At 36.9% G+C, this 72,089-nt stretch overlaps 3 protein-coding genes and 1 long non-coding RNA gene across 4 annotated transcripts; 3 read left to right on the top strand and 1 right to left on the bottom strand.

Annotated features, from left to right (window-relative positions):
• Nucleotides 1-7,146: 7,146 nt before the first annotated feature.
• On the top strand, nt 7,147-16,958 carry LOC110937991 (beta-caryophyllene synthase). Its single transcript, XM_022180457.2, has 8 exons — nt 7,147-7,233; nt 7,322-7,394; nt 7,436-7,642; nt 7,727-8,108; nt 8,623-8,841; nt 8,928-9,060; nt 9,145-9,393; nt 16,533-16,958. The coding sequence occupies exons 1-8, from the start codon at nt 7,147-7,149 to the stop codon at nt 16,824-16,826; spliced, it is 1,644 nt and encodes a 547-aa protein (XP_022036149.1). The 3' UTR covers nt 16,827-16,958.
• Nucleotides 9,768-11,467, bottom strand: LOC118491220 (glutathione S-transferase T3-like). Its single transcript, XM_035988808.1, has 2 exons — nt 10,735-11,467; nt 9,768-10,652 (listed from the first exon to the last, which is right to left on the bottom strand). The coding sequence occupies exons 1-2, from the start codon at nt 11,129-11,131 to the stop codon at nt 9,910-9,912; spliced, it is 1,140 nt and encodes a 379-aa protein (XP_035844701.1). The 5' UTR covers nt 11,132-11,467; the 3' UTR covers nt 9,768-9,909.
• Nucleotides 13,606-13,972, top strand: LOC110937992. The gene is made up of 2 exons (XR_002591144.2): nt 13,606-13,656; nt 13,747-13,972. It is a non-coding gene; the product is annotated as an uncharacterized LOC110937992 (long non-coding RNA).
• Nucleotides 16,959-28,609: 11,651 nt separating the features above from the next.
• LOC110935302 (auxin-responsive protein SAUR78) lies at nt 28,610-29,192 on the top strand. The gene has a single exon (XM_022177738.2). It carries the CDS (start codon nt 28,617-28,619, stop codon nt 28,986-28,988), a length of 372 nt encoding a protein of 123 aa, XP_022033430.1. The 5' UTR covers nt 28,610-28,616; the 3' UTR covers nt 28,989-29,192.
• The last annotated feature ends 42,897 nt before the right edge of the window (nt 29,193-72,089 follow it).

Raw genomic sequence — 72,089 nt, forward strand, 5'->3', positions numbered from 1 at the left:
CAATCCTTCAATTTTCGATAACAAACAGATCTGCAACTGGGGGTTTTATCAGCAATCAGGGTTTTATCGGCAATGGAGGTTTATTTGGCTGAGAAAACAGGGAATGAAAGGGTTTCGATGTGAAAATAAGGGTTCGTTAGATGACGATAACTACCTGTGCATTTTTAGGTGGATTGATGCGGTTTCTGATACTAGATCTGAGGATATAGGCGGCATACTAGGGCTTCAACGCCGGCTGAGGGTAGAGGCTGTGGTATTGAGGGTGTACGGTGGTGGTGGGTGTACGGTGTGGAGGGTGTACGGTGGTGGAGGGGAGACGGTGGTGGTGAGTGTACCGTGGTGGAGGGGAGACGGTGGTGGTGGGTGATTCCGGTATAAGTGAAACCCTTCGTTTCTCTCTTTAACTGTTCACCAGCGAAACGAAACCCTTTGTTTCTCTCTCTAACTGTTCACCGGTGACATCGCCGGAGAAGATGAACCAGTGCTGCTCCACTGCCGGGTGTACACCGGACTCTCCATCCAATTCCGATCCATTTGAGTGAGTTGAACAGGATTATAGTGGATTTGTCGGCAGTAGGGGTAAATGTTAGGGTTTTGTGGGGAGAAAGATCACCGGAGAGAATGTTGGAGTTGATTTTTGGGTCTTTTGTTTAGAGGCGTGGTTAATGGAGATGATACTGTGTTAGATGATGGATGTTAAGGCTGGTGAGTTTAGAGAGAGAGAGAGAGAGAGAGAGAGGAGAGAGAGACTGAGTTTCATATTGGGGAAGATGAAATAATTTAGTTTTATTAAATTAAATTGATAATCAGTTAAAATAAAGCCTAAAATGACAAAAATACCCCTGAGCAAAAGGACAAAACAGGGGGGTTTAAGTTGGGAAATCTGGCCAAATTTGAAATTTGGACCAAAATGGCAACAAAAACGAAACCTGGGGACCAAAATGACAATAGGTTTGAAATTCGGACTAAAGTGGTAAAACTTGCCAAACCTCAGGGACCAAAATGGCAGTTTACTCAAAAAAAAAAAAACTTAATCAATTACATTTAACATAAGAACTATGAAAATGTCTCAAATAGCTACAATATGAATAACATAGAAAATGGATATATAGATATAGGGGTTGATTAACGTACAATATTCCTTATTGTACAATGCGTACGAGATGAAATTACGTAAGTTATAAAACTCAAAACCCTAATCACGCATGTTGAAAAAACATAATCACACATGTTGAAAACCATAATCACGCATGTACAAAATCAGAAATCACGCACGGTGTAAAATCCTAATCACGCATGTTATAAAACTAATCACGCATGTTATTATTTCATCTTGTATGTATTGTACGTTAAGGGATATTATATTTTACACTTTCACTATAGATGCATAGATATGCTTCCGCAATCCATGAGACGGACATACCAAGCATAGATATGCTTCTGCAATCCATGAGACAGACATACCAAGCACTCATGGATACTTAGGCTATAGGGTGTGTGGGTCATGGTTGGGACATGATTTGCCACTTAGGAACATGAATGGAAGTAGGGGTGTTAAACGGGTTGGCGGGTTCAACCCGACCCGAACCCGAAAATTTTACATGAACCCGAACCCGACCCGAACCCGAAAATCGTATCATAAATATGAACCCGAACACGACCCGAAGTTTCATGGGTTGACCCGAACCCGTTTAACCCGAATTTTTTAATTTTTTTTTCTGAAATTTATATAATACAATTACAATTACTTAAAAACACAAACGTATATATTAATATCATATTTAAATTATAAAATCTATGTTAATTTCTCTTTTAAAGTTATAATCATAGCATAAAATACACACCCCATTTAATTTATAACATAAAAAATATTGTAAAAAATATAAAATAGTATAAATGTGTTAAACGGGTCAACCTGCCAACCCGACCAGGTTGACCCGAACCCGACCCGTTAACCTAAACGGGTTTGCAGGTTCAACCCGAAATTGACCCGAACCCGTTTAGACTAAACCTAAACCCGCAAATTTCGTGTTAGGTTCGTGTCCGGTTTTCAGGTCGTGTCAGAAATTCACACCCCTAAATGGAAGGCTACACCATCCATTTGATTGATCCATCATGGGTTGCATGGATTAAACCATGGCAACCATGGTCCTCCTTTCCATTTTTCAACAAATCATTTCTTTTTTCTTTAGACAAAGATAAATTAAAATAAATAAGGGGCTAGTGGTTTGAGTTATAACCACACCCTTAAAATAGTGGTTTTAAATAGTGAATTAAAGATTAATTACATGGCACTAACGTGAAGAAGGGTGATAATGTTCATATTACAAAGAAATGGAAGAAATCATGGGGGGAGAGGCATACCGTCTTAACTAATTTAGAGGAGTGTAATTAATGCAATTGTCCATTTTGATATGTGGCGAATGTAATGGTGTAAATTGTAATGTGCTGGTTCTAGCTTCGGGCTAGAGCCTGTAATTAATGCAATTGTCCTCTTCCTCTGTTAAAAAAAAAAGAAAAAAAAAGGAAAAAAAAAGAAAAGAAAATTATAAGCTACTTGGCTGGGAAAAAATTCATAATATTATCACTATATTAATTATTTTAGAGCTAGCTATAGGTTCTACTTAGTAGAATTTGATTTGAAGCCAACCACCCATTTATGAAAAGGCTAATGTCATAATATTATCACAGTATAATTATTTTACAGCTAGCTATAGGTTCTACATTAACTGTATCTTATCGGTTAACGGAGATGTGTTAACAAGCCACGTCACGTCATTAACGGCCGAAACACCACGCCGCCCGTTAACAGGTTGAGTTAAAGGGGTGTCCAGTGAACGTGTTGGTTGAGTGAAGAGAGAGAGAGAGAGAGAGGGACCTAGGGGTGTTTAAAACTATCGGTATCTGAAAATCCGATCTGAAATATCCGATATCCGAATCCAAAATATCCGAAAATTCGGATATCAGAAATTTTGGATATTCGAAATTCGGATATCCGAACTTTTCGGATTCGGATAGCGATTTTAAATTTTTTCGGATATTTCGGATATCCAAATTTTTTTTTTCGGATATCCGAATATCCGAAAAATATCCGAAAACTTATATTCAGATATCCAAAACTATCCAAAATATCCGGTTCCGGATATGAAAAAATAATAAAAAATTAAAAATTAAATAAAAAGATGGATTTTCAGATATCCGATTCACTATCCGATCGGATATCCAAATTTTCGGATATCATTTCGGATACGGATTCGGATAGTGAAATTTGGTATCCGAAAATTTCGAATATCCGAATTTTCGGATATACAGTTTTGAACACCTCTAGACCTTATGGTGGGCCTGGATTGGTCAAACTAGTCGTTGGGGAGGGGTGGAAACTTGGGTTGGGTTTTAATTTTAAAAAAATATTTTTTTACACAGTCTATAACTATACCCCATTCTACATACCATATTTCACCCAAATCACTTCTAAACTCCACATTTCTATACCACATTCAAAATGGATATTCGAAATACAGAAGAAGATTTAATCATTACGACGATTCAAGCGGACGTGGATCTTTTAATCGATGAAGAGGACACGTCTGAATCTTTAACAAGACGTGCTCTGTTTTAAAGAGATCGTGAAGCCGCTCATGAGCTACTAGTAAACGATTATTTTTTTTGAAAACCTACTATATGATGACAAAACTTTTAGGCGTCACTTTCGAATGTGCCGCCGGTTATTCTTCCTAGTTGTACGCGATTTAGAATAAAATTATATGTTTTTCCAACAATGAGAAGATGCACGTCGTAAACTAGGTTTTCTCCATTACATAAGTGCATGTCGGCAATTCGTCAAATGGCGTACAACACTGCGAGTGACTCATGGGACGAGTATATGAAAATGTCGGATAAAATGTGCTACAATAGTCTTCACTTTTTTTAGTGATGGTACACTTTTAATGTTCTTTTTTTAATTGTTTAGTTAAAAAGTATATTATTGTTATACATATTTGAATGAGTACTCGATTATAACTGTATTGTAGCGTTATATGGCAAGCGTTACTTGAGAAGACCGACCTTTAGTCATATCAATGTTGTTGAACAATCACCACTATTTGACGACATTATAATTGGCGTTGACTTGGGTCTTCATTTTATGCTGGTGATGTAGAGTATGAGTACGAGTATTATCTTACAGACGATATTTATCTCGAGTGGACCTTGTTTGTGAAAGCATACTCAAGTCAACTAGACGCAAACGAGTATATTTCACAAAAAAACAGGAATCTGCAAGGAAAGATATTGAACGTGCGTTCGGGATTTTGAAGAAAAAATAGGGTATAATTGCCCAACCTGCTAGAATATGTGAGAAAGAAAAGTTAAAGAATGTTATGCACGCTTACATTATTCTACATCACATGATTCTAGAGGATTCGGGTAAGGCAATTTGTCAAGATTATGATCCAGGCGATTGGAGCTACCGAAGTCCACTTTGAACCCAAAACAACGAGTGGCTATCCTTATAAAATTACGCCGTCACGAAACACATGATGCTTTACGTGCGTATTGACTAACCATCTATGGGTTAATCGTTCGAATGCCGAGGAACTCAAGGACGATGAGTAATTGTTTGGTTCGTAATATTGTAGTTTTTATGTTTTTGTAAATGTATTTTATTTTTAATCTTTAATTAAGTAAAAAATAATTCAATAATGATCGTTAAATGATTGTGATATTTAGTTAACACACAACACCTAGTTAACAAAAAAATTAGTTAATGAAACTGTGGTAACTTGACGATGATATAGGCATTTTTTCTTAGTTAATTGAAAAGTATTTTAATTCACAACACATAGTATTAGTAGAATTTACTATGAAGTAAACCACCCATTTATGAAAGGCTAATGTCCTAATCGACGACACAAAAAGCAAAAGAAGAGGTAGTATTTCTGGATTACTTTTGATCTTTAGTGTTCTTATTCTTTTAATCTTTTAACATTTTTTTGTAAGTATTTTGTGAGGTTTTTATTTTAACTTTGGGTTGTAGAATTATAAACCCATTAACCCGTGACATGTTAAATCATCTAAACTTTAAAACACATTATATTTAAAAACTTTATATTGAGATCCCCGTATTTATAGTAATCTACTGTGTTTAAATACGTGTAACATGTAGTGGATCAAAATTGTCTAAGGGAGTGGGGTGGTCCGTGATGGCCACCCCATCACGCGTGGAACAAAAAGCACACTGCCGCCGCCACAAATATAATGCGTGAATTATTTAACACGTTAAAATCATCACGCATTGAAAACAATTCACTTTTAGATTGTTTTGTCGTTTTATGCAATTGAATTAATAGCAACTTTGATGAAAAGTGCAAATTAGTCCCTCAACTTTTGTTAGCTTTTTTTTAAATAGCTTTCCTTTAATTGCAATTCAGGTCCCTCCTCTTTATATAAATTTTAATTGCCCATCTCGACGAACCGTTTAAGTCGGTTGTAATTCAACAAAAGCGCGAAATGTGCGAAAGATGGGGTTGGGAGATGCCACCCGTTTAATTTAAGTTTTTTTCCCAATATTTAATTGTTTTTTATTTTGCTATGTAATTTATTTTTTAATTTTAATGAAATTTATAATTTAGTGTTTTATTGTTAATTTCTAATTTAAAAAATAAAACTAAAAAGTTGTGAGTGATGGAATTTCATCACTAGTGATAACCACCGCCACTAAAAAAGGCTTGTGAGTGATAGAATAGTGGTTGATGACATGACAGAACTTGATTGGATATTTGTGAGTGATGAAATTCTATCACTAAAATAGTATGTTTAGCATGTACCAACATGGTATTTTATTGCTCGTGGAAGTTGGGTTTATTATATGTTTAACGTGTGTATTATCTTTGTTTTACAAGTGTGATTATTTTAAACATAGAAACATTTGCATAAGACCACACGGTGTGGGCGTGAAGAAAAGATGGCGCGGGGCTTCCCCAACGCTGGCACATCGCCCCAAATGGCATGGAGATGGTGGTGTGGGTTGCTTCATGGGTGTGGGGGAGGGAAGATGATGAGGTGGCTAGTTTTGATTGGGTTTACTTATTGTTTTTTTTAAACATAAATTATATAAAAATGTGATTGCCACGTATCTCTCTACGCCCCTCCCACCCCGCATTTTTTAAGGCTTGAAGGGGAAATCTGTTTATACTGACGTGGCTGCTCGTGACACTTAATGCTCCTCCACACCAAATAGTCTAAAGTGTAGAGACAATTTTGTTACAACCAATTTATACCGGTAAAAGAATAAGGTGCATCTTTGTAATTTTTATACAACTAGAAATGTATAGTCTTTTTTTTATATATCTACATGTTTGTAAATGGTTATTTTGTACTCTAAATAACAAGGAATAAATAAATGAAATTTATACTTGTTACCAGTTGATGAGTAGGTTAACTTATATATAAATGGTAAGTTTTATAAACTAGGGGGAAGTTCATTTGAGAAGAAAAAGAATAAAGGGTACAATTGTAAAACATTAAATAGTTTTTCTCTCATCTCATTTATTATTATTTTTGACTAATTAATTAGTCATAAAGAGTATCATCCTACACACTAAAATTTTTGCCTAGATACATCAAAATTTATCCTACACGTTTTTGAAATTTATCCTACACATACTGAAATTTATCCTACACAACTCGTAATTCATCCTACACACCTCATAATTTATCCTACAATTTAAATTAATTTTTTTCTTCTTTAAAAATATATATATTTTTTTAATTAAATTACAAAATTAATTTAGTGAGCTATTAAAAAGGAAGACTAAGAATTAGTGATCTATTTTACCAATATACCCTTACACCCATATATTAAATACAAAAATTAAATGAAGTAAAATGAAACATTATTATTGGTTGAAGTTTGTTCTTTTTTATTCTTACAAAAAAATTCTTCTCATTTGAACCCTACACTTATAAACTAATTACCATAACAAGCAAGTTTAAAATTTCTCTATCCAACTTTCATAAATATCTTTGTGAAATAATTGCATTTGGTGTGATAAATCAATGCATGACAATCCCGCTCTATAAATAGTGTGTTTAACTCTTGTATATGCAAATATCAAGTGAAAACTTTTAATTATTGATTTATTTCCCATGTCTATCAAACAAGAGGGAGTAATTCGTCCCATTGCCAATTTTCCTCCTAGTGTTTGGGGGGATCAATTTCTCAACTATGATAAGGTACACAAACTATTATTAGAACTAAATAAAAACAATGATAATGTTTCTTTAACAATAAATTTGAACTGTGAATAATGTTTGAATGTAGCAAACTACAAAGCAAGTAGAGGTTGAGCAAAGAGTCAAAGATTTGAAGGAAGATGTGAGAAAAGATATAGGCCGTTCAAAAAAAAAAAAAAAAAAAAAAAAAAAAAAGATATAGTGTCATTTTTAGATGTTCAAACGGAACATACGAATTTGTTAAAACTCATTGATGCAATCCAACGTCTAGGTGTATCTTATCTTTTTGAAGAAGAGATTGATCACGCAATCCAACGAATTTATGACGCGTATGGAGACGACTGGAATGGTGGGAGCCCTTCTCTTTGGTTTCGAATCTTACGACAACAAGGCTTCTATGTATCATGTGGTGAGTAAGCATGAATTCGAATTGTATTAAGTATAAAAAAGAAGCTAATGAATTAATGATCATCTTTGATATGAATTGAAACAGACATCTTTAATGAATATAAAGATGAAAACGGGTCATTTAAAGAATCGTTAACTAGTGATGTCCAAGGCTTACTTGAGTTGTATGAAGCGACATACTTAAGCGTGCACGGTGAAGTTATACTAGACGATGCTCTTGTTTTTACAAAAACCCATCTTAACAAAATAGTAAAGGATCTTATGGTGAGCAACTCTACGTTGTCTACACATATACAAGAGGCACTAAAGCAACCAATACGAAAAAGGTTGCCAAGACTAGAGGCTTTACGTTACATTCCTTTCTATGAGCAACAAGATATTTATAACAAGTCTTTACTTGAGCTAGCCAAGTTAGATTTCAACTTGCTTCAGTCATTGCATAGGGAGGAGCTTAGCCAACTTTCCAGGTATACATGTAGACAGACTCCCCCAACACATCTTTCGATCAATTTCCTTTTAGTGAATACATACATATATGTATATAGGGAAAGTGTAAAATACAATATTGTTTAACGTACGAGCGTACGCTGTGAAATTACGTACGTTTATAATCCAAACCTAACCACGCATGTTGAAAAAACACAATTACGCATGTTATAATTATGTAATGAAGCAGGTTATATAAATCTAGTAATAATGTGTTTTGCTAATCACGCATATTATAATTATATAATGAAGCATGTTACATAAATCATGTGTGATTATGTCTTTTCAACATGCATGATTAGGGTTTTGAGTTTTACAACGTGCGTAATTTCACAGCGTACGCTCGTACGTTAAGGAATATTGTACATTAACCGGTCTCTCTCTCTCTATATATATACACACTTGAATTATTACCGAAGATTTGAAAAAAGGAAATCGAAAAAAACACATATATAGATTTGTGCACACATTATCATGTGTGCTAATTTATTGTAGGTGGTGGAAACGTCTTGATGTCCCGAACAATATACCTTATACAAGAGATAGATTAGTTGAATGTTACTTTTGGGCACTTGGTCTATACTTTGAGCCAAAATATACACATGCTAGAATTTTCTTAGCAAAAGTAACGTCGATAGCAACGATTCTTGACGACACTTATGATGTTTATGGTACATACGAAGAACTTAAGATCTTTACTGAAGCGATTCAAAGGTAAATGCGTGCACTATAGATCTATATTATGTGTATAAAAGCATTAAGTTCGAATGCTGGAACTAATCAAGGAAGTCACTTGCTAGGTGGTCAATAACATGCATAGATATGCTTCCGGAATACATGAAACAAACATACCAAACACTCATGGATACGTATAAAGAAATGGAAGAAATCATGGAGGGGGAGGCATACCGTCTTAACTATGCCATCGAATCTGTTAGTTTCAATGTGTGTCATTTGTCATCACGCGTACTATTTTAGCACTAAAAGGCTTTTGGTACATATTGTTGTCACATGTAGATGAAAGAGTTTATTAGAAGCTTTATGGTGGAAGCCAAATGGGCTTATGAGGAGTATGTCCCAACAATAGAGGAGCACATGTCAATTTCAATAGTGAGTAGTGGATGTTATATGCTTATAGCAACATGTTTTGTTGGCATGGGTGATATGGTGACAGACGAGACGCTGAAATGGGTTCTCACACATCCTCCTCTTGTAAAAGCTTCAGGTGTAATTGGTAGACTCATGGATGATCTTTGCTCCCGAAAGGTTAAATCATAGAACTTTCGTATTCACTACGTACTAACCAATTTGTTTGTAGTCGGTGGCAAATCCATGAATTTTTGGTAAGGTGCAAAAATTGAGTGAAGACAGATTTGAAAGGGCTAGCTAGATTTGGGTTGGGTTAGAAAGATAATTTAATTTTTATTAAATGCTTCTGCCTTCTAGCTCTAAGACCATGTGTAGTGGTGATCAACTATAATGCCCCCACCATGGGGCGTTTTGCGCCATGTGGCGTCCTAGTCAGCATGGGGGCATTATAGAAAAAGTGGTGTAGTGGTATAACGCCCCATAATGCCCCATTCAATCATTTTACAATCATTTCACAATTATCTTTTTTTTAATTTAAAACATAAAATAACATTCATTAATTTAAAAAAAATTACATTACTTGAAAAAAAAAATTAAAAAAAACCGAAACTGAAAAAAAAAAAGCTGAAAATAAAAAAAAAAACAGAAAAATAACTGAAAAAAATAAAAAAAAACATTAAAAATTAATATCATCTAGAGTCCATATTTTTCTTTAATTTTTTGGCGACGCATTTGCGCAAGGATCAACGCATCGCCTTGTAGGTGGTCGATAGGTTTGGACAAAAACTCGATGTCCTTTTCCATTTGCCTCGCCTCTTGCATCTCGTTAAATTTTTTTGTTTCGGCCATTCGTTCCTTCATAATTTCATAACGTTGGTGGCCGAGATCTCGAATGTCTTGGAGACGACGGTTCATCTCCTCGAAATCATCCTTTAACTCGAGATCGGAAGACGACTCGAGCGTTTTTTTCCCGGCTCCCTTTCTTCTACCGGCGGGTCGGGCCAACTCTTCTTGAATGCCCTCGTCCACCGCCTCGTTTAAATCAACATTGCGGGCATCCGATGTCGGAGTTGACGGGTCAACGGAGGATGATGTTTTTGACCTTTTAGCCCGACGTCTACTACTAGACGTCATTGGGTTAACTACCGCCCACTTTGGACTTTTTCGAAGTAGCTCCCAACACTTGTAGTAGGCGAAAGGGCCTTTTGTCCTGTCGAACTCCTCCAAACTCCTCGTTAAAACCCCCACGTCACCTTCACCACTCGGGCGATTATCGTAGTTACGTTGGAAGACTTCTTGAAACGCATGACACTTGTTGTTTATGTCGGTCCATTTGCTAGAAATCGAGTCTTTGTCCCGATGTTCGCCTTGACCCCACGTGCTAAAGAAGAGTGCACGAACCCTATCCCAAAAAACCGGACCCGTTTGAAAGTTTGCTACAAAAAAAAAAATAATAAGTTGTTTGTTAAAAAATAAAATAACAAAGTAAGTAAAATAATATTTATATAAAATATTTACCCGTCTCTTCGTCCTCCGAAATGTCGACATACGCCCGAGTCAACGTGTATTCCTCTTCCTTCGTCCACTTGATTATATTTTTTGTACGCCTCGGTGCGTCCTTATCCTTTTTCTTATGCGACCTTTTGCCGCGTTTCGATGTTTCTTGCACCGGTTCGGGTTGCGTCTCCGGTACGACTTCCACATCGGGTTCGGCTTCGGGTTGTGACGGTTGAGACCCGCCGGCTTGACCATAGCCGAAAGTTGGAGGAACAAACGGAGGGGCGCCACTTAAGTAAGCCGCGTAAGTTAAAAAGCTCGGGTCCATGTCTTGAAGGTTGAATGGCGTTTGCGGTTGGGTTGTGTTCGGGTTTGCGGGTCTAGCGGGGACACCAAAAGGAGGGCGGAAAGGATGCATGGTGGTATAAAAATAAGAAGAAAGTGGGTTTTTTTTATAAAAGTGGGAAGAAAGTGGGAGAGTTTGTGAAGTTTTGTATAAAAAATGGTGTGAATGTGAGTTAAATATATATAGTGGGAATTATTTAAAATAAAAAAAAAAATTAAAGAAAGTTACCGTTGAAGGCAACGGTCGAAAGATGTGGCCCCCACCGATTTTCAGCGTTATTTTTAAAACGCCGCTGCAATTTTTTTTCGAAAATAACGCCTCATAACGCCCCCTGTAATGGGGGGTGGGGCGTTATAGGGCGTTTTCGGGCAAAAATTTTTACAAAAAACGCCCCATTACGCATGGTCTAATAGAAAACTGATTTACTTAAACAAAAAATTTAAAATGAATAATAATTAACATAAACAAGAAAAAATAATTAAACTTGAATAATCCAAGTTTAGAAATATAAATAAAACGTTCAAACAGAACAAATATAATGAAGTTGGTAGGGATGCGAAAATCTATATATATTCTAAAGTTTAGTTATATGTTCTATTTTAAAACCAAAATTTATGGTTGTTTTAAATGCATCATCCTATAAAAATCCTATTAATTGCATTTAATTTATATTAAATAAATAAGAGATAAGATAAAAAATAAAATAAAATAATTATATATCAATAATCATTAAAATTAATATCATCAATAACACATTATACTAAATAATATATTATAGATAAAGGTAGATTAGTTTAAAGTTAACTTTGATCTTAATTTGTTTTAATAATTGGTTTAAAGATAATTATTCCAAACTTATGATTATTCTATAAAATGATCTTTGACAAGGTAACCATAAATTTAAATTTCGAAGTAACTAATATATTAAAAGTAGCTCAAATATAATTAGTAATAAAAACACAACAATATATTTTCAAAGAAAACATATAATAAAAAAATAGGTAAAGGGATCCAAATGATATCAAATATTAAGAACTTATCCATGATATTAGTATCAGAATTTAATAGATTAAGATAAAATTTAAACCGAAAGATCATAAGTATCATAAAAATATCATTAAATTAAAGTTAAAAAGTAAAGAAAAGAATTATTATTATAATATTAAAATAATAAAAATATATAAAAAACTATATATATTATTAAAATATTAAAATTACTATTTGTACCGATACCAAACAAGACCGTACCGGTATTTTCGATACCAGTACCGGTTGACACCAAGCTTATCCCACACCGTGATACTAAAAAATCATTAAATTAAAGTTAAACAGTAAAAAAAAGGAATTATTATAATATTAAAATAATAAAAGTATTAAAATAACTATATATATATATATATATATATATATATATATATATATATATATATTCTAATATATTATTAACAAGATTTTGGCTAAATTAATTAGATTATTATAAATAATAATAATAATTTACAAATAAAACAACACAATTTGCAACAAAGCAATGCATGAAACACCATATTAACATATAGTACAGTACATTAATGCTAGAACCTAATCTATACTATATTATAAAGCATTTCATAAGGATACCAACCAAATTTAAGTAATTACAATCTTTTATACTTATGGTACAATAACTTAATGATGTTAGTAAGGGGTGAAATGGTCTTTCTACATTAATATTAAAAAATAAAAAAAATAATTATCTATATCTATATCTATCTATCTATATCTATACTATATTATAAAGCATTTCATAAGGATACCAACCAAATTTAAGTAATTACAATCTTTTATACTTATGGTACAACAACTTAATGATGTTAGTAAGGGGTGAAATGGTCTTTCTACATTAATATTAAAAAATAAAAAAAATAATTAAATGAGAATATAATCACAATTAATTATAATAATACAATAATAAGTTCGGTTCTTAAATGCAATTAATAAACGAAACCTATTGGGATAAACCGCAAAAGCACTCCAAAGGTCCAATTTCAATGAATATGTAATAAATTTGACCGATTAAGGAATCTCCTATCATTGCTATAAATTCACCATTTCACTCAACATCAACTCCTTTGTCTACTATTGTGCGAGTTAGAGTCGAAAAGAAAGAGATAAGAAAGAGATAAGTTGATATGAAATTTATTTATCTTGGTGGAAAGGTGTGTTCTTTTATACCCATTTCAACATTTATTCGAAAAAACTTTGGTTTGTTTCTTAAAATATTCAAATGGGATAACAGTTTTCTTTTACATAATCTATGAGTTTATATTGATGTTTTATTATGTTTTTGGTGATTTAGTGGTTTTTTTTTTCAAATTATGATTTTATATTACATATAAAGTATACACACAGGTTATTGGATACAAAAAGACAGACACTTCATACTTCATCAAGGTACCCTTGCATGACTATAGTATCTGGAACCATTTACCAATGTATTGTTTAATTGTTCATAAATTTATAGTCTTTTTCCTTTTTGCAGCTTCATGTATATGGAGGTGTAAAAGGGTGGGTACGAGAAAAGTTATTCATTTGGAGATAGACATTTATTTGGCCTATTGGTATTTCCTTTTTTAATTTCTACTTTACTATTTTTTTAAACATCTGATGCTTTTGTGTGATTTAATTGATACTATATATTAGCAATATAGATGCAGAGGAAATATTTGAGGAGGTATTGTTTGACAGGATTGGGCAGCAAACTTTAAGGGCTCGGATGTTTTCAACCCGCGCAAAAGATTTAAATTGATTGCGTTTATCTATACTATCGTATAAAGCATTTCACAAGGGTTCCAACCAAATTTAAATAATTGCAACATATTATGCTTATAGTACAACAACTCAATGAAGTTAGTAAAGGGAATTAGTCTTTCTACATGAGTATAAATTGATAAATACAATTAAATTGATAACTTTATAAATTAAGTATTGTTAAATACTTGATAAAGAATTAAATCATTTGACTTAGTTGAACATCATCACCTTCCTCATATTTACATTGCTTTTTCATTTCAAGTTCTCCGTAACCGATTACTTGATTGAATTTTATAATTAAGTCATTATTATTCGGTTTAGTAATTGCTAAACATCATACAAATAAGGTTACAACCTTTTTTGCAATTTTATCAGATAGTTGATGAACATCATATGAAATAAAAATAAAAATAATAATAATTAAATATAAAAAAACTTAATCAACGTTATTATGAATTTAATTATAACTATAAATGGTTTTAAAACTTAAAAGATGCTAACCAATTAGAAACGAAAATTACTAAAAGGTAATTTCATGGGGTATTATTATCTATAATACCTAATAATTGCAACAATAATGATTAAATAATGAACTTAATTACAGATGGTTTAAAACTCAAAAGAATGCTTTTTGCATCTTACCTCAAGTCTCATGGAATAAGGTTCAAATGATAACCATTGCATAATTAGGAACCACTTTTTAGCCCTTGGATCGTATTTTGATGGTTGAGACCTTTAAGTGCAATATCTATATCTCTAAGATGAAGATAATGTATGGTAATGAAGATTTGGAGCAGCAAGAGGTAAAAACAACCCGAATTTTTCCTTTTATAAATTCGATTCGATTCGTGAGTGTTAGTGTGTGTGTTTATATTGATTAGGGTTTCATCAAATGAAATGTGAGGGTTTCCAATCGGTGTTTATACAAATAATATAGAACCCAATTTTTATGTATGTGTATGTAGTGTGTAGTATGGGGTCTTGCTTACCTCATTCAAGGAATAACAATGAAAGACAGGGGTCATTGATTTCGAAAAACTCCGCCCCTTTGTTCGCCTTCTTCCTGATTTTAAGTTACGGTGAGTCAATTTCCTTTTTTCTGATTCTAATCGATTAAGAACTATACGTGATTAACCAACGAATTGTGGTAGATTTTATGTTTCTATTGCAGTATTTGGATTGAATTGACTGTTGCAATTTAATAATCGTCAGTTATAGTTCGTTTTTTGAATATAGAGAAACACTGACTTATTTAAGGTGCTTGATTTGGGTGAATAGTAGCAATATAAACTGCTATTGTAATTTGGTGTGATATTCAATTCAATATCAGCAACCTAATCAAATTTTTCCCTAAACATAGAGTAAATGTGTTCACCAGCAAGGTAATAATATGTACTAATTTTCAATTATAAGAGACTTCTAATAAGGAAATATAGCTATTAGGTTATGTCAAGGTAAGCATAGTTTATAAAGAATATGTTGCAGAATAAAGTTAATACAACATTTTAGAAATAAATAATAAACTGCTTTCCTATCTATAAAAGGGAACAAAACCTGCAATTCGACTTTTAGATGTCAAAACTGAATTTATATGTATATGTGTATGTAGTATAATATATATATTTAACATCTATTTTACACCATCTAAAACAATGAAAAAGAAAAAATAAAAATAAAAAAATTTGAAAACTGTGACGTCTTTTGAAGAGGGTTGAGAAACCACACGTCCATAGAATTGAAGTTTTGTGAGACCACATGTGGTGGGGCGCAAACCTCTCTCAAAGCGTCTTAAAAACGCGGGGGAACACTGTACCCTCGGGCGTTTTGGGCCTTTTTTTGACTGGTAGTGCTACCACAAAGCGCCGAACGAGGAGTGGACTTTGGTCAAAATAACCATGGTCAAACGGCTAACTTTAAAAAAAACCGTTTTTTGTTTTAAAAATCTATACTATATTCGCACTTTCGTACCGTGTCACGCACTATCTATATCAGTCGTCATTCCAGGAAAAAACAATAACTATTATGCATGCCGTGCATCGCACGGGTGTTCCCCCTAGTGATAATTAATATCTAGTTAAGCTTTCCATCCAATAAATTACTTATACCAAAGAAAATATAAGCTTTTTGTTCGTCGTAAGGGGTTAGCCCCCGTTCTATAAGACTATATGTAGTCATAACCCCCTTTACTCAAACATAATCTCATAACCCTTCTTCAATTATGCGTGTAGTGGATAATCACGTACGCTACGTACGCGATGTGAAATCGCATGTTATAAAATAGCATGGATGAAATCGCATGTGATAATTTTGATGAAATCGCATGTTGGTTTTTTTGTAACAATTTCGCATGTGGTATTTTTGATGAAATCGCATGTTAAAAAACCAACATGCGAAATTGTTACAAAAAACCAACATGCGATTTCAATGTGGGATGAAAATCTGACGGCTGAGATGATCGCGTACGTAATGTAGGATAAGGGCTCTTGTACGTTAACCTAACAATATGTATGTATATATATGTGTGTGAGAGAAACCAAAACAATAACCCCGCCATCACCATCAGGACCAACCCATAACCCCCCCATAACGCCAAGGGGGCGGTGTTCTGGACACTATGGGGATTTATACATTAAGACCAAAATGCTAGTTAGTTCTTGCTCCTTTTTAACTACTAGCTGTGCAGGAAGAGAAAGAAAGAAAGAATGCGGCATCTACTATTGATAGTTACATGAAGCAATATAATGTCACAGAGGAGTATGTCCACAACATATTCAAAAATCAACTTGAAGACGCATGGAAAGATTTCACCCAAGAAACCTTCATGTGCAAAAATGTTCCAATGCCTCTAAAAATTTGTGTAGTCAACTTGGGGCGGATAGCTGATGCTTTATATAGAAGTAAAGATACTTTCACGCTTGTGGGAGAAGAACTAATAAGTCATATCAAATCTTTGCTTATTCATAGTATCAACATATGATGATAGCGGTCTATTTGTCTTCTTGAGCGATAATGGTTTTGTTTTTGCAATGTAAATAAAGAATCACATCTGGTACTCTAGTGGTGTATCAGTGATCTAAGTTTGCCGTTAAAAAATAAATAAATAATCACATCTCAAGTTATTTGGTCATTGATTATTGTTTAACTTATAAGTTACTAGCTTACAACCCCGTATATTACACGGGTTGAATGACGAAAAATGTAAATTATAAACTTGTATATAATCCTTATTAATGAAATGACTTATTTAGATAAATTAGTAAAATAAAAGAATAGTTATATTTTCGTTTCTTGTACATGTGATTTGATACTTTATTAGTAACTAGGTTAGAACCCCGTGTATTACACGGGTTGAATAAATGTAATTTTATATACTAAATAAAAAAAACAATGTATTTTTAAAAACCTCATTTATTACCCGTGTTGAGTAAATATAATTTTATGTATTAAATAATAAAAAGTTATATATTTAAGAATCTCGTTTATTGTGTGGGTTGAATAAATGTAATTTTATATACCAAACAATAAAAAATTATATTTAAAAAAAAAACCCTATATATTCACGGGTGGAAGAAATGTAATTTTTAATATTAAATAATAAAAAAGTTATATTTAAAAAAAACTCTGTGTGTTATTATTTTTTAAATTAGGTTAATTCTTTTTAAAATTTTTTGTTTGATTAATAAGTTGTTTAATATAAGTTCTCATAGTTAACAATAACCAAACTATAAATTAGCAACTTTTTGTTGTTTTAATAGTTGTAACATATGTATTGGGTGTTTTCCAAAAAAAAATGTTTTTTTAACTTTTAACCCAAAGGTTTTTATTTTCTCATTTTAGAACCCTTTGACTTGTTAGTTTTAACCCAAAGCTTTTCAAATTTTCAATTTAACCCCAACACTTTCTTTTTTTCAACTTTGTCCCTTATAATAAATAACATTAATTGAAACAATTCTTTTTTAGTTTAGATAAGACTTTACGATTTGAAGTTAAGTTTATGCCAATAATTTAGAGTTGATAAGATTTATATTAATTTAATTAATATTTAATAATTTAAATTAAATAATAATTAGCTACAATTAAGGATGCTCTAGAATAATGACAAGTGTCCCTTTATTGGTTTCTTTTATTATATAGTATAGATTATTGTTTATATCCAAATAATATATTTTATCTTAACAAATATATATGGTCAGAGTAAAATGAAAACTTCTACAAGTTGTGAGAACTTAGAGAACTCAACCTTACAAAAGGTTTTTTGAATTTTTACAGAGGGTGTGAATGAGCGGTTAAATACTCAAGGTGTTAAACCTTTTGATTTTAGATTCAAGTGGTTAAAACCACTAAAACATAGGGACTCAAAAAGTAATTTACTATTAATTAAATTTGAAATTATATGTTTGATCTCTAACTATATTAAATAATATTATACTTATTATATTATTTGATACATTTATATTTGTTATAGATAATTGTTAATTAAATTTGAATTTAGACGTTTATCTCTAACTCTATTAATTAATATTATATTATATTTTATGTATAAAATTAATATGTAATACTATTATAAAAAGGAAGGAGGCACCAGAGAGTGACACGTGTACAAAAAGATTTTCATTTATTAGTATAGGAAGATTACTAAATATGTTGATTACGTTAATTAATGTGCATCATCACTACTTTTAGTGACAGACGTATCTATCAGAAATCATGCGGTAAGAGTGGGAGTTGTCGGTAAGCAATGGGTGATACATGTTCCGTCGGAAACATAGTATGGGTAAAGAGTTCCCAGACGAAGAGAAATAAAATACTTAAAATGAACTTCTTAGAAAAATTGACTTACCTCTAAGGGTGGAGGTTAATGTTGGCCCGGGGTGTCCTGACTCCCACCGATTTTCACTTGTAGTGTTAATTTTAACGAAAATTTTCGAGGATTTTTTATTTGTAAGATATTGGAATTTTAAGATTGCGACCCCCACCGATTTGGATTTTGATAATCTGGCCCCTACCGATTTGGATTTTGATAGTCCGGCCCTCACCGAGTTTACTTTCAAACTATGCCAGTGCTTACCTCCACAACGATACGCACCCATCCTTTATGTTGGATGCATGAAATACCCCCTAGAAATTTCAAACTTTATAAATACGAACTATGTAACTTCATTTTTTATTAAAATTTGAAATTCCGGTATCAACATATATAATAATAATTTTAATGTATATTTGATAATATTAGATGATGAGAATAATGATTATAGGAAATTGGTAGATTAATCTACATTTTTTTTTGGAAATAAGAGTTAGTGGCTATTTGGTAACCTATCGTCAAGTGTTGAGAGCCAGTAATAGCATGGCCGTCCCTAGAATGCTGAAAAAAATTTGGGCTTCAGACAAGACAAATAAATTGGCCTCTTCCTATAATATTAACTTATTAATCATATATTAAAAAACCACAATACGACGATAATCGTTATAAAATAAAGAAAACAAAAGTTGTGTAGCAAATTGATCGGACTTACTTACTTAAGCGAATCATGAGGCTCTCTTAACGCTCCCACCAGCCCCAATGGATTATATTTTTTAATGCGGGTTTAAATTTTGGGCTTTTTAAATGGAGATATGGGTAAATATATAAATAAATAGGTTTTTTTGGGCTTAATTGTAAAATTATTATAACTTTGAAACTTAATTTATTAATAATTGCTTATAAGATTAGAGAAAAAAGAACTCTAGAAAGTTTAGATTTGACTATATTGAATCCCAAAGCAAACAAATTAATAAAAGAATAGGAATGGATGAAGTGGATTTACAGAAATTGAATGAAAGAGAAATTGAATGAAAGACTTTAAGCAATGTTTTAAAAACCGGTAAATACCGGTCGATTATACCGGTATTACCGTTTCTAGATGTAAATTCGGTACGAAACACCCCGGTAAATAAGTGAAACGGCGTAAGGTTTGTACCGGCGGTAAAATCCGGTATACCGGTTTGAAACGTAATACCGGTACCGGCCCAGGGTTATTTTAGTTTGGGTTGTTACTTATTTTTATTATATATGTTAGTTATCTTACATAATTTTTATATATTACGATTATTCGTAACTAAAAGTTCTTATTTAATATTGTATGAAACGAAAATAGTCATCCTCTTGTTGATGAGGATGGCGATAATAGTGAATTTCATCTTTTATGCGATCGTGAACTTGATGTATTCAACACTCAAATGGCTTAAACATATCGTACACTTTCATTTAAAAGAGCTTGTTGGAAAATTGAATGATTTTCGATTATCTTTTGGATAATTTGTTATTATGGATTTACTTTTGATCATTTTTAATATGTAATCATGCATTTTTGGATTAACTTTTGAGTTGATTTTGTAATTTATGAAATTATAGAGTTAGATAGTCAACCCGGTTGAACCGCTCGGTACAACTTGATTCAACAGGTTGAACCATTTTTTAGCCTAATCCGGTTTGATTTAAAAACCGGTTTTTAAAACATTGGGCTTTAAGTTAAAGCCTTTAACCACTTTAGGCCAAATAACATTGAATAGAGTAGATTTAAAAGAAATTGAATTGATTAAAAAGACGATTGAAGGGGGACTCGAACCTACACCAAGAAAGTAGGAATGCAAGTCTCTAACCCATAGGCAAAATCACATTTTATGATATGTTTTTCGATATATGTATATTGATATTTAAAAGAATTTCGGGCCCTTTGGAGATTTGGACCTCGGGTTGTCGCCCGACTTGGCCGAACCTGAGAAAGAGGCATGGTAGTTGGTGGTGGTGAGTCGAGGAGGTGGTGCGTTAGTGGCCGCATGAGGATTATGAACACAAATGAAGGGACAAAAAGGTAAAATATTTATTCAACATTCTTATGAAACTTAATGAGTAAGAGGTTTGTAGCTAATTCAAATACATCATTCTATTAAACCAAAGACACTTAATGTTGACCGAGTTGGAAGTAGGCTGTTAACAGAATCATTAAGAAAAACAAAATTTTATAGGAGATTTATTTATCTGAATTTAATTGAATTTATCTCACCGTGTTTCTGTTTCCTCCCCTCCATTACCTTTGGGCTTGTTTGTCCCAGCTCACTCGCAGATCTTGGCCCAACGATTTTAATAATCTGCCTGGGCCCAATAAGATGAACAAATACACTCAAACTCAAATATATAAATACTAGGTTAGAATCCCGTCTATTACACGAGGTTGAATAAATGTAATTTTATATATTAAATAATAATTATATCTTTATGAACCTTGTATATTGTACGGGTTAAATAAATGTAATTTTATATATCAAATAATAAAAAAGTTATATCTTTAAAAACCATTTGTATTACACAGATTAAATAAATGTAATTTTGTATACTAAATACTAAAAACGTCGTATCTTAAAAAAAACCGTGTATAATCGGGTTGAATAAATTTACCAAATAATAAAAAAAAATTACATCCTTAAAAACCTCGTATATTACACGTGTTGAATAGATATAAAAAAGAGTTATATCTTTAAGAACCATGTGTATTACATAGATTAAATAAATGTATTTTTGTATATTAAATACTAAAAGCGTCGTATCTTTAAAAAACCCGTGTATAGTCGGGTTGAAAAATCTACCAAATAATAAAAAAAATATTATATCCTAAATAAATGTAATTTTGTATATTAAAAACTAAAATCGTCGTATCTTTAAAAAACCCGTGTATCGTCGGGTTGAAAAATCTACCAAATAATAAAAAAAAATTATATCCTTAAAAACCTCGCGTTTTACTCGAGTTGAATAAACATAATTTTGCATACCAAGTAATAAAAAAGGTTATGTTTTTAATAAATCAGGATAACATTTAATATTAATTTATTATTTATATATTTAATATAAGATAAGTAGATAAGAGAGGTATTTGTTTTAAAAGTATATTAAATTAACAATTTAGATTTGAGGATAATATTTTATTAAAGTATGATAAGATTTAATATTAATTTATTATTTATTTATTTAGATAAATATAAATTTGAGGATACCTTCAATGAATGACACGTGTCCAAAAGTTGGTTTCTTTTATTATAGTAGTTAGATTAGATTAGATTGTTTATTATCGCATCTAACTTCTAATAAACGATTTTAACTAATTTTACGTGGCACTCTCATTTTCAAGCTCATAATTTTACTTATATCCGTATTATAATTATTTATTATAAATTCTCTTAGTTTTAATACTAGGTTAGAACCCCGTGTACTACACGGGTTGAATAAATGTAATTTTATATATTAAATAATAAAAAGTTATATTTTTATTAAACGCGTATATTGTACGGTTAAACAAATGTAATTTTATATATCAAATAATAAAAAAAGTTATATCTTTAAAAACCATGTGTATTATACAGATAAAATAAATGTAATTTTGTATACTAAATACTGAAAACGTCGTATCTTTAAAAAACCCGTGTATAATCGGGTTGAATAAATCTACCAAATGATAAAAAAATTATATCCTTAAAAATCCCGTATATTACACGTGTTGAATAGGTCTAAAAAGAGTAATATCTTTAAAAACCATGTGTATTACACATATTAAATAAATGTAATTTTGTATATTAAATATTAAAAACGTCGTATTTTTAAAAAACCTGTGTATAGTCGGGTTGAAAAATCTACCAAATAATAAAAAAAATTATATCCTTAAAGACTCCGTGTATTACACGTGTTGAATAAATTTAATTTTACATAGCAAATGATAAAAGGGTTATATCTTTAAAAATTTCGTGTATTACACGGGTTACATAAATGTAACTTTGTATAGTAAATAATAAAAAAAGTTAAATTTTTAAAAACCCCGCGTTTTACACGAGTTGAATAAATATAATTTTGTATACCAAATAATAAAAAAGTTCTATTTTTAATAAATTAGGATAACATTTAATATTAAATCTATTATTTATATATTTAATATAAGATAAGTAGGAAAGGGAGATATTTGTTTTAAAAATATATTAAATTAACAATTTAGATTTAAGGGTAATATTTTATTAAAGTATGATAAGATTTAATATTAATTTATTATTTATTTATTTTGTTAATACAAGATAAGTATATATTTGAGAATATCTTCAATGAATGACACGTGTCCAAAAGTTAATTTTTTTTATTATAGTAGATAGAAGATAGATTATACACACACATCAATTAATTTTCACCCTAAAAAATAGTCAAACTTCCTAATATTTTTAAAATATATATTATAATAAATATGCTATATAAAAATACAAATAATATTATAATTTTTAATATTTCATCTCCGCATAGATCTTGTAAACAAAAAAAACGATTAAATTTATCACATTGGAAATTTAAATAATATTATTATTTATGAAACAATTGATATACATTCCCATCAACAATACACGTATTCAACTATGTAATAAAATTATAAAATTATTACAATTATGGACCGTATTACATATTTGAATAAGCTTATAGTTTACATACTCAACCATGATAAAATTCATGAATTATGAATATGTATATGATTATAATATTATTGCTATTTTTAACAGTGTGATAAGATTATATAGAAGTTTATGATTTACATTTTTTTTGATATTTACGTGTGTAATACACGGGTTTGTAAGCTAGTATATTTATAAAGAATATTTAGCCAGACGATTTTAATCATCCACCCATTGGTATTTGTGCCAGGTAACATAGAGTCGACTCCTTTAGCTCGCCAACTAAGATTCAACTCTCTTTTCTGTGTTGGCTAAGATAAAACCGACTCTTTTAGCTTACATGCTAAAATATAATGAACACTTTACATGTGTAATTTAAATGTGTGTGGTGTGAGCCTTATTGTACTTATTGGGTTTAATGCCGAATCTATAGCTGCCATATCTGCCGGCCCGCTCACTTATTTATTTCTATTTAGTTCTTTTTATATTATTTGTTTTAGAAAGTGACAAATTCAATGCGTATTTTCCTTATACACATAGTCAATTTTCCTATTATCATGGTTTTCCCGTAAGCTAATGTGGTGAAGCATATTGGTGATGTAGCAAGGTCAACAACTTCAAGTTAATTCTAATGGATTGGATGAAAAAATATGAGTTGGGCTGGTAACTAAATTATGTTGAGTTCAAGATAGCGAGCTTGGCCGAGTTTGATTAAATATGTATTAACTATGATGCTGTTAAGTATCAAATATAGTAGAGGGGGTCATTTGTAATATAAAATATATTAAATATGGTATAAAAATATTGGATTGTTACACTAGAGCACATGAAATGTAAACGCTAAAACATAAAATTCTTCGTGGTTTTTTGAAAGGTGTGAATTATTCGCGAATGTCGGGAGGTCTAGCATACGTTGTTTTAACCGGGTCCGTGCTAGAGAGCCCCCTCGCATAATAGATCCACAATTTAAACCTCTCAATGGGAAATCCCTATCACCCAGACTCAAACTTAAGACCCGGAGGGGAAAATTCACCCGAACCCACCATATGTGAAACTTAAATACTCATGGCCACCAGTAGAGCACTAGTGATGGTTATATACTCCTAATAATAAGTCTACTATTATTTTTTCTTTTAATCATTTTCATTTGATTTTGGCCGTCAAATGTTATTTAAATTAAAGTCCAATTATAAATGAAAAGTAAACAAGATAATTGGTCAATTTAGATCGATTATGTGTATAATCAAAGTACTTAATAATTATTCTTCTAGTTTTTTAATGTTATCTTCTGTGAGAGTTGGTAGACTTCCTATTAGAATATACAATACTCCCATTTCATAACTTGTAAGTTCCGAAATAGGTCAAAAGCGATTGATAAATTTATGGTTTATTAAGATGTTTTGCTTCGGAAGGGCTGAATTCTTGAATTTGGGTATGAGATTAGAGAGATAAATACAAACGGGATTCATAAATTTCTTCTATTAATTTTTGTGAATGAATAAACTTGATTATAGGGACTTAATATATAAGGACTAAACATCCTAGACTAATACGATTTATATTTCTTCTCTTACTCAAATACTAAACAATACTTATCTAAATAAAACTAACACTGATAGAAAATTTAAATAATAATTAAATAACTTTAATTATTATTTTACACATTTAGTCCTACGACTTAAGACCTTCTCTAGACCGCCTCTTGAAATCGTCCATACCTTCATCAGGGGCAGACCTACCCACTTGGGTGGGTGGGCGGCCGCACCCCTTGAGAAAAAAGGATTTAGGGTTGACTTTCGCGCAAAATCTCGACCGCACCCCTTGGAAATTTTCAACTGCCCCCTTTAGAAAAAAAGCTTATGAATTAAAAAAAATGTAAACATTGATTTTTATTAAAATATAACCTAGTGTATAAAGTTATTCTTTAATCACTTTACTTAACAATTTAACCCAATAACTTTCACTTAACAATTTAGCCATTAGCCCACTAAACATTCCATTGTAACCCAAGCCCAATTAACCTAATCCAATTAAATTTGAACTTAAATAAAATAACCCAATCCAACCACCTCTTCCAATTCTTTCTCCCACTCTCCCTCTTCTAATCGCGCAGCAACCAACGCACGAAAGCAATCAACAGGCAAAACAGCAGCGACTGCATTCTCGTCGGAAAAGTTTGGGGACACCCCACCACCTGGAATACAAAATTTAACGAGGTACCTTCGTTTTTTATATGGTTTTTAGGAGAGATAGAGTTATAGAGATGTTAAAAGGGTTTGAAATTTTGTGTTTTGATGAATTTGTTTTTGCTGTTCTAGACTTTAGTAGCATGATTTTGTTGTTTTGTTGTTTTTTTGTTGTTCTAGACTTTACTAGGGCTTGAAAATTAAAATTGAAAATTATGGATCAATTTATATGTGATAGAAACCATGAGTATGGAAGTTTTGGTGAGATTTCTCATGAGAAACCATTAGAAAAGTAACTTTAGATGATATTTTATATAGATTTCAAAAATGAAAACCTGTAGGGCACAATTTTAAAAATGTTTATAGTAACGTTAGACGTGTTTTTGATGGTTATATAAATTTTAGTTTTATATTATTTTGTTTTACATGACCCGACCCAATATGAACCGATTTTTTTATATATTACCAGGGGCATACAATCTTTAAAAATATTTTCCACCCCTATAGAAAAATTTCAGGATCAACTACTAACCTTCATAGTCAATCACACAGAAATCATAAGATTTTTTTATGAGACATTCAAGAATGACACTAAACACCCGTCTGTCCATACACCACCAAAAAAACACACACATATATATAGGGTAATTATAGGAATATTTCTTATATTAGTTAAGAAAACTAAGAAACTTAAATGAATGAATATCCTTTTGACACGTGTTACATCTTTTTGCAGATGTGTTACGTGTAACAACCAGAGGCTGTCACGTGTTATCTAACAATTTTTACTTTTTCAGAAAAAATTGAAAGTCTACAAAAGTTGTTACACGTGACATGTGACAGCCTCTAGTTGTTACATGTAACACAGTCTACAAAAAAATATAACACGTGACAAAAAGGAGGTCCATTCATTTGGTTTCTTTGTTTTCTTGATTAATATGGTAATAGTTAAAACACTTCTAGGAGGCACTTTACTACGTTAGGCAAAACAAACAAAGTTAAAATACTTCTTATCAATAATGATTTATGAAGAAGGAGTGGGGATAAAAACATCACCGTCAATGAACGTGTAAGTCAACTTTTAGTAATGATGTATGTGATTAATTTTCTAAAAGACATGCGCCAAAGGCAAAATAATATACAAAACAAAATTATCTATTATAATGAAGTATTAGTTTCAACTTTCAGTTAATTTTATATATGTTTTTAAAAAGTCAAAGTCACCCAAATTTATAAAGTAGTAGCAATAGACTTTTTTTCTTTTATTCTTATAAGTTTTTTTCGCATTCTAACTTTCTCTTTACACACAAACATATATCGACTTAAATGAAGACTACACAAAAATTAGAACTATGTAAACCATGAAAATTAAGCATTAGTTTGGTTTTTTTTTAATAGTAAATAGTATAGTTAAAAGCTTATAAACCACCTATTAAGATGTAAATCACGCCCATGACTTTACAGTCTAGTGACATTTTAGGGGTGTAATAAAGTTTTGGGACCAAAAGGTCTTGGGTTCGATTCCCACAAAAGGGGGTTTTTCTCATATTTATTGGGTTTCCCCTTGAATTACTGTATAGGCATTATGCCTAATGGGGATGGATATGATCGGGTGGTTCTGCTCGTAGCACGATGATACTCTAGTGGTCCGTCAGTAATCCAAATTTGTCGTTAAAAAAAAGATGTAAATCACAAATTAAGACTTTGTAGTTTGTATTTACCCTTATGTTTAAACTTAAGATAGATAAGACATTTGATTAAATTGTAATAAACACTCATCAAGACCAATGTCAACTGAAAACCTGTAAGCGAATTTTTTCCCAATTGTTGTTTTGGCAGCCTAAAGAACGGTTCCTCGTTTGGGGTTGAAAGGTGTTTGATGACTTTCTTTCTTACTAAAAAAAATTAAGGATAATTACTTTTGACCTGTTTGATAAATATTTTTTTTTAACTACACCCTTTTGTAAAGTTATACATGAGTTTATAGTTAAGTTTGTGATTTTCAAGGTTTTTTTTTTTCACTAAAACTACACCAATAGTTGTCTAAGAATTAACCTAATTACCCAAAGTATATAATTATTTAAATTAAAACCAAAGTATATGAAATTTACGTGAAACCGAAGGAAAATGAGATTAAAAACGCTAAGAAAAAGTATTATTTCTTGTTTTCTCTATTTTGTATAACGTTTAACTTTCTTGTTACACCGTGTTTTACATAAGTATTATTTCTTGTGTTCTCTATTTTGTATAACGTTTAACTTTCAACCTTCTGGGGTAGCCCAGTTGGCCAGTCCCACCCAGGCCTTTTCTTGAGGTCACCGGTTCGACTCCTGGCAATGCCCTATTGGGGTGTTGGGGCTCTTCACCGTGGGTACTCACCGCCAGGCAACATTGGGACGTTGTTAGCTTGCGGAGTTGCAATACTCCGGCGGATGGGAGGTCCGTGCAACTACCCCCCCCCCCCCTATAACGTTTAACTTTCTTGTTACACCGTGTTTTACATTACCAACATATGTACATACTCTAAATTTACAACATTTGTGTAATAGAGGCGACATCATGCTTTAAAGGTTTTAAAAAAATGAATTTTCACTTTTAACTCAAAACTCTTTGTTTATTTACTTATAACACCAAAACTTTTTTTTTTTTTGCAAGTTAACCTCACAACTTTTGTACTTTCAACTTTGTTCCTCTATAATTTTCATCTTACGCAAAGTTTTCATTTTACGTTCCGTTCTAATTTTGCGAGTTAACACGGCGCAACGCGTATGTGGTTCAACGTTTTACGTCGTCTATTTTTTCCCGTTTGACGGGTTCGTCGCAACGCGCCGGTCCTAGATCAACTCAATATTCTTTTCTATGTTTTATGTTTTGGTCTAAATTATTCGCATTAGCACGCCGCAAAATCAGTGTTCGTGGCCCCACCGCAACGCGGCGATTGCTTAATACTAGTTTAAGTAAAATAATGTTTTCTACATGTTTCTATTTAAAAAAAAGTCTTATGGTATTTTCTTATATACTATATACCCCATCACTTTCCAGCCTCAGACCCTTTATATAACAAACCACCTTCCCATTCCACCCTCAATTTATCTCATTATCTTGATAGCGAAAACCTCTCAATGGCAAAAGGAGGAAAGCTAACAAAGATCAAGTCTGTGCTAAAAAAATGGCGTTCGTTTAGCAACGGCGAGCCAGTTGGTCTCACCAAAGACCGCGTAACCACTTCTGATCATGAAGATGACTACAACAACGTAGGACATAATTCTCATGCTGTCTATGTTGGCAAGTCAAGGCGTCGCTACCTTATAAGCTCAGAAGTGGCGCAACATCCGTTGTTCCAGGAGCTTGTGGAACGGTCTGGTGTTGGTGATTCTGGTGTCACGATTGAGTGCGAGGTTGTGTTGTTTGAACATTTATTGTGGATGATTGAAAGTGTTGATCCTCAACCTGATGCTTTACATGAGCTTGTGGATTTTTACGCTTGCTCGTGAAGTTTTTTCGTTTAATTCTTGTGTTTTGTTCTTGAATTCATGTTCTACCACTTATTTTCTTTCTTGGATAACAAGCAATCCAATAACTATTTTTTTTTTTCATCTTGTTTGAGTCAATATGTTCAGTCCAGATTATAATTGTGTGGCTCTCACGTTTCTGGCTTGATTCCATAAAAATACCAAGTGCTATTGGTTTTGGTGGTACATTCAGAATATATATATATATATATATAGAGAGAGAGAGAGAGAGAGAGAGAGGGAGAAAGGTTAACATACTTCACGTAGGAGACAATGGTAACCGTTGGATCAGGGGTATAATCACGCATGGAACATATAATCACGCATGGGACCACATAATCATGCATGGGATCCAAAATCACGCACGTTATTTTCGTCAAAAAAATAATTACGCATGTTATATATTTCGTGAAGTACGTTAATGTACGTTAAGGCATGAAGTACGTTAAGGCGTGAAGTACATTATACTTTCTCTCTCTCTATATATATATATGCAATGTATACTAGTGTCACAAAATCTATTTTTTGGTGGTAGATTCAGAATATATATGCAATGTGTTAACTTGATACAATCGTAATGGACGGAATCAAAGGAGGGTCACGAGGGATCATTGACCCTTTAATATTTAGGTTTTTTTATTTTATATATAAAAGCAAAGTTGGTTTCTTTTTATTTTTTTTTCGTTAGAAAATGCATGCAGTTTCAAAAAAAAAAAAAAAAAAAAAAAAAAAACCACGAGTTAGACCCTACTCGAAAAATAAGGGAACCCTTGACCCTATATATTAACTAAGAATTTTGGTTCCGCTAATGTATGAGACAACTCGATCTAGTCAATGAAAGGGTTTCAACAGAGTTAACAGAACCAACCAGACGTACCTAATCGATAAATGGGACCAATGGCGTAATTAAAGGAGATTCAAGAGGGACCATTGACCCTCTGATCAACAAATTTTTAATTTTGTATATAGCAACCGAAGTTTTTCTTTTTTTTTTTAGAAAACAATTAAGTTAAACCTTTTAGTTGTAGTTAGTAAAAGAAAGAACCTTTGATCAACTCAACTAAGAAGTTTTAGTTTCGGCACTGCATGGGACAACTCAGGTCAATGGAAGGGTTTCGACAAAGCACGATCATCTTCCGCTATATTGCGTTTTCATATTTATTTTGTTGCAATATTTTGATTAAAATTAGACATGATATTTTAATTTTATTGAACATGCCAAAAAAGGTTGCGGCTTTTATAGAAAACAAATGATCATGAAACATATATTATTATCATCTACCTAAAATGTATTTGTGACTATATATCGTTTAGCGAAAGATATCTTAGTATATGATGTGTGTGTTGGTGTCATTATCACATACCGTTTGATTGAATGCGACCAAAATGAAAAGGAGTTTGGAGAATTGATAATAAAGAGAAAGTTAATTAAATAAATTGTGAATGATTGGATTGGTTGGTGCTTTTTGTTTAATTAATCCACTTCTATGTACCAAACAGTAGAAGCAGACCCCTTCTTTCTCTTCTGTTACCTTTTATATTATTATTGTTAATTGTTAATCTATCTATTTATTTAAAGAATTATGAAACCAGCATGGAAGAAACCAAAGTTAAATTATATAATGAAGAAACGCGTTTACGTACATCTGTGATTTCTTATAAAATTGTAGTTTTGCTTCTAAAATTAGTTGGAAACCAAAGCTAGTTGGACGTACGATGAGATATGTCAAGCTAGTTGTTGTACATGTTTCGAATTGATTTAAAATATCAGCGGCGGACCTAAGAATTTTTTTATGGGGTGCGAACAAAATTTAAAGATTTTAGGCACCTAACTATATAAAAAAATTGATTCATAGCAGGTTGGATTGGGTCGGGTCATGTAAAACAAGTAAACATAAACAAACGACGTTTCAGAGCGGATCAGATCAGATCAGGTCGGGTTTGGTCAATTTTAATTTTCAAACAATCAAACCTTATTTCCTAACTTTCTATCACATTAACAGACAAAGTTTGAAGTAAAACAGTAAACACATCATAAGTATGTAAAATAACAACAAAAAACCATCAAAATTTAAACCATCCTTACTTCTATATCTCATAATAATTAAAAAAAAAAAACTTATCTAAAACATTGCTTGGTCTTTAATTAGAAGAATCCGACGGAAAAAAGTGGTTCAACCCTTTTCCTCTTGAGAAATTGCGTCATAACTTCCATACTCATGGTTCTTATTACATATAAATCTCTCCTGATGAAACAATGGTTAACCGGGCAGGGTTAACTCACTGGTCTCGTCAAGAAGGGTTAATCCCTTCCTCTCGAGGATCGCTGGCTGGATCACCGGTGGGTAGATCTCCTGCACAAGGAAACAAACCGTGACTCGTAACAAGGAGGATGGGGGTGGGGGGTGCTCCTTGTTACCACTCTCCGGCGTAAGAATCAGTAATCTGCTTGGGAAGCAAAGTATGATAGTAGTAGTAGTGAGAGAGTTGTGAAGAGATACCTCAAACCTGGTTTGGGGTTGGTATTTGTAGCCGAGGAGTGAAGGAGGAGGATGATGGACGGACTGACGACGTGCTGCACCTTTGCAGGTGTGTCAGGCTTGTCGGTTGTGGATGTTACACCACGTCAGTCCGTTGCTTACGTAGCCCTGACAGGTGACTGCCATTGGTGCCACTTGCACTGTGGTGTCAGTCCCACTTGTTGAGCGTATAGGATGCGGTGCGAGCCGCATCGCTGCCTGCGGTAACATCTGATGTTATCGTGTCTCTTTCTTGTGATCAAGAAATACTCGAGATGCGGTGCTGGCCGCATCGTCGCCTGTGGTGACTGTTGCTGTTATCCAGCTCCCTTGTATTGATAGAAGTGTTCACTGGACGCGGTGCGAGGCCGCATCGCTGTGAATACTTCCGTTTTCATACACCAGATGTGATGCTATGTCGCATCACTCTACAATCTCATGTTCCAGGTAAGTCCTCCTCCATCACTAGACAGATTGGATTCAACCCTTGTGTCGATGCGTTCTCGCATGGGCACAAGTAGGTTGTTGGCTAGTGGGGGTTTTGATAAGGGTAATGGTCACTCGCGGTCGATGCTGACGCAAGATCTGGGACCATACCCCCTTCATCTCCGTAAGTTTATAAAACAACATTAAACACTAACACAAAATAAACAATTATATTCAAGCAGTATCACTATCCATAATTTTTGAACATTTAAGCACTAGTTTTAAATGTTGATAGTAATTATTTAAACAAACAAAGCTTAAAATAAAAGAACAAAATCATTAACTAAAAGTTTAGAACAACTAAAAAACATCAAAAAACATAAAAAGATCAAAGCCTTATACATTTATATTTCCTCCTAATCACCGCATAAAACAACAAAAAAAACAATCAATAAAGAAATGATACCCATTCTAAGTCGGAATTCCGGCGTAATAATGTTCAGAACAGCAGGAATTTTGATTTTTCCGGCCAAATAACTAGTCCGGTCGTTAGTCGCTATAGACTATAGTCGTTGGGCGTCTTTTCTGGAGGCGAGATTTGGAAGTCGAATGGGTCATGGGTGGGTTATTTTATTTAGTTCACAATCTTTGGGCTTGTGTTTGGGTTTGGGTAGTTGGGTTAATAAAATTAGATTGTATATTGGGTTAAGTAAAGTAAATAAGTGGTTAAAGAATAATTATATAAATTGTGTTATACAGTTATATATTCACAATAATCAGTGGTTATTTTTTATTTTTTTAATAAATTCGTATTTTCTTAGGGGGGCGGTTGAAAATTTTCAACGGGTGCGGTTGAATAAACCCAAAGGGTACGGCTGGGATTTTCGACATAAATTAGCACTAAAAACTTTTTTTTCATAGGGCGCGACCGCCCACCCTTCATTGTGGATAAGTCCGCCCTTGATAAGAATGTATTGCAAGGAAAACTCAATCCAATACTATTACTTTTTTTTTTCTGTCAGAAGTAATATAATGGTGGTTTACAACATGGTTACAAGACTCATCAAGAGTATAAGCTCAGAGTGTGTTGGTGACTTGGTTCGTCGATTTTTTCTAAGGGAATTAGAATTGGAATTTAAATATTTAAATATGAATTAGAATTTGTTGGAAAAAAAATTGTACTTGTCACTTCTTCGGATCTCCTATGAAAAGAGCTCATGGCATACATGGCTAACGATATTGCCATGAAGGACCTTGACCTTCTCAGTTTTTTTTCCCGGTATCTCTGTTTCACAAACCAAGCAGGCGATGTTCCTCTCCCAACAAACGTATGCCAAGGAAATTTTCGAGCGGGCTGGTATGCATTCTTGTAACCTCGTTTCTACACCGGTAGATACCAACGCTAAGCTAAGTGCTACATCCGGTGCTGACTTTGATAACCCTACTGAAGAAACACTAGATAAATGACCGGAATCAAATTATCTAGGGGGTTTGGATCTGCATAAAGGGGGGTTGTTCTCTTTCGTTTGATTCGATTGCAACTGGTCTTCTTCTCCGGTAAACTCTGCAAAACAAGACACCGTTAGCCTCGTCAAGGGGAGAAGAGGGGTTCTCTCCTTGACCCGACTCCGGCGTGAGAATAAGTATGTGTTTATGAAGAAGAGGTATTGACGAAGTGTGTGTAGCTTGAATTTCATACCTGAATTGTTCTCGTATTTATAACCGAGAGTTTGGGCGGGAAAACCCGTTGATGAAATATTAACGGAAGATGCTAACCCCGTAAGCGGTTACATTTCCTTCCATAATCTTCTCGATCCGACGTGAATGCACACGGATCGCTCTTTTGATCTTCGGCTAGGGAATTGCCACGTGGAAAGTGGACAAGTGTAGGTTTTCCTCCAATTCCATGCCATCTTTGTGATTTCAGGGAGGCCTGAGATGAGGACACGTGTCCAGATGGTTATAACCGTCTAGTGGTGCACGATTGAGTCCTTCTAGAAGATTATTGCCATAATCTGATGTGATTCTTTATCGTGTGGCACCACTCGAGTAAATAATATCCAAGTCTGGATATTATTTGAGTGGAAGTGTTTATCTTAGGATTTTTATCCTTTGTTTATGGAGGAAAGCGCAAGGATTCATGATTTCCCTTTGGCGCGCAAGTGTTGTCTGCTATCTTGGCCTTTTTTGTAGGACCAGTGCGCAGCCGCGCAAGGTTAAAGAAAAGGGCTGAAAGACAAGGTTGTGGTATGGTCCTAAGTACTTATTACGAGATTTTTGGGACCTTACCCCTTCAAGTCCCCCAAGTCTAGTGTTGTCCTTATACAAATAAGTAGAGCACTGGACTTATGAGAGAGAAATGCTTTTTGGCGCGAAAGTAAGGAATCTTTTGTGAGAAGATTTACTTTACTTTTTATGGGAATTTTGAAAATCTTTGACTTTAAGTAACTGAACAGTTTTTGAAAAAATATTTTTGCACCTTTTTTATTTTGATCTGTTGGGAGCTTCGGTGAAGAGTTTGTGTAATCATGAGCTGACGGTAGGTGACGTTGTTTGTAATAAAAAATTAGTGTTCGCGATACTTACCCTTCTTCTTGCCTTGGGATACGTATTTGACGTTTGTCACTCTTTATTTATTGGACATGACACTTGTTCCTGTAGCGCCGTTCAGAAAAGACGTCTGATAGTTGATCATGATTTTCCTCTTTCCCGGAGTTAACTCTTCTATATATACGTTTGAGGGTTCTTATTCATTTGTTTGATCTGGAAAAATGAAGGCGAAACGTTCTTTCCGTACCCGGCGACTTTTGGATATTCTGAGGGTTTACGAGGTCGCTGAGGGTCTCTTGCTTCTTGCTGGTTCACCATCATTAGTAGCTGACGGGGAAGGAGAGCCGTTCAACTCTGATTCTTTAATGGTTGCCGGTTCTGACTGTAAAGCTCTCCAGCAAAAGGGTGTTGTTGATGAAAATGTCGGTGTACTATCTGCTGACGACCTGATGTCCCATTTTCTGATGATTCGGAAGGGTGGATGTCAACTGGTGTACTGTCGCCGGAAGAACCGCTGTGGTGATCAGGTGCCGATTGTTGATGATGGTCCTGCTGCTGATTAGGTTAAGTTTGGAGAATAGTGTATTCCCTTTTTTGGTGTTTATAAATATGTTGGTCTTGCTACTTAAAAAAATTTTGAAGATCACTGTCGTGATCTTTGTGGATGGTTGTTTATACTCCACGTGATGATATATATATTTGTTGATGCACTGTTGTGCATGTGAGCTTTCAGTTTGTGTTTGGATTACAATATGTTGCATATGTTTAATTGCTTTGAATAGGTAGAGCGAATGAGAATGGTATTGTGCTCATGTGTGAACGTTTGTCTAAAATACGCAAGGTTGTGCCCTTTTTAGACTGTTCATGAGGCGTACAATGTTTACCATATTGTTTTCGCGTAAACCAAAAAACTTATATGCAATTTGTAACAAACAGTAATATGTGTAAGGATGACGCTTGCATTAATAGGACGCAAGGCCAATAATACAAAGTGTAATAAAGAAATACATTGCCTGTATACTTTTATTTTTGTGGAATGGTTTAGCTTATATGTAACACCTGCGCAGCTGCTGCGCGTTCCAGGTGCGAGGAACTAGTGTCCCATCGATTCCTTTTAGTGTGTATGCCCCTTTGCCTAGGACTTCATTGATGATGTATGGTCCTTCCCACTTTGGCGCTAATTTGCCTGGTTTTTCTGCGTTGGAAGCTTCATTGTCGCACAAGACGAAATCACCAGGAACAAAGGTACATACGCGTACACGCGCGTTGTAGTATTTTTCGAGTTTCGATTTGTACCTTGCCTCTGTGATGGCGGCGTTCTCGCGCCTTTCTTCGAGAAGGTCTAAATCCAGTTGTCGCTCTTGCTCATTGTTTTGCTTCTGCATAGCAATCATGCGCGGTGATGGGAGGCCAATTTCGGCTGGGATTACTGCCTCAGATCCGTAGACGAGACTAAACGAGGTTTCTCCCATGCTAGTCTTTGGCATGGTGCGATGGGCCCATAAGATGCTGGGGAGCTCATCAACCCATCCTCTGCGCGCTGTTCCGAGTCGCGCTTTAATGCCGTCGACTATCGGTTTGTTGACGCTCTCGACTTGGCCATTTTCCTGTGGGTGTGCCATGGAAGCAAAGTTGTGTTCGATCTTCAATTCTTTGAACCATTTCTAAAGATCTTCCGAGGCAAAGTTGGTGCCGTTGTCGGAGATGATGCGCAATGGTAATCCGAATCTGCAAATAATATGTTCCCATATAAATTTGCGAATTACCATTGCTGTTGTTGAAGCTAGTGCTTTGGCTTCAACCCACTTTGTGAAATAGTCTACTGCTACGATAATGAATTTTACTGCGCCTGGTGCGTCAGGGAATGGACCAACAAGATCGATGCCCCATTGTTGGAAGGGCCAAGCGGACGTGACCGGTACTAGCGCATTTCCGTAGTATTTCTATCGCGTCCACGTGCATTCCCGGCCAATAGTAGCCTGCATTCATTATTTTTGCTACTACCATGCGCGGTCCGGCATGTATCCCCCACAAGCCTTCATGGATTTCCCTGACTAAGTATTGCGCGTCTGTTTTGTCAACGCATAGCAGTAACGGCCCCATGAATGACTTTCTGTATAGAATTCTATCCGCCATTTCATAGTTAATTGCCTTATTCTGGATTTTCCTAGCTTCTGCCTTTCCTTCCGGGAGTTTCCCGTGTTGTAAATATAAGATGATCGGGGACATCCAGGACGGATTGCCAATCTCTATGATGTTGACTTGTTTGAGAGGAACAGAAGGATTTGATAGCACCTCGATGCGTACCTCTTTTGCTAAGTGCTTGAAGCTGGTAGCAGCCAATTTGCTTAGTGCATCCGCATGCTTGTTCTCGCTTTTGTTTATATGATTAACCTTGAACGTTTGGAATTGGCTGACCAACATTCGCGCTTGTTCCAAGTATAATGCCATAGCCTCTCCTTTTGCATCGTAGTGCCCATTAACTTGCTCGGCCACTAATTTTGAATCAATGTTAGCTTCGAGGTTCTTCGCCCCCATTTTAAGCGCTAAGCGAAGGCCTGCTAAGAACGCTTCATATTCTGCTTCGTTGTTCGTGTTAAGGAAATCCAGGCGTATAACATATGTAAGTTCATGGTCATCTGGGCTGACCAATCGGAGGCCTACGCCTGCTCCATCGTCATTAGAGGCTCCATCTGTGTGCAGAGTCAAAGACCCTATCGTCGAAAACAGGAGCAGGGTTCTGAATTGCCTCGCATTCTTGGACTTTGTCGATGGGAACCTCTGTGGCAAAATCTGCTAGAACTTGCCCCTTGATTGCTGGTCGCGGTTTGTATAGGATATTGTATCCTCCTAGCTCAATAGCCCACTTGGCCAATCTTCCCGCAACGTCGGGTTTAGATAGGATTTGACCTAAGTGGTAATTAGTGAGAACTGTGATGACATGACCAGAGAAATACCGACGTAATGTCACACCCCGATTTCCACGTGTATCACCGGTGGGCCCGGTGGGGGATTACCGTGACGATGTTGGCAACAATATAGTCAAACCACACAATTATATAAATGCACAGCGGAAGCTTAAGATAAATATGAACTTCAACCTCTGGTTATAATATCAAATGTATTACAGAAGTCGAATATATCCACAGCGGATCAAAATAATAATATATTGTTTATTCAGATACGACATCGAGTTTGCGAGACTATTCGTGATGCTTAGGAAGCTAATACCAGCCAATTTCGTATAGTACCTGCACTTAATCTTTTTGGGGAAAATACGTCAGTTTACACTGGTAAATACATTCAACTGACACATTTGAAAATGTTATTTAAAATTGATTTGAATGCACAAGGCACAAACTCTTTTATAACTTGGGAAAATTATTCAAATCTTGTGAACGTTTTACATGTTCTTTTATGCGTTCAGTAGCCCGGGTCGTGCCGGGTTAAAGATTTACAGACACACCACATTGCGTAAAACCGTAGTATAAAAACCAACGGCTACGTCTTTTAATTTAATGTCGACAATGTATACCGGGTGTACGCCTACACCGGGATGTCGATGGTCGTGGCCATTTCGTAAAATGATGCCAAGGATATCCGGGACAACGGTCATTAAACCCCCCAAAGGCTTTTAAGAAACAAAACTGTTTTAATGAGCCGATCATATTATTTAATTAACCACCTAAGCGATGGAAAAATATAATGCTCAATCAAGCGGTATTAACATACCGTAACCCAAGCCCGTATAGGGGAAATAAGTTAAAGTATTTACCTTTGCAAGTATATTCCTTAATTTGATTAAATCACCGATAGCTTTTACTGGGCTCCTAATCTGGAACGAAGGTTTTTAATTAACCTCTTAGAATCCTAACGGGTCTTTATATTGGCCGTAGCCTAGACCGGTTGGTTCCGGAATATAAATATGGTTTAATCGCGCGAAAAGGCGAAAACCTAGAATGGAATGTGATTCTGCCCCAAACAAGTTCAGAGACTTGTTTTATATGGGTTCAAGGTTCACACTCTGGATTTTGGGGTCCAAATAATATAATTTGACCCGTATCGGCTAATTTATGAAAACTAGTTCACAAGCCGAACCGTGCGCGTAATAGGCGAAATGGTTAACCATGAGAGTCTTACGCTTATTTCCTAAGTCAATATGCCTTAAAGAGGTTGTGGTATCAGTAGGATACCTTCCGTGATGCCCGTAACGAGTTTAAGTTAATATTACGCCCCGTAGGGGTTTTCCGGTCATTTTAAAGACTTTTAAAGAGCCTTTCGAGTTCTACAGGAAATCTGAGTTTCCCGAACATTTATAAAGCCTAAAATACTTTATTTATTATTTAAAACCAGTAGCAACTGGAATCGGGTCAAAAGACCTTGTAGAACTCGAGTTTTGGCCGAAAAGGGCATATTCGGTATTTACCGAACCGTAGCTATAACCGCAGGTTATGAGCAAGGTAAAAATTATTAAAAATCTTTAAAATTCCCAAAATATTATTTTAATACAGTGGGTAAAAGTTTTGGTGACGAAATCTTGGTTTAGATAGGCGTTATGCTAATTGCGCAGTTTATTACAAAAGTTTATTTTAATTGCGCTATTTAGCATAACTCTCATTCTAGACCTCGGATTGACGTGAAACTTTAAGGACATGCTTATAATTTAATAAGCAAGGTTCTGGTCCGTTCATGTGTCCGAAATATTCGTTTTATTTCGAAAAGGCCGTTACGGTCAACTTTTAGGCGATTAACGGAAATGCGCAAAAGACTCGGATAACTCATGAACCGATCACAGAGGTTTATTCCATCATGTAACCTGGTCCTAAGAGAGTCCTAAGGCATGTCTATACCTCACTAAAACGGGTCAGAACTGAAGTCAAAGCAAAAGTCAAACTTTTGCGACATTCGGCTCCGAACCGGTTCAATATAGCAAATGGTCGATTCAAACGAGCGCAAACAAGTTTATATACTTAATATCATGTTTTACGAATGTCTAAACAGGTTTCATAGCATACACGTTACAGATTATACATAAATCGCAAAAATAGCTTTCTGTTGACTTTTTAACCGCACGTTTGACTCGACATTTGACATAGTTAGAGTGGTGATCAGAGGGAACCCTTTTAGAGGTTTATTTCCCACATTAATACCAACTCATAACTACCTTTGATTCGTCATAAGACAGAACCATCACGGATTTATTCAATAGTCAAACCGTATTTACGACGGTTTGTTTCTTAGTGATTCACTAAGCATAAATGAAACTACAAAGGATCTAAGTAACTTACAGAAGTTAAGACTTGGTTATAGAGCAGAGAAGAATACTTGAAAGCTTTTGGAATGATCAGATAGAGGTGTTTGAGTTGTGATGAAAGTTGTGGGCATGAGCATGGTATTTATAGCCAAGGCCAATCTCTTAGATCACTACACAACACTCTATAACTGATATGGGATGAATGGCATGTGTCCTAGAGGCTTATGGGTCGAGTAGGGGGCAACCATACCTCTGAAGAACCCATAAATTCGCGTCTGGCCGTTTAAAACAGCCAACAGCCACATTTCTGTCGCCGGGCGCTGCTTACGGACCGTATGGCTTCGGCCTTGCGGTCCGTAAGCCATAGGCGGATCTCAGCAATCATTCCCCCTCCTTACGGTCCGTAAGGCATACCCTTTACGGTCCGTAAGGGGTTAAAATTAAATCTTTTTCAAATCTTTATGTCATGATTAAAAATCTTTGTAATTAATTACCTGACCTTTCGGGTTTGAAGGGGTAACTTTGCGATAAGGCCCTCGATTAATTACGATTAGGGACCTCGCGTTATTTACCCGTATTGTTAAGCCCCCGGTTAATTTATTTATTATTCAGAAGGCCTTAATTTATATTATTGATGCTTTTAACCCTTCTCCTACGAATTCGATCGTAACTTTCCCGTTTCACAACGAAACTTCGTGAAATTTATATATTATATTCTAGTGAGCGTATAATACCGTTACAAAGCCTTGGGAACGTTAAAGGGTCACTCAGAGGTATAAATTTAAACATGTTGACACAGTTAACCCCTGTAGCTTGTAATCTCTCACTTTCTTTCGTGTTTCGTTTCCGTATGATCTATGATTCATTCGTTTGAAGGTACAAGCATTATTTAGGGTTACTATATAGTATAATCACCCTTGGTTGACATTTATAACCCTCGAATTTATATACTTTCAAGGTTTGTCAATATTAGTCCTTTATTTAATATCAATGCCACGTGAAATCAAATGACATGTGTTAACACATTATTGGACACAAAAATTCGAGGTGTTACATCCTCACCCCCTTAAAATAAATCTCGACCCGAGATTTACTCAAATAAATAGGGGTATTTTTCTTTCATTGTGTCTTCAACTTCCCACGTATATTCGGGACCTCTACGAGCATCCCATTTGACCTTTACAATCGGTACGTGCTTTCTTCGAAGCTTCTTTACCTGTCGATCTTCAATCGACAAAGGTTTTTCTATAAATTTTAAGTTCTCATCTATATGCACATCTGTGTGTGGAATCACCAATGATTCATCGGCGAAGCACTTTTTGAGATTGCAGATGTGGAACACATTGTGAATTCCATTGAGCTCTTCAGGCAAGTTCAACTTATAGGCAACTGACCCGACACGTTCAATGACCTCAAAAGGTCCTATGTACCTCGGACTCAGTTTGCCTTTCTTGCCGAAACGCATCACCCCCTTCCAGGGTGATACCTTAAGCAACACTTTTTCACCTACTTCGAAGTGAAGATCCTTACGTTTTGGATCAGCGTAGCTTTTCTGCCTATCGCGGGCAGCCTTGAGACGTTCCCGGATCTGGACAATCTTGTCCGTTGTCTGGAAAACAATCTCTGGTCCTGATAATTGGACCTCTCCTACTTCCGCCCAACAAACAGGCGACCTACATTTCCTACCGTATAATGCCTCGAAAGGCGCAACCTTTATGCTGGTGTGGTAGCTATTATTGTAGGAGAATTCGATCAGGGGTAGATTCTTATCCCAGTTACCGCCTAAATCGATTGCACATGCACGAAGCATGTCTTCTAGCGTTTGGATAGTACGCTCACTTTGACCGTCCGTCTGTGGATGGTAAGCTGTACTAAAGTTTAAACGCGTGCCCAAAGATTGCTGGAAACTCTTCCAGAAATGAGACGTGTACCTGGTATCCCTGTCGGAGATAATAGTCACAGGTATGCCGTGTAAGGCTACAATCTTATCAACATAAAGTTGGGCTAACATATCGGAGCTATACGTCTCCTTGATGGGTAGAAAATGAGCTGATTTAGTCAGCCTATCGACTATGACCCATATTGTATCGTTTCCTTTCCTGGTTTTGGGTAACTTGGTTATGAAGTCCATAGTTACGCATTCCCACTTCCACTCGGGAAGTTCAGGCTGTTGTAGCAAGCCAGACGGCTTTTGGTGCTCGGCTTTGACTTGAGCACAAGTCAAGCACTTTGCTACGTGGGCGGCCACAGACTTTTTCAAGCCTATCCACCAATAATTTGCCTTTAAATCTTGATACATTTTGTCAGCTCCAGGATGGACCGAATAATTGGAACTATGGGCTTCCTGGAGGATAACGTCTCGTAGTCCTCCATAAATCGGAACCCATATTCGTCCGTTTAATCTAAGGATTCCATCCTTGCTAAGAGTCAACTGCTCCTCAGTTACTCCTAACTTTTCATTAGGATAATTAGCTTCCAACACAGCCTCTCGCTGTGCAGCTAATATCCTCTCAATCAAATTGTTCTTGACTTCAATGCTCTTGGCATTGATTCGAATAGGTTTTACCCCTTTCTTTCCTGCTCAAGGCATCAGCGACTACATTCGCCTTGCCGGGATGGTACCTGATCTCGCAATCATAGTCATTCAAGGTTTCCATCCAGCGGCGCTGCCTCATGTTCAACTCCTTCTGGTTGAACAGGTGCTGGAGGCTTTTGTGATCAGAATAAATCACAAATTTAATACCATAAAGGTAATGCCTCCACAATTTTAGCGCAAATACAATGGCACCCAACTCCAAGTCGTGGGTGGTGTAATTCTTTTCGTGCGCCTTTAATTGCCTTGAAGCATAGGCAATCACCTTGCCCTTCTGCATAAGCACACACCCCATGCCCGTGTGTGATGCATCGCAGTAAACTACGAATTCATCTGTACCTTCCGGTAATGTCAGCACAGGTGCGTTGCTTAGCTTTTGCTTCAGTATTTCGAAGGACTCTTGCTGCTTTGGGCCCCAAATAAACTTTTCTTTCTTCTTGGTCAGGGAGGTCAAGGGCGCAGCAATCCTCGAAAAATTCTCAATAAACCTCCTGTAGTACCCTGCTAACCCCAGGAAACTACGGATTTCGGTAGGCGTCTTTGGCTCTTGCCAGTTCATGACCGCCTCTACCTTAGCGGGATCCACTTGGATACCACGCTCACTCACAACGTGACCTAAAAACTGAACCTCTCGTAGCCAGAATTCACATTTCGAGAATTTGGCGTAGAGTTTCTCACGCTGTAGTAATTCGAGAATGCAACGGAGGTGCTTCTCGTGGTCAGCTTGGTTCTTGGAATATATAAGGATATCGTCGATGAAGACTATGACAAATTTGTCCAAATACGGCCTGCAGACGCGATTCATGAGATCCATGAACGCAGCCGGTGCATTTGTGAGCCCAAAAGGCATCACTAAGAACTCGTAATGACCATAGCGAGTCCTAAATGCTGTCTTATGTACATCCTCATCTCTGACCCTTAGCTGATGATAGCCCGACCTCAAGTCGATCTTCGAGAAATAGCTTGCTCCTTGCAGCTGATCGAATAGATCATCGATCCTCGGCAAAGGATATCTATTCTTTATGGTAACTTTATTTAGCTCTCGATAGTCGATGCACAACCGCATCGATCCGTCCTTCTTCTTTACAAATAGGACTGGTGCTCCCCAGGGAGATGAACTAGGTCTGATAAAACCTTTCGCCAGCAGTTCATCCAATTGGGTCCTCAGTTCCTTCATTTCCGTTGGAGCTAGCCTGTAAGGTGCTCTTGCTATCGGAGCTGCTCCAGGAATGATGTTTATTCTGAACTCCACTTGTCTATCTGGTGGCAAACCAGGTAGTTCTTCAGGAAAAACCTCGGGGTATTCAGAAATGACAGGAAGATCCTCGATTTTCGGCTTAGGTTCTTCTATTATCACCTGAGCCATGTAAATTACGCAGCCTCTGTTCAAACACCTTGAAGCTTTGAGCATAGATACGTCCTCGGGCAATCCGTACTGCGTATCTCCTCGAATGGTAAGCGATTCACCACTCGGCGTCTTTAATACTATGTGCCTTTTGCCGCAAATGATTTGGGCCTGATTACGGGATAACCAGTCCATGCCTAGGACTATGTCGAAACCCGCTAGTTTGAAAGGAAGTAGAGATAGAGGAAAAGAATGGTTCTTAATGGACATTTCACATCCTTCTAGAACAGTGGAGACGGTTTCTATCGTGCCGTCTGGTAACTCTACCTCGTATTTCATATCTAGGGTTTTGATCGGCATGTTCAATAGTTTACAAAACTTTTGGTCTACAAAGGACTTATCAGCGCCAGAATCGAAAAGTACTCTTGCAAATATATTATTTACGAGAAAAGTACCTGTAAGCACATTGTCATTCTGTACTGCCTCCTTTGCATCCATGCGGAAGACTCTCGCGTTTGTCTTCTTGGTCTCCTCCGCCTTCTTGGCGTTCTTAGGGCAGTTACTCTTGATATGCCCCTTTTCGTTGCAACCATAGCAGGTTGCATCCTTGATCTTCTTGCATTCCACAGTCTTATGATCCTTGGACTTGCACAGTCCACAGGAAGGAGTCTTTGGTTGTGACTGTGAATTCGATGCAAACCTGCACTTCCCAGAGTGGGGTTTCTTGCAGATTTTGCAGTTGGGCCTTTCACCAGCTTGCCCATCTTTCTTTGCCTCCGACCCTCTTTTGCCTTCACCGTTTCCACGGTGCTTCTTCCCTGATCTTCGTGAGGTATCATCCTCACGTTTTCTCTTCTCAGCCTCCTTGCTCCTTAGTGTCCTCAGACGGACATCGTCTAAGGTGAGAGACAAGGAGAGGTCAGTAACTGACCTGAAGGTCGTCGGCCGGGAGGCCTTTACACTTGCCTTTATCGCAGGCTCCAAGCCCCCAATGAAACGGGCGATTCTTCTAGACTCTGGTGTCACAAGGTACGGAACCAGGCGAGACATCGTATTGAAGCTCGTCAAATAAGCCTGGCAGTCCAGGTTCGTCATCACCAGTGACACAAAGTCAGCCTCGATCTTCTCAACCTCATGCTGAGGGCAGTAGTTTTCCTTAATGAGAGCAATAAATTCCTCCCATGTCATCTTGTATAAAGCAGACTTACCTGATGCCTGCACCAACGCCCTCCACCATGCCAGGGCCTCGCCCTTAAATGACTGGGACACAAACTTCACCACATCCTTCTCTGCGCACCCACTGATGTCCACAATAGTGTCCATCTCATCTAGCCAGGTGATACAATCAACAACACCTTTCTCCCCTGTAAATTCCCGGGGCTTACAAGATACAAAGTATTTGTAGGTGCAACCCTTAGCATTGGATGCATCAGTATATTCCCTATCGCGATGAACGCTGTTCTCAGTGGACGAGTGTTTGTCGTCATCTTTCTTGGGTTGAGAGGGTGGTTTGGAGTGTGTCTTTGGTTTAGAGGGTGGTTTTGATACGGTTCTGCCTTGGGACTCAGTATATTGACGATCAAGAGCTGCCTGAACAGCATTGTCAATCAGAGCCTTTAGCTGTGCGCCTGTCAGATGCACTGGCGCATTGTCGTAGTCATCTTCATTTGTATGGCTATTCTCTCCATTGGGATCCGCCATTGTAACTTGAATCTGCTACAGAAGATAACAAAATTCTATTCAGGAGATTATTATATAATTGTCTTTTATGATAATTTGTCAACCATGGTAATAGTGACCATATTTGGTTAACTTATTACTCATTAAATCTTAGGATTTGAATACATCCTATTTTAGCTAGAACAAAAATATTGGCGGCGTAAAGCCTAATCACGAGGATGTTTTATAACATTAGCCGAGATTTCAGAGAATCAAAGGCATAGAGATTTGAACCGTAGTTCTTTTATCTCTTTCTGACAGAGAGTCATAGACCACCACTGCCTTTTGTCGTTATAAGACAATTATTATGGCCCATAGGCACTACACCTCTAATGGATGTTTCAATATGGTTGGCCCGTAGGCACTACATCACTAAGGGATGTTTTAATAAGTTTGGCCCGTAGGCACTACATCACTAATGGATGTTTTAATAAGATTGATCACCTGCATAGGTGATTTAACCCGCGATTTATAAATCATTTAGTTGGGTTTTGAAATCCTTAAGGGATTATTGTATAAGAATGACGTGCGTGATTTTAACGAATCACATCTGCCATGAACGTCAACGTGCTTGCAGAGGTTAACAGGGAATCTGAATCTTTTAACTAAGTCCTACCATCTTGGCCGGATCTTTAAAAGATACCAGGCTAGGTTTCACTCGTAAGATTCTTTATTTAGGCAGATCAATTTAAAAGGAATGGTTTTGATTTATTTCATACATATTAAAACAAAACTCATAACATACATTCCATAATCTCAAATACAATTACATATTGCCCTAAACGGGTCTTTCAAATAGTACATACCTCCATAGAGGTATAAAATAAGTGACAAGTCCACGCAGGGACTAACATAAGATAAGTGTCCGTGCAAGGACTAAAAGTTAAGTCCACGTAGGGACTTATTTCAAAGTAGAAATTACATTAAGTACAACTATTAAGGGCTAGTGGTCACGTTTCTTCTTTTTGCCCTTTAGTAGGTTCGCCAAGCCTTTGAGAAATCCTCGGTGGCTCTTTTTCTCTTCTTCGAACTCTCTCTCCACACGATCTAGTCGATGGAGTATCTCTTCCTGTTCAGGAGGAGAGAATCGTGGTTGTGGCGCTTGCTGCGAAACTGGGGGTCTGGGAGGTATTGGATACCCATGAGCTGAGTAGTCCGGTGGTCCCATGTTCCCATGAGCTCCGTCAGGGTAGCGTGCATTATATCTAGCCGACACCACATAGGGGTCGCGTTCATAATTGTAGTTGTATTGTGCTTGTGACGGTTCGAACGGGTTGTAAGCCGTTGGACCCGTGTAAGCAGGTATGGGTTGGTCATACCCAAATGGTGGCGAGTTTGGTGCAGCTGGTGCGGAGTTCGCCTCCTGTGTAGGACATGAAGGTCCTTCTTCTTGTAGTGGCGGATAGTGGCTACTACTAGAGTGTCGAGGGGTGCTGAAGTGGATACCCCCTCCTCCTCGTGTGGACATACGCGCATTCGTCCTCCTACGCCTTGGCGGATCAGGTATTACTGGTTGCGCCGGTGGCGGAGGTGGTGGCGTAACTGCCACAAAGCGTGAATCCTCAGAGGGATCTTGTGGATGTCGCGGTTGTTGTGATGTCTGCTGAGGTGGTGTGTAGTACCACTCGTGTCGGTCGAACAACGCTTGGAAACTATCTGGTCCCTGATAGGGTGTGCCATGGAAAGATGACCCATCAGAGACTTCTATCGGATGCGTGGGCGTACCACGAGCAGGTTCAGTTGGATCAGTATCTTCATCCATATGGTCTTCGGAGAAGTGATCTTGTGGCCCTAGTGGAACAAAGCCTGAAGGCTCCTGTATGTAGTCAGCTGGATTAAACTGACCTATGAAGTATGGAGTAGGGTCGTCGTAATTTCGGTGCGATACCGAACGTTGTAGAGGTATGAAGGAAGGTTGTGGGTTGTTGGGATCATTCTCTGAGTTCGGCCCAAATGAGTGCCGGTATGATGGCGTCGAGCTGTGCGAGGTGGAATGCCTCGCAGGTTCGTAAAGATCTCTTCGTCGTTGTGGTTCTTCACTCCGTGTCATTGAAGGAGGTCTCGTTCCTGACGGTCCAGCTTCGTGATCGTGATGTGTCACGATATCTCCTCTGCCTCTTCTTCCCCTTCCTCTTCCTCGGAATATTATGGGCGGCATTTTTCCTGCTTTATAAAACTTTAAATTCCAATAATAAAAGAAAAAAAAAACAAAATTGGAATAACAATTCGAATTTGTCCTAAGTTCTTGTCTAGACTCAAGTATGTGCAATTGTGTCATTGAGATTAAACACATTAGGATAGTGTTTAATTCACTCAATGTTGGCTCTGATACCAACCTGTCACACCCCGATTTCCACGTGTATCACCGGTGGGCCCGGTGGGGGATTACCGTGACGATGTTGGCAACAATATAGTCAAACCACACAATTATATAAATGCACAGCGGAAGCTTAAGATAAATATGAACTTCAACCTCTGGTTATAATATCAAATGTATTACAGAAGTCGAATATATCCACAGCGGATCAAAATAATAATATATTGTTTATTCAGATACGACATCGAGTTTGCGAGACTATTCGTGATGCTTAGGAAGCTAATACCAGCCAATTTCGTATAGTACCTGCACTTAATCTTTTTGGGGAAAATACGTCAGTTTACACTGGTAAATACATTCAACTGACACATTTGAAAATGTTATTTAAAATTGATTTGAATGCACAAGGCACAAACTCTTTTATAACTTGGGAAAATTATTCAAATCTTGTGAACGTTTTACATGTTCTTTTATGCGTTCAGTAGCCCGGGTCGTGCCGGGTTAAAGATTTACAGACACACCACATTGCGTAAAACCGTAGTATAAAAACCAACGGCTACGTCTTTTAATTTAATGTCGACAATGTATACCGGGTGTACGCCTACACCGGGATGTCGATGGTCGTGGCCATTTCGTAAAATGATGCCAAGGATATCCGGGACAACGGTCATTAAACCCCCCAAAGGCTTTTAAGAAACAAAACTGTTTTAATGAGCCGATCATATTATTTAATTAACCACCTAAGCGATGGAAAAATATAATGCTCAATCAAGCGGTATTAACATACCGTAACCCAAGCCCGTATAGGGGAAATAAGTTAAAGTATTTACCTTTGCAAGTATATTCCTTAATTTGATTAAATCACCGATAGCTTTTACTGGGCTCCTAATCTGGAACGAAGGTTTTTAATTAACCTCTTAGAATCCTAACGGGTCTTTATATTGGCCGTAGCCTAGACCGGTTGGTTCCGGAATATAAATATGGTTTAATCGCGCGAAAAGGCGAAAACCTAGAATGGAATGTGATTCTGCCCCAAACAAGTTCAGAGACTTGTTTTATATGGGTTCAAGGTTCACACTCTGGATTTTGGGGTCCAAATAATATAATTTGACCCGTATCGGCTAATTTATGAAAACTAGTTCACAAGCCGAACCGTGCGCGCAATAGGCGAAATGGTTAACCATGAGAGTCTTACGCTTATTTCCTAAGTCAATATGCCTTAAAGAGGTTGTGGTATCAGTAGGATACCTTCCGTGATGCCCGTAACGAGTTTAAGTTAATATTACGCCCCGTAGGGGTTTTCCGGTCATTTTAAAGACTTTTAAAGAGCCTTTCGAGTTCTACAGGAAATCTGAGTTTCCCGAACAGTTTATAAAGCCTAAAATACTTTATTTATTATTTAAAACCAGTAGCAACTGGAATCGGGTCAAAAGACCTTGTAGAACTCGAGTTTTGGCCGAAAAGGGCATATTCGGTATTTACCGAACCGTAGCTATAACCGCAGGTTATGAGCAAGGTAAAAATTATTAAAAATCTTTAAAATTCCCAAAATATTATTTTAATACAGTGGGTAAAAGTTTTGGTGATGAAATCTTGGTTTAGATAGGCGTTATGCTAATTGCGCCGTTTATTACAAAAGTTTATTTTAATTGCGCTATTTAGCATAACTCTCATTCTAGACCTCGGTGTCACACCCCGATTTCCACGTGTCTCACCAGTGGGCCCGGTGGGGGATTACCGTGACGATGTTGGCAACAATATAGTCAAACCACACAATTATATAATGCACAGCGGAAGCTTAAAGATAAATATATACTTCAACCTCTGGTTGTAATATCAAATGTATTACAGAAGTCGAATATATCCACAGCGGATCAAAATAATAATAAAATATTGTTCCATCAGATACTGCAATCAAGCTTGCGAGACTTATCACGACGCTAGGGAGCTAATACCAGCCAATTTACGTTTAGGTACCTGCACTTAATCTTTTTGGGGAAAATACGTCAGTTTACACTGGTAAATACATTCAACCGACTCCTTTGAAAAGAGTTGGGAAAATTGATTTGAATGCACAAGGCACAAAATATTTTGACACGTTGATTAAAATACCCAAAGGCAAAATTAATCTTTTATACTTGGGACAATTTTGTTAATAAAAATCTTGTATCCGATTTACATGGTTGTCCAACATTTAGGGCCGGTGATTATACAATACAAGCCGGACAAGATTAATCGACACACCACAAATATAATCTCACAAGAAGAATACTCTCACGAGTGAGTATACGTTATACATATGCAACAGGAGGTGTTTTGCCTACACCTTGTGCTTACGTCGTGGCCATTCACTTTTTAAAATGAGCCAAGGATATCCAGGACACGGTCATTAACCCCCAACGTTATTTGTTATCAATCAATACAGATTAAAACGGGATTATGCAATTTAATCATCTCCGATTAAAAGGTTTCTACACCCGACCAAGCGGTATATTTAAAATACCGTATCCCAAGCCCGTATAAGGGAAAATAAGTTAAAAGTATTTACCTTTGCAAGTATAAATCCTTAATTTAGATCAAGTCACCGATAGCTTTTACTGGGGCTCCTAATCTGGAACGAAGGTTTTAATTAACCTCTTAGAATCCTAACGGTCCTTGTATTAGCCGTAGCTTAAACCGGTTGATTCCGATATATAGATATGGTTAATTCGCACGAAAAGGCGAAAACCGAGAATGGAGTATGATTTGGACCCAACAAGTTCAGAGACTTGTTTTATATGGGTTTATAGTTCATACTCTGGATTTTTGGGGTTCGAATAATATAATTTGACCCATATCGGCTATTGCACGAAAACTAGTTCCATGGGCCGTACCGTGTGCGCAAATAGGCGAAACGGTTAACCATAAGTGTCCTACGCTTATTTCCTAAGTCAATATGCCTTAAAAGTATTTTGGTATCAGTAGGATACCTTCCGTGACGCCCGTAACGAGTTTAAGTTTATATTATGCCCCGTAGGGGCTTTTCGGTCACTTTAAAGACTTTTAAAAGGGATTTTCGAGTTCTACAGGAAATCTGAGTTTCCCGAACAGTTTATAAAGCTTAAAATACTTTATTTATTATTTAAAATTAGTAGCAACTGGAATCGGGTCAAAAGACCTTGTAGAACTCATTTTATGGCCAAAAAGGGCGTATTCGGTATTTACCGACCCATAGCCATAACCGTAGGTTATGAGCAGGCTAAAAATAATTAAAAATCTTTAAAATTCCCAAAATATTATTTTATAACAGTGGGTAAAAGTTTTGGTGATAAAATCTTGGCTTAGATAGGTGTTATGCTAATTGCGTCGTTTATTACAAAAGTTTATTTTAATTGCGCTATTTAGCATAACTCTTATTCTAGACCTCGGATTGACGTGAGACTTTAAGGACATGCTTATAATTTAGTGAGCAAGGTTATGGTCCGTTCACGTGTCCGAAATACTCGTTTTATTTTAAAAAGGGCGTTACGGTCAACTTTTAGGCGATTAACGGAAATGCGTAAAAGACTCGGACAAACGATGAACCGGTCACAGAGGGTTATACCATCACGTGACCTGGTCCTAAGAGAGTCCTAAGGCATATCTATACTTCACTAAAACGGGTCAGAACTGAAGTCAATGCAAAAGTCAAACTTTTGCGACATTCGGCTCCGAACCGGGTTAATATAGCAAATGGTCGATTCAAACGAGCGCAAACAAGTTTATATACTTAATATCATGTTTTATGATCATCAAAACAGGTTCCATAGTATATACATTACAGATTATGCAAGATTCGCCAAAACGACATTCTGTTGACTTTTTGGGTGCACGTTTGACTCGACATTTGACATAGTTAGAGTGGTGATCAGTGGGAACCCTTTTAGAGGTTTATCACCCACATAATTACCAACAAATAACCATTCTTGATTCGACAATTCACTGAATCATTTGTGAGTTATCGCTAAGTCGACCGTTAGTTACGACGGATCGACTTTTAAGCTAAAACTAAGTTAAAGCTCAAATGGGAAAGGAGTGGAACACTTACTGAGGTCCTATGCACCAAGTGTGACCACTTGAGAGGAAGTTGGAGCTCCAGAAATGACCAAATGATGCAGATGATGGGGTGTGAACTTATGGTTGCAACTTAGGCTTTATATAGTGGTTTCAAGCACCACAATTGATTGACAACAAAGTCTAGCACACACCACAACTGATCAACACTTGTCCTTAGTGTTAGGGGTCGTTTAGGGGTCATTTGGAGGTGTTTAAATGCAGATCATGGCTCTTGGAAGGCTGAACAGCCAAGTTAAGCATGTTTCTGCATCTGGGCGCCTGACGCGGCCCGCATGGGGGAACCAGGCACCTTGTACGCGGGTCGCCTGAAGTTTACTAACCAGGCGCGTTTAAGAGGAGGCTCGCGGCCCGCCTCAACTTACCTTGAAACCTTACGCGGGTCGCGTTAGGTTATGTTTTCAGGATTTTTAAATCCTTTGTAATCATGATCAGAATCTTGCCAAATCTTTCGCAATGATTACCGAATCTTTGTAATTAATAACCTGACCTTTCGGAACCGAAGGGGTAACTTTGCGAATTGGCCCTCGGTTATTTACGATTAAGGGCCTCGCGTTATTTATGTGAATTATTAAGTCCTCTGGTTATTTTCAATATTATCTGAAAGGTCTTAACTTTTATTATTGACGCTTTTAACCCCTCGTACACGGATTTGATCATAACTTTCTCGTTTTAAAACGGAACTTCGCGAGATTTATATATATTATTTTAGTGAGGGTATAATACCGTTACAAAGTCTTTGGAACGTTAAAGGGTCACTCAGAGGTATTATTAAACATGTTGACACAGTTAACCCCTGTAGCTTGTAATTTCTCACTTTCTTCTGCGTTCCGCTTCCGTACGATCCGTGATTTATTCGTTTGAAGGTATGAGCATCGTTTAGGGATACTATACAGTATATTTATCTTTGTTTGACGTTTATAACCCCCGAATTTATATACTTTCAAGGTTTGTCAAAATTAGTCCTTTATTTATTATAGATGCCACGTGTAATCAGATGACACGTGTTAACACATCATTGGACACAAAAATTTCGAGGTGTTACATCCTCACCCCCTTAAAATAAATCTCGACCCGAGATTTGCTCAAGTAAATAAGGGTATTGTGTCTTCAACTTTCCACGTATATTCGGGACCTCTATGGGCATTCCATTTGACCTTTACAATCAGTACGTGTTTTCTTTGAAGCTTTTTTTTTTTTTTTTTACCTGTCGGTCTTCAACCGACAAGGCTTCTCCACAACTTCAAGCTCTCATCTATATGCACATCTGTGTGTGGAATCACCAATGATTCATCGGCGAAGCACTTCTTGAGATTGCAGATGTGGAACACATTGTGAATTCCATTGAGCTTTTCTGGCAAGTTCAACTTGTAGGCAACTGATCCGATACGTTCAATGACCTCAAAAGTCCTATTTATCTCGGACTCAGTTTGCCCTTCTTACCGAAATGTATCACTCCCTTCCAAGGTGATACTTTGAGCAACACCTTTTCACCTACTTCGAAGTGAAAAGCTTTACGCTTTTGGGTCCGCGAAATTCTTCTGCCTATTTCGGGAAACTTTGAGACGGTCACGAATCTGAACAATCTTGTTCGTCGTTTCGAACACTATCTCTGGTCCGGATAATTGGACCTCTCCCGCTTCCGCCCAACGAACAGGCGATCAACACTTCCTACCGTATAATGCCTTGAAAGGCGCAGCCTTTATGCTGGTATGGTAGCTATTGTTGTGGGAGAATTTGATTAGGGGTAGGTTCTTATCCCAACTACCACCTAAATCTATAGCACACGCGCGTAGCACGTCTTCTAACGTTTGAATGGTACGCTCACTCTGACCGTCCGTCTGTGGATGGTAAACCGTACTGAAGTTCAAACGCGTGCCCAAAGATTTGCTGGAAGCTCTTCCAGAAATGTGACGTGTATCTAGTATCCCTATCGGAGATAATAGACACAGATATGCCGTGTAAGGCTACAATCTTATCAACATATAATTGGGCTATGGTGCCGGAGTTGTAAGTCTCCTTTATGGGTAAGGAATGAGCCGATTTAATCAGCCTATCGACTATAACCCATATTGTGTCGTTTCCTTTCCTGGTTTTGGGTAACTTGGCAATAAAATCCGTAGTTACCATCTCAGCTATGACTTGCGCATAAGTCGAGCATTTGGTAACATGAGTGGCTACAGACTTTATTAAGCCTATCCACCAGTAATTTGCCTTTAGATTCTGGCATCTTATGGCAGTTCTTAATTGTTGCTTAATTAGGGTTGCGGTCATTAATATATAGATAATATGAACCGTCTTTCTTATAAAACCTTCAGAATACTGAGTCAGGCTATATGAGACTATATCTTAAAACTTATTTAATCAAGGGTTTCGATTGTTTTATAAGCAATGTGGAGCTTTTCACAATACTCCAGTCCATAGAGGGATGTTAATATTTATTAACTCTACCTGCCTTCCAGGAGGTAAGCAGGGAAACTTATGAGGATGTAGTCAAGATACGAGGAGGTTATAAAGATTTCCATATCTCAGACTCCAGTTCACCCATCATTGCTCGTGTCAATTAAGTGACATATTTATGTTATGAGTCCTCATATTCCGTTACTAGGGAATATTTATTTAGATAACTATATTATGGATATCTTCCTTGAATACTACTAGTCGACTCTAGTACAATATAACCATTGGGATATCTCAGGGGTTCCATGTATTAAACCTCCATACTGATCAGGCATGGAAGTAATCTATGGAACACACTAGAATACGCCAATCCTCATATGGCACTTTTATCAAACATAGTTTGGCATTCGCAGGCGATAGAAGAGAGAAAAATGAAGGAAGAAAATAAAAATAACATATGTTGTTGTACTCTATGCGAAGAAAGAGGACTCTTAGATTTTTCGGAAGGATTCCTTGTCGATACTAGAAGAATAGGTTACTAAGGTTTTCTCGATGATTTATACCTTGTGGCTAATATAAAAGTTCTCTAAGATTACTGTTTATGAAGAATTTACTGGTATCCGAACCAAAATAAACTCTTAGTATTTAAATTACTGATAAAATGCCAAGGAATATACCTGTTGCCATTATTTATGGACTAGCTCAGGTATTTTAGGCGTCTTCAATTTTAGGCTTTAATTCCTCCGCCGCATTTCCTTTGACATTTTTAGGGCACATAGTCTTGATGTGGCCTTTCTCATTACAGCTGAAACAGACGGCATTCTTCATGTTCTTGCAGTCCAACGTTTTATGTCCCTTAGACTTGCAGATTCCACAAGTCCTGGGCTGTGATTTAGATTTTGGTTCGAACCTGCATTTCCCATAATGGCGCTTCTTGCAGGTCTCACATTCTGGTTTCTGGTCGGACTTTTGTTTGTTCTTTTTCTTGGAACTCTGGGAGTTGTCTACGTCCCTTTTCCTTTTTAGTTCATCCTTTGCATCAGAGGCATGAACAAGATCCTCCTTAGGAGTAAGGAAAGGTGGTCCTAGGTAAAACTTGGACCGAGCCACAAGGGGCTCCTTTAACTTTTTCACAGCCTTCTTTACAGCTTTTCTAACGGCTGCGTCTATCATGGTCTGAAGAACATCCTTGGAAATTCTAAGGCTTACAATTTCAGCATCATTAGCATGCGTCGCGTCATCAATGGCGCGATTGACTGTTGTCTTATCCGAGTTTGCCATACTCGATGTGGGTTCCTAATACCAATAAAACAATTTCTTAGTCGCAATCCAACAACTGCTATTCTTCATCCTGATGGCCTTAACATATACTAACCATGGCATTTATAGACCATATTGGTTAATATAGTACTAACATTCTCAATGAATGTTATTAAATATATATTCATTATGTTTAGCCTAGGTCACGTGGGACCATCAACGGCATTTAAGGTTTGGGCCTAATTCATCATCTTGTTGACAGGAGATCAAAATGTCACATCCGTCTTTGTTATATTGATGAGTTTTGGATAGCTCGAAAGCTTGCCATAAGGATATTAGAAAAGAGCGATTCCTAATAGATACAGACATCAATCTAGGATTCGTTGGAGTGTTTTCTTAAGTATTAACGACAAATTTTTCATCTCGGATTAAACGATAGGAGTCCTATCAGACGGAGACAATAATTCTCAACAATCATTATTCATTATAGAGTTATATGTGCCAGTGGTAATTAATTTCTGCATACTGTTTGATAAGGAAGGTACCTGCTATATATATATCATACTGCATTATCCCCTGGGCGTTCATCCTGAAGATTCATGCGTTTATTTTCCTGGCCTCTCCCGGCTTCTTTATAAGCTCTGGGCAGCTGGTTTTGATGTGCCCTTCCTCGTTGCAATTGTAACATGTGGCGTTCTTTAACCCCTTGCAATCTAAGGTTTTGTGACCCTTGGTCTTGCAAATTCCACACAATTTAGCACGTGGGTTGATTGTACATTTTCCAAAATGTTGCTTTTTGCAGTTACTGCATTTGGGTTTGTTATCAGGCGGACTCGAGTTCTTTCCAAACTCAGAATCCTTCCCACGCTCCGAGCTTCCCTTCTTCTTCTTGTTAGTTTGATGAGAGTTCTCCTCCTCTCTTTCTCTTCTTCTCTCGCTAGAAGCCTTAACAGACTTAAATCTGATTGCATCTAAGGTGAGAGATAAGGATAAGTCCACCGCGGACCTATATGTGGTTGGCCTAGATGCTTTAACATTTCATTTTATCTCTGGTGCTAGGCCTCCAATGAAACGCGCTATGCGTTTAGGTTCAGGGGTGACTAAATAAGGGACTAGGCGGGACATAGTGTTGAAACTTGTCACGTAGGCCTGACAGTTCAAATTTTCCATGACCAACGTCAGGAAGTCCGATTCTATCTTTTCTACTTCATGCTGAGGGCAATAGTTTTCTTTGATTAATGCAACAAATTGGCCCCAAGATAAGTTGTAGAGTAGAATCTTCCCCGTGGCTTGGAGTAATGACCTCCACCATGCCAACGCTTCTCCTTTAAATGATTGTGAAACAAATTTCACAACATCTTGCTCCGCACAATCGCTGATGTCAACAACAGCGTCCATTTCATCAAGCCATGTCATGCAATCGATGGCCCCATTTTCTCCTGTAAAGTCTCTGGGCTTGCAGGAGACAAAATATTTATATGAACAGGTCTTAACTGATGCCTCTTGATGAAACACAACTTGTCTAGACGGAATACTCCCTTGATTTGACAAGTCATGGACATCGTCCTCCCTTGACTCATGCGTTTTAGGAGTGGGCTTATTACAAGCCATAGATAGAGTCTTGGAGTGGGTATCATTTGGTTCATCATACTGTCGATCAAGAGCTCGAGTAACAGCATAATCTATTATTGCCTGCAGTTCTGCTCCAGTTACATTAATTCTGGTAGCATCATTGTTGCCCTTCAAGTGACTGTTAGCTTCATCTAATCCAGCCATGTAGCTTGATTGCTACATAAATATTAACAATGATTTATTCAGAGATTATTATGGAATCATCATCTTTGACGATTTATCAACCATGGTAATATAAACCATATTGGTTAACTTGTTAGTTATATTTAATTAGTATTTTCCATTTTAATTTATCCTAGTTATAAAACATTAAGGATATTGAAGTGGCGCATAAGGCCTAGTCACAAGGACAATTCTAAATTTTTGTAAGCCATGATTTCAGAGAATCGAGGCATTTAAGGTTTGAATCACGTTCATTACCTTCTCTTGACAGGGAGTTTGTAGACTTCAACTGTCTTTTGTCTTTTAGGACAATAGGTATAGCCCGTGGGCATTTCCCTTCTGAGGGATGGTTATAATATGATCATCTTCTCAGATGCTATTAGTCGAGATCGTATGGATCCTACCGACCATTATGCTTGGACCTGGTCCAACACTTTCAGACAGGAGGTCACAGACCACCACTGTCGTTATCTTATCGGACAACAAGTTTAGCCCGTAGGCACTTCATCACTATCGGATGTTTATAACGTGATCATCTTATAGGATGACACAAGCCATGATCTCAAGATCACTAGACTAGATAAGAAAATTGGAAGAATCCAATATAAGGATGACTGCTGTGATTTTATCGAATCACATTTGTCAGGAGTGCTAACACGTTTTTTTTTTTTAGGTGTTAACAAGGATTTGAATCCCTTGGGTAGGTTTCACCCTCTTGGCCGCGTAGGCTAGATTTCACCTTTAAGATTCCTTTTAAAAATGCCTACTGGCAGGGAAGGAAGGATATTTATTTTTATTTAGGATTTTATCATAAATCCTAATTTATAATTTAATATTAGCACAAATGGCCTAGTCGCGTAGATAAGTTTTATAATCCATGATCGTCTGGGATCGAGGCATTTAGTAGTAGCACAAAAGGCTTAGTCACACCTACAAGTTTAATTTATAAGCCATGATCGTCTGGGATCGAGGCATTTAGTAATAGCACAAAAGGCTTAGTCTCGTGGACAAGTTTAATTTATAAGCCATGATCGTCTGGGATCGAGGCGTTTAATAATAGCACAAAAGGCTCTGATACCAACCTGTCACACCCCGATTTCCACGTGTCTCACCAGTGGGCCCGGTGGGGGATTACCGTGACGATGTTGGCAACAATATAGTCAAACCACACAATTATATAATGCACAGCGGAAGCTTAAAGATAAATATATACTTCAACCTCTGGTTGTAATATCAAATGTATTACAGAAGTCGAATATATCCACAGCGGATCAAAATAATAATAAAATATTGTTCCATCAGATACTGCAATCAAGCTTGCGAGACTTATCACGACGCTAGGGAGCTAATACCAGCCAATTTACGTTTAGGTACCTGCACTTAATCTTTTTGGGGAAAATACGTCAGTTTACACTGGTAAATACATTCAACCGACTCCTTTGAAAAGAGTTGGGAAAATTGATTTGAATGCACAAGGCACAAAATATTTTGACACGTTGATTAAAATACCCAAAGGCAAAATTAATCTTTTATACTTGGGACAATTTTGTTAATAAAAATCTTGTATCCGATTTACATGGTTGTCCAACATTTAGGGCCGGTGATTATACAATACAAGCCGGACAAGATTAATCGACACACCACAAATATAATCTCACAAGAAGAATACTCTCACGAGTGAGTATACGTTATACATATGCAACAGGAGGTGTTTTGCCTACACCTTGTGCTTACGTCGTGGCCATTCACTTTTTAAAATGAGCCAAGGATATCCAGGACACGGTCATTAACCCCCAACGTTATTTGTTATCAATCAATACAGATTAAAACGGGATTATGCAATTTAATCATCTCCGATTAAAAGGTTTCTACACCCGACCAAGCGGTATATTTAAAATACCGTATCCCAAGCCCGTATAAGGGAAAATAAGTTAAAAGTATTTACCTTTGCAAGTATAAATCCTTAATTTAGATCAAGTCACCGATAGCTTTTACTGGGGCTCCTAATCTGGAACGAAGGTTTTAATTAACCTCTTAGAATCCTAACGGTCCTTGTATTAGCCGTAGCTTAAACCGGTTGATTCCGATATATAGATATGGTTAATTCGCACGAAAAGGCGAAAACCGAGAATGGAGTATGATTTGGACCCAACAAGTTCAGAGACTTGTTTTATATGGGTTTATAGTTCATACTCTGGATTTTTGGGGTTCGAATAATATAATTTGACCCATATCGGCTATTGCACGAAAACTAGTTCCATGGGCCGTACCGTGTGCGCAAATAGGCGAAACGGTTAACCATAAGTGTCCTACGCTTATTTCCTAAGTCAATATGCCTTAAAAGTATTTTGGTATCAGTAGGATACCTTCCGTGACGCCCGTAACGAGTTTAAGTTTATATTATGCCCCGTAGGGGCTTTTCGGTCACTTTAAAGACTTTTAAAAGGGATTTTCGAGTTCTACAGGAAATCTGAGTTTCCCGAACAGTTTATAAAGCTTAAAATACTTTATTTATTATTTAAAATTAGTAGCAACTGGAATCGGGTCAAAAGACCTTGTAGAACTCATTTTATGGCCAAAAAGGGCGTATTCGGTATTTACCGACCCATAGCCATAACCGTAGGTTATGAGCAGGCTAAAAATAATTAAAAATCTTTAAAATTCCCAAAATATTATTTTATAACAGTGGGTAAAAGTTTTGGTGATAAAATCTTGGCTTAGATAGGTGTTATGCTAATTGCGTCGTTTATTACAAAAGTTTATTTTAATTGCGCTATTTAGCATAACTCTTATTCTAGACCTCGGATTGACGTGAGACTTTAAGGACATGCTTATAATTTAGTGAGCAAGGTTATGGTCCGTTCACGTGTCCGAAATACTCGTTTTATTTTAAAAAGGGCGTTACGGTCAACTTTTAGGCGATTAACGGAAATGCGTAAAAGACTCGGACAAACGATGAACCGGTCACAGAGGGTTATACCATCACGTGACCTGGTCCTAAGAGAGTCCTAAGGCATATCTATACTTCACTAAAACGGGTCAGAACTGAAGTCAATGCAAAAGTCAAACTTTTGCGACATTCGGCTCCGAACCGGGTTAATATAGCAAATGGTCGATTCAAACGAGCGCAAACAAGTTTATATACTTAATATCATGTTTTATGATCATCAAAACAGGTTCCATAGTATATACATTACAGATTATGCAAGATTCGCCAAAACGACATTCTGTTGACTTTTTGGGTGCACGTTTGACTCGACATTTGACATAGTTAGAGTGGTGATCAGTGGGAACCCTTTTAGAGGTTTATCACCCACATAATTACCAACAAATAACCATTCTTGATTCGACAATTCACTGAATCATTTGTGAGTTATCGCTAAGTCGACCGTTAGTTACGACGGATCGACTTTTAAGCTAAAACTAAGTTAAAGCTCAAATGGGAAAGGAGTGGAACACTTACTGAGGTCCTATGCACCAAGTGTGACCACTTGAGAGGAAGTTGGAGCTCCAGAAATGACCAAATGATGCAGATGATGGGGTGTGAACTTATGGTTGCAACTTAGGCTTTATATAGTGGTTTCAAGCACCACAATTGATTGACAACAAAGTCTAGCACACACCACAACTGATCAACACTTGTCCTTAGTGTTAGGGGTCGTTTAGGGGTCATTTGGAGGTGTTTAAATGCAGATCATGGCTCTTGGAAGGCTGAACAGCCAAGTTAAGCATGTTTCTGCATCTGGGAGCCTGACGCGGCCCGCATGGGGGAACCAGGCACCTTGTACGCGGGTCGCCTGAAGTTTACTAACCAGGCGCGTTTAAGAGGAGGCTCGCGGCCCGCCTCAACTTACCTTGAAACCTTACGCGGGTCGCGTTAGGTTATGTTTTCAGGATTTTTAAATCCTTTGTAATCATGATCAGAATCTTGCCAAATCTTTCGCAATGATTACCGAATCTTTGTAATTAATAACCTGACCTTTCGGAACCGAAGGGGTAACTATGCGAATTGGCCCTCGGTTATTTACGATTAAGGGCCTCGCGTTATTTATGTGAATTATTAAGTCCTCTGGTTATTTTCAATATTATCTGAAAGGTCTTAACTTTTATTATTGACGCTTTTAACCCCTCGTACACGGATTTGATCATAACTTTCTCGTTTTAAAACGGAACTTCGCGAGATTTATATATATTATTTTAGTGAGGGTATAATACCGTTACAAAGTCTTTGGAACGTTAAAGGGTCACTCAGAGGTATTATTAAACATGTTGACACAGTTAACCCCTGTAGCTTGTAATTTCTCACTTTCTTCTGCGTTCCGCTTCCGTACGATCCGTGATTTATTCGTTTGAAGGTATGAGCATCGTTTAGGGATACTATACAGTATATTTATCTTTGTTTGACGTTTATAACCCCCGAATTTATATACTTTCAAGGTTTGTCAAAATTAGTCCTTTATTTATTATAGATGCCACGTGTAATCAGATGACACGTGTTAACACATCATTGGACACAAAAATTTCGAGGTGTTACACTCGGATTGACGTGAAACTTTAAGGACATGCTTATAATTTAATAAGCAAGTTTCTGGTCCGTTCATGTGTCCGAAATATTCGTTTTATTTCGAAAAGGCCGTTACGGTCAACTTTTAGGCGATTAACGGAAATGCGCAAAAGACTCGGATAACTCATGAACCGATCACAGAGGTTTATTCCATCATGTAACCTGGTCCTAAGAGAGTCCTAAGGCATGTCTATACCTCACTAAAACGGGTCAGAACTGAAGTCAAAGCAAAAGTCAAACTTTTGCGACATTCGGCTCCGAACCGGTTCAATATAGCAAATGGTCGATTCAAACGAGCGCAAACAAGTTTATATACTTAATATCATGCTTTACGAATGTCTAAACAGGTTTCATAGCATACACATTACAGATTATACATAAATCGCAAAAATAGCTTTCTGTTGACTTTTTAACCGCACGTTTGACTCGACATTTGACATAGTTAGAGTGGTGATCAGAGGGAACCCTTTTAGAGGTTTATTTCCCACATTAATACCAACTCATAACTACCTTTGATTCGTCATAAGACAGAACCATCACGGATTTATTCAATAGTCAAACCGTATTTACGACGGTTTGTTTCTTAGTGATTCACTAAGCGTAAATGAAACTACAAAGGATCTAAGTAACTTACAGAAGTTAAGACTTGGTTATAGAGCAGAGAAGAATACTTGAAAGCTTTTGGAATGATCAGATAGAGGTGTTTGAGTTGTGATGAAAGTTGTGGGCATGAGCATGGTATTTATAGCCAAGGCCAAGCTCTTAGATCATTACACAACACTCTATAACTGATATGGGATGAATGGCATGTGTCCTAGAGGCTTATGGGTCGAGTAGGGGGCAACCATACCTCTGAAGAACCCATAAATTCGCGTCTGGCCGTTTAAAACAGCCAACAGCCACATTTCTGTCGCCGGGCGCTGCTTACGGACCGTATGGCTTCGGCCTTGCGGTCCGTAAGCCATAGGCGGATCTCAGCAATCATTCCCCCTCCTTACGGTCCGTAAGGCATACCCTTTACGGTCCGTAAGGGGTTAAAATTAAATCTTTTTCAAATCTTTATGTCATGATTAAAAATCTTTGTAATTAATTACCTGACCTTTCGGGTTTGAAGGGGTAACTTTGCGATAAGGCCCTCGATTAATTACGATTAGGGACCTCGCGTTATTTACCCGTATTGTTAAGCCCCCGGTTAATTTATTTATTATTCAGAAGGCCTTAATTTATATTATTGATGCTTTTAACCCTTCTCCTACGAATTCGATCGTAACTTTCCCGTTTCATAACGAAACTTCGTGAAATTTATATATTATATTCTAGTGAGCGTATAATACCGTTACAAAGCCTTGGGAACGTTAAAGGGTCACTCAGAGGTATAAATTTAAACATGTTGACACAGTTAACCCCTGTAGCTTGTAATCTCTCACTTTCTTTCGTGTTTCGTTTCCGTATGATCTATGATTCATTCGTTTGAAGGTACAAGCATTATTTAGGGTTACTATATAGTATAATCACCCTTGGTTGACATTTATAACCCTCGAATTTATATACTTTCAAGGTTTGTCAATATTAGTCCTTTATTTAATATCAATGCCACGTGAAATCAAATGACACGTGTTAACACATTATTGGACACAAAAATTCGAGGTGTTACACGTAAGCGCCGTGATGCATGTACTAGTGCTAAGACCAGCTTTTCTATCATTGAGTATCGCGTCTCTGGGCCAGTGAGCATTTTGCTTATATAATAAATTGGAGTCTGAACATTTTCTCGCTCCACCATTAATACCGCGCCTACCGCTACTTCCGCCGCAGATAAATATAAGATCAGTGGTTCTTTTTCTCTCGATGCGGTTAGCGTTGGCAATTGAATTAAACATTTCTTCATTTGCTTGAAGGCTGCTTCCGCTTCGGGTGTCCACTGGAAATGGGTTTTCTTGGCGCAGTTTCGTAGGGTGCTAATGAATGGATAAGACTTGGCCGCGTGATTTGCCAAGAATCTGTTCAAGGCTGCTAGACGTCCGGCGAGTCTTTGCATTTCTTTTATTGTTGCAGGTGATGGCATTAGCTGGATGGCCTGCACTTTTTCTGGATTTACTTTAAGCCCATCTCTTGTTACTATGAAACCCAGAAATTTCCCTTCCTCCATTCCGAAGGAACACTTTGTTGGGTTGAGCTTTAAGTTGACGCTGCGCAAAGAATCGAACGTGCGTTGGATATTTGCGAGCATTGAATCTTCCTCGTGGCTCATGATGACGAGGTCATCCATGTATACCTCGACTGTTTTGCCAATGTCTCATCTGAAGACGGTATCCATTAGGCGCTGGTAAGTTGCGCCTGCGTTACGTAAGCCGAAGGGCATTTTTGTGTAACAGAAGATGCCTTTGTCTGTGCGGAATGCTGTCTTGTCCTCGTCTTCTTCTTTCATCTGGACCGGATGATAACCTTTGTAACAGTCAAGAAAGCACTTCCATCGAAATGATGCTAGAGAGTCAACTTTTTTGTCTATCTCAGGAAGCGCGTAGCAATCTTTTGGGCATGCTTTATTCAGGTCTTTAAAGTCGACGCACATTCTCCATCCGCCACTATGCTTTTGGACCATTAATGGGTTGGCGACCCAGGTATGGTATTGGACCTCGCGCAAGATTCCGGCGTTAAGTAGCTCTGTTACTTGCTCATTCATGGCTTCTACTTTCTCGGCGCTGAGGCTGCGCCTCCCCTGCGCAACAGGTTCTGCTGAGGGTCGGATGTTTAGACAATGTTGTGCTATATCGCGCGGAACCCCGGTCATGTCTGCTGGGCACCAAGCGAATATGTCTTTATTGTTAGACAACAATTCTTTAAACTGTATTCGTGTTGCTGGTGAAATGGCGTGTCCTAGCAGGATGGTCTGTTCTGGATATTCGTCGTTCAGAACCCATTTCTCCGGCTCGTTTGGTGCTGAGGATTTGGCCACTTTTGCTGGTGGCTCATCATCTACGTACATGACTTCCTTGCTTGAGTATAGAATTGCTACTCCAGTTTCTGTTGGAAACCCGCATGCAGCATGTGGAATAGAAGTGATCATGCTGAATTCCCTTTGTGACCTTCTTCCGAGCAAGACATCATGGCGTGATGTTGCCGGCATGACCATGAAGTTTACTGTGACTGTGCGCGAATGCTCGCCATCAGATAGAGTCACAGGAAATGATATTTGCCCTAATGGGAATACAGCTTCATTGCAAAATCCGGTGAGAGGAAAATCAATCGGCTCTAATCGTGCTTTGTCTTCTGGATCAAGTTGTTTGAAGCACTGCTCGTATATGATATCCATCGAGCTTCCTAGATCTATAAACATATAGTCCGTTCGGTAATGGCCGAAGATGCCAGTAATGATGACTGGTCGCTCTTCCTGAGGGCCTCCAGGGACAACAGGAAATACGACTTGCTGTTCCCTCCAATGTTTATCATGGTGCCGTTTGTTTGGCCTTCGTGAAGGGCCTCCTTGCACCATGTATATTTGTTTTGGTTCTGCTGTCCGACCATTGGTACCTTCTAGTTTTGGGATTTTCCTGGCATGACTGTTAGATTGGATGACCCACTGATAAGGCATTTGCGGGTCCAATACTACAGTATCAATCCTACCACTGCTTCCTTGCAGAGTATCAGATCTGATGTTTAGGGACTCAAATCTATTAATTTGTGTGAAAATTTGGTTTAAAGCAATCTGGAATCTGCCGAACCAGTATTCTGGAGCTCTCTCTATGAGTTGATCTAAGGAGTCCTTTTCGTTTGAGTGACTGTTACTTTTGTTGATTCCCATGATTCTGTCGATCTGAGTATTTGGGGTTGTAGAACCCTTGATTTCAGATCGAGGACCTGATGGGCGAGATGATGAATTCTCTGCCATGTGAAAACAGAGAATGATGGAAACTGAATCGAAACGAGACAAAACTGATAAAATAGAGGAATCGGTGGGCGCCAATGAAGAAACACTAGATAAATGACCGGAATCAAATTATCTAGGGGGTTTGGATATGCATAAAGGGGGGTTGTTCTCTCTCGTTTGATTCGATTGCAACTGGTCTTCTTCTCCGGTAAACTCTGCAAAACAAGACACCGTTAGCCTCGTCAAGGGAAGAAGAGGGGTTCTCTCCTTGACCCGACTCCAACGTGAGAATAAGTATGTGTTTATGAAGAAGAAGAGGTATTGACGAAGTGTGTGTAGCTTGAATTTCATACCTGAATTGTTCTCGTATTTATAGCCGAGAGTTTGGGCGGGAAAACCCGTTGATGAAATATTAACGGAAGATGCTAACCCCGTAAGCGGTTACATTTCCTTCCGTTAATCTTCTCGATCCGACGTGAATGCACACGAATCGCTCTTTTGATCTTCGACTAGGGAATTGCCACGTGGAAAGTGGACAAGTGTAGGTTTTCCTCCAATTCCATGCCATCTTTGTGATTTCAAGGAGGCCTGAGATGAGGACACGTGTCCAGACGGTTATAACCGTCTAGTGGTGCACGATTGAGTCCTTCTAGAAGATTATTGCTATAATCTGATGTGATTCTTTATCGTGTGGCACCACTCGAGTAAATAATATCCAAGTCTGGATGTTATTTGAGCGGAAGTGTTTATCTTAGGATTTTTATCCTTTGTTTATGGAGGAAAGCGCAAGGATTCATGATTTCCCTTTGGCGCGCAAGTGTTGTCTGCTATCTTGTCTCCTAAGCCTTTTTTTGTAGGACCAGTGCGCAGCCGCGCAAGGTTAAAAAAAGGGCTGAAAGACAAGGTTGTGGTATGGTCCCAAGTACTTATTACGAGAATTTTGGGACCTTACCCCTTCACCTACACTATACCGTAGTATGGCCGGGGCACTTCAATACCTCACCTTCACAAAACCAAACATTAGCTATGTTGTTCAACAAATATGCATGCACATGCAAGCTCCGAAGAAATGAACACTTGCACGCTCTCAAGCGAATCATCTGGTACATCAAAGGTACCGTCTCTTATGGTCTCCAGCTCTGTTCCTCTATGCAGCCCTCTTTGCTCACATACACAGATGCTGATTGGGCAGGCAGTCTAGATACGCGTCGTTCAACCAGTGGCTACTGCATCTATTATGGTGACAATCTTATCTCTTGGTCATCGAAACGCCAAGCTACTGTGTCAAGATCTAGTGCTCAAACAACCTCTTACTTGAGCTCCATCATTTGCTAACACGGGCTACACTCGTCTATTGTGATAATGTTAGCGCTATTTATTTATCTGGCAACCCGATTCAACACCAACGAACGAAACACATTGAACTCGATATCCATTTCGTTCCTGAGCAAATCCAACGAGGGCATGTCTGCGTCATGCATGTTTCGTCACGTTATCAGATTGCCGATATATTTACAAAAGGCCTTCCAAGGATTCTTTTTGACGGTTTTAGGTCCAGTTCAGCATCCGGCCACCTCTCGCTTCGACTGCGGGGGTGTACTAGCGTACATATAAGTATAGTATATCCTTCCATATATTTAGGAGATACGGTTTGTAATCATCCTAGAATTAGTGCATGTAACCTTGATTATATATTGGATTGTGAATACCGAAGGGGGTAACGATCCCATTTACTCTTTCAATATCATCTCAGCCACCACCACCGCCTCAGACCACCGCTCCCGCCCTGACCCGATCCAACCTGGACCGCCGCCGCTCGCACCGTCCAGACCCAACCTGGACCGTTAAAGACCCACACCATTCCGACCCAACTCGGAACTTCGCTGACCCGTATCGTCACGACCCGACTCGGACCGCCTACAGGAATATTGTTGTCTCATTGCTAAGTCACTTATACATGACTATCAACTTAGTGATGCATAACATATTTTTCTGTATGCGATGCACAAATTTATTAATCCAAAATAATAATTAACAAATATATATACCCGTTGATGCATATATATCTACCAATATCTATGTTTATATCTATATCTATATACTAAATGAATATCTATATAATAAATGAAATATTTGAAATCACGTTTCACTTTTTGGTGTCCTTCATCACCCTTATTTTTCCGCTTTCTCTCATATTATATAATACTTTTTCCGCTTCTCTCTGAATCTTTCATATTAAATAATGATATTAAACTTAAAGAATATATATTTAGATATTTAATATAATGTATAGTTATTTAAGATTTCTTGAGTTTGTTAAACTAAAACCCTAATTGTAGACATCAACAATTATCTATCATATGCAAATGGTTCAATAAAACCTTTACAATATAAATAATGAACAATTATTTGTTTTATAAATCAAGAACAATAAACGAACCCTAGTATGAATCAAAGCTAATAGTAATATTCATCTTTCAATGTTAATGATGCAAAAAAAAAAATCACTAGTTCATAACAATACTAAGAATCAATTCATACGATATCAATCAAAAGATTACAAAGTTTATGTATCGAACCCAACATGTAAAGAAAACCCTAGAAAACTCACAATCCTACACTCGGAGATGATCTTGAAGAGATTAGCCACTGATCTTCAAAACTTGATAGAATACGATAATGGAAAAGAGTGCATATTATCAAAACCATTAGGATTATCAAAAACAAGAAACAATGTGCATATTATCTAAACTAAATCAAATGAACCAACACTGAACCATTAAGCAGATTGACATCCAAATGAACCGACTTAGAACCTACCAAATCTAATTACCCCATGGTTTTGCATCAGAGACCATTTCCAGTTACCAAATTGTGAACCACTTCCATTGTGCATGTGATGTTCTTATGACTCAAGAAGGCCAAACAAGTAAAATCACCACTTCCAATTACCCGACTCGAAACCAACAAAATCAAATCACCCAAGTTGTTATGGCAACAAATTACAAATGCAATGTGAAGAAAAAGTATACTAACTACTTAACTTATCAGACTTAACTGATTTAAGATGCGAAGTAACCGACCTGATTTAACTAATTAAGTGATTTGATAATCCAAACCACATACATTATCTGTTTAAACATATTTAATGATTTGATCATCAAACTAGGTCAATTGAAAGCCATGATCTACAAAAAACCTAGATCATAAAAACCGTGATCAACTAGTAATGTTAACATAACTAGGCATCAAATCATAAAAAATCCTTTATCCTTAGTCGATCCTATCTTCCCTACCTTGCTCAAAGCGAAGATCGAGGTTCATATCGTTCAAGAACTTCAAAACCGCCTTCAAGTGCAATACAAGGTGGCTCAGGGGAACATTGACCCTAATTCCGACTACAAATGTTCAAATTCAACTTATATCATGTTCAAGTTCGGTAATTTTCAAGTACTATACTAATTAAGATCAATGGAGTTATTATTACCTTTCAATGCTTGTGTATCCATGGTCGCATTCATTGAAAATGTATTAGCTATAATCGAAGGTGGGTTCAACTTTGGTGATGGTCAGAGGTGGGTTAGGTTTAGAGTTAGGTAAATTGGATGTGGTGATGGTCAGATATGGCTTTAGACGGTAAATTAGAGGTGGGTACAACTTAGGTGTAGGTCGGAGGTGGCGTCAGACAGTAAAATGGGTTGGGGGAAAGGAGATGGAAGCAAGTTGGGAAGAAATGAAAAAAAAAATAAAGGATGATAATGAGGTTAGGTTTTTATTTAAGGTCGAAAAGACAGTTTTGGCCCCCATAACAGTATATTTCGTTAGGTATCTAACGGAATATATTGATGGTGTTAGAAGTACGGGTTCAGAGTGTAAAATTAGTAAACCATAGGGACTTAGGAAGCAAAATTTTCAAAGTTTGGACTTCAGTTGAGTCTGCCTAAAATCCAAAGCGACACAAATTGAATTTACTCTCTCTCTCTCTCTCTCTCTCTCTCTCTCTCTCTCTCTCTCTCTCTCTCTCTCTCTCTCTCTCTCTCTCTCTCTCTCTCTCTCTCTCTCTCTCTCTCTCTCTCTCTCTCTCTCTCTCTCTCTCTCTCTCTCTCTGCAAAAACTATGGTGTTTTGTCATTTTAGTTATTTTTTTATTGTTATAACTTTGTTGCTTTACTATTATAACTATGTAGTTATACCATTATAACAACACATTTACATGGTGTAACAACACAGTTATAAATAGCATAACTTCTCAGTTACACCGTATAACTGTGTTGTGTTTTGTGTGCCTAAATAAACACAACACAAATACTCTTCGCCAATAAACCAACAATGTACATATGGCACAATCTCATTGCTATCTACTACGCTTCTTAGACAAAACTCACTCTGTGTGTTAACTTGTTTAATGTTTATTATGAAAAGGTTATACTTAACATGATATACTTAGTAAAAAAAACCTATGTTATAATGATCTGTGTGTCAGTGTGTGTATCTATATATATTATATAACGACAGTACTAAATAAAATAAATTGGGTTTTGCTTAATTTGAGGAGATGATTAACAGCAAATGCTAATTTGGATTATGTAGAAATCAACGGTTAATGATGTTATAATTTAGTGAGCTAAATTCCAAAAGCATGAAACAAACAAACATGCATGCATGTGATTGATGTGATGTGATATAATCTTCATTTTTATGTGGGCTCTATGTGTCTACCAACAAAAATCACAATATATACAAGAAGAATGTTTTAAGTGTGGGCAAGGGGAATGAATACGGTGGACGGGTCATGTTCCTTCATATTGCTATTGTCCTTATATTTAGTGACTTTATGTAAAACTATATCAATTACGTAACATTTCTTTTGATAATGGCTTCAATACATAGTCAAGTATTTACTACTAGTAAAATATGTGTCCGTGAAGAACAAATATATTGGATATATTTTTGTTACAAAATCGTTATATTTTATCAAAGAAAGTGTTTAGATTAACCCAACTCATTTTGACCCGTCTTTAATAATATATATCTATTATGGATTGACCAAATTTAAACCCGCATACCACGGTGTTTATATATTTTTGTAGGTCTTTTAAATACCAACTTTACTGTATATTGTTGTTTTGATGTTTTCCTTTATCATATACACCCCTTAAAGGATCTTCTTAGACATTTGTCTGTTTTAAGTGCCATCTGGCTCCATTGTGTTAAGACGGCTCGGTCCATGGCTTCGTATGATCCGAGCTAGGCTCTAGTAGACTACTATGTTATGCTAAGCTCAAATTTGATTTAACAGCTTGACAAGTCATATTGATGCAACTTTGGGCTTAATTCGAGGAAAGTCCGAGAGCTCAAATTGCTCAACATATCCATCATAACGATTCTACTCGAGCTTGTTTCAAGAGTTCAAAAGTATTTTAATACCCAATAAGAATAGGAGTCGAGTTCTAACATGCCCGAATTCAACGATGGGCGTAGCATAGTGGGGGCGAGAGGGGGCAACCGACCCCCCGAACTTTTTCGCTTATGTAGTTTTCGTATAGAAATTTTTGGGTATATACGTTTTCGACCCCCCGGTCGAAAATCTCAAGCTTCACCACTTCAATTGATTATATATTTTAAAATTTAACTCCATAAGAAACAATGGGATTCGTTTGTAGCACTTGTTTGGGCATTACACTTCTCAATATTTTAGGATCATAAGCAAATTGCATTCTTTTTGTCTTTGGAATTATTTAACATTTTAACATATGAACGAATTGGACCGAATTTATGAGAAGGCCCAAATTTCATATTTTTACATTGGCATCATGGAAAAGGCCCAAATTTCTTATCTTAACATAATAACAGAAGGCCCAATTTTTCAAATTCAAACATTAAACATTGTCTTGTAGCACACAGGATCTACAATTTCTTAAAATATTCATAACCACCAAAGGAAACTAGTTGTGCTTTATCGAAAATTTTAATTTCAAATCTGCTTCAAGTTTGATCAACTGCCAAACCATTTCGAGTTCGAATAGAAAAATGAGCTAGAAACATACAACAATCCGAGCTTAAATGTAGAACTCAACTTGAATTTTTATCGAGTTTTTCTATTCCTATTCACGTGTTAATTTTTTTGGCATAGCTTGTTTTCTTGAACATAATTATGATACATATTTTTAAGCTACACGACCTCTCGATCTTAACCTCAAATCTTCTTCGAGTTGAGCTCAAGCATACTTCAATAAGGCTCGTTGAACTATTGTATCAAGTTCAGAACTAGAATATCATTGTTGAGTTGACCTCAAACCTTGTAGAGCCTGATCCAGGCTCTACTTGTTTGCAAATCTATCCATAACAGTGTAGACTTTCAAGACGGGCCAAACGTTCGATTC

The sequence above is a fragment of the Helianthus annuus genome, chromosome 4 (genome assembly GCF_002127325.2).
Source record: "Helianthus annuus cultivar XRQ/B chromosome 4, HanXRQr2.0-SUNRISE, whole genome shotgun sequence".
NCBI classification, from domain to species: Eukaryota; Viridiplantae; Streptophyta; class Magnoliopsida; order Asterales; family Asteraceae; genus Helianthus; species Helianthus annuus.

Bases quoted from the DNA above. Each gene is read 5' to 3' on its own strand.
- LOC110937991 (XM_022180457.2), top strand. From the start codon at position 7,147: ATGTCTATCAAACAAGAGGGAGTAATTCGTCCCATTGCCAATTTTCCT. The intron at 7,643-7,726 runs GTGAGTAAGCAT...GAATTGAAACAG, and splicing joins AGGCTTCTATGTATCATGTG to ACATCTTTAATGAATATAAA. The intron at 9,061-9,144 runs GTTAGTTTCAAT...TGTCACATGTAG, and splicing joins TTAACTATGCCATCGAATCT to ATGAAAGAGTTTATTAGAAG.
- LOC110935302 (XM_022177738.2), top strand. From the start codon at position 28,617: ATGGCAAAAGGAGGAAAGCTAACAAAGATCAAGTCTGTGCTAAAAAAA.
- LOC118491220 (XM_035988808.1), bottom strand. From the start codon at position 11,131: ATGCATCCTTTCCGCCCTCCTTTTGGTGTCCCCGCTAGACCCGCAAAC. The intron at 10,653-10,734 runs GTAAATATTTTA...TTTTTTTTGTAG, and splicing joins TTCGGAGGACGAAGAGACGG to CAAACTTTCAAACGGGTCCG.